This window comes from Podarcis cretensis (genome assembly GCF_951804945.1).
Source record: "Podarcis cretensis genome assembly, chromosome: 12".
NCBI classification, from domain to species: domain Eukaryota; kingdom Metazoa; phylum Chordata; class Lepidosauria; order Squamata; family Lacertidae; genus Podarcis; species Podarcis cretensis.
In genome coordinates, this window is record NC_137181.1 from 16,897,658 (window position 1) to 16,969,746 (window position 72,089).

Genomic DNA, 72,089 nt, shown 5'->3' on the forward strand with positions numbered 1-72,089 from the left:
TTTTGGGGGGGAGGTATTTGTCCTGTCTGCACGCTTCTTATGATGGAGGACCGCTGTAGCCAGCCCCAACGACACGTTCTCAAGATGGAGAGTGAGGGAACAGCTGCAGTCGCCTGTGGTTCCTGCACAATGTTTGCTATCTTGCCAAAGGTTGTAGGCAGCTTTACCTGCAGCAATTGCATGTTGATTGCCCTCTTAAAAGACAAAGTCCAGCAACTGGAGGAACGTGTGGCTATGCTCCAAAGAATTAGAGAGCTGGAGCTCTTCTTGGAAGCAACAGAGCACACCATCTCCACCAAGGAGGAGACAGGGGACTCCCCTGAGAAGGAGGCTAGTTCACCAACACAGGAGCCAGATATATGGAGAAACGTGACTCAAAGAAGTAGGAGGCCCAGGGTTCGCTCTGATTGTTTAGAACAGGGGTCTGCAACCTTTAAGACAAAAAGAGCCACTTGGACCCGTTTCTGAAGAAAAAAAAACTGGGAGCTGCAAAACCATTACAACATTTAAAACAAATATATCTCCGGAGCCGTGATCTGACAGCGGGCGGGAAGGTGATGTCGGGACAGTGCGTGACTAACGCACGTACCGCCCCCATGTGACGTCACAGCCAGTACAGCGCCCGCCACAGTGGGGAGTTTTGGGGCGCACAATGCGCCTCCTCCCCTCGCTAGTATCCGCCCCGGAGCCGTGGCAAAGGTGTACAAGAGCCACATGCGGCTCCAGAGCCGCGGGTTGCAGACCCCTGGTTTAGAAATACATAATCGCTTTGAGGTCCTCTCCCCTAGCATGGAAGGCGAAGAGCAGACTCCATTTGAGGATCTCTCCCTCGTTACAGTCGATCAGATATATGAAGACGAGCAGCAAAGTCAGTCCTCAGGGAATGTGCAGGCGACCTTGGAACGGACAGCTCATGGAAGAACTCTGACCAAACCTAAGAGGAGGCGTGTAGTGGTGATAGGGGATTCCCTACTGAGGGGAACAGAAGCAGTGATCTGTGGGCCTGACAAGATGTCTCGGGAAGTGTGCTGTCTCCCCGGGGCTAAGATCCAAGATGTAACTGAACGACGGCAAGGAATCATAAAACCCACTGACAAATACCCCTTCCTCTTGGTTCATGTGGGAACCAATGACACTGCAAGCAATAGCCTCCAGAAGATCAAAAGAGACTATGAGGCTCTGGGCAGGAAATTGAAGCAATTAAATGCACAAATTGTCATCTCATCTGTCCTCCCAGTTGAACGACGTGGCCCAGGGAGAGAAAGAAAAATAGTGGAAGTGAACAGCTGGCTTCGCAAATGGTGTAAACAGGAACGGTTTGGATTCTTAGATCACGGACTGCAGTTTCTTGAAGATGGACTTCTGGCAAGTGATGGGCTGCACCTCACAACGGTTGGGAGGAATGTTTTTGCCAAAAATCTCAGAAACCTCATCAGGAGGGCTTTAAACTGACTAATGTGGGGGAGGGAGACAGTGCTCCTGAAGGTAGGAGTCTATCAATTGATGAAGATGATCATCCAAATGTCATAGACCAAATGGAGCAAACAGCACACAGACCTAGTGGTGGGAGGAAAAAATCCTTGAATAAGAGACACGGGGGAATGATTAATGGACTTCAATGTCTGTACACTAATGCGCAAAGCATGGGAAATAAACAAGATGAGCTTGAGCTCTTGGTACAGCAAACTAAATATGACATAATAGGCATCACTGAAACCTGGTGGGATAAGTCCCACGACTGGAATGTAATAATGGAGAGATACAATCTATTTCAGAGAAACAGACCAGACAAGAAAGGAGGAGGAGTGGCGTTATATGTCAGGGATGTGTATACCTGTGAAGAGATCCAAGATTTAGAACCTCAAAGCCAAAGTGAGAGCATTTGGGTCAAAATTAAGGGAGAGAAGAATAACAGGGACCTCATTGTGGGAGTTTACTATAGATCCCCAAGCCAAACGGAGGACATAGATGATGCCTTCCTGGAACAGATGGCCAAGCATGCAAAAGGAAGGGAGATAGTAGTAATGGGGGACTTCAATTACCCGGATATTTGCTGGATGTCAAACTCAGCCAAGAGCATAAGGTCAAACAGATTCCTCACTGGCCTTGCAGACAACTTCGTTGTCCAGAAAGTGAGAGAAGCAACAAGAGGAACAACCATTTTAGATCTGGTCCTAACCAATGTTGATGACCTGGTTAGTTTGGTAGAAGTGGAAGGATCATTAGGCGCGAGTGATCATGCTCTTCTGAAGTTTACTATACAGCGGAAAGGAGCAGCCAAGCATACTAGGACTCAATTTCTTGACTTTAAGAAAGCCGACTTCATAAAACTTAGGGAAGTGCTGAGTGAGATCCCATGGACAGTAATACTAAAAGGAAAGGGAGTTCATGATGGCTGGGAGTTTGTTAAGAGGGAGATAGTAAAAGCACAACTTCAGGCAATACCAATGAGACGGAAACATGGAAGGTGCCTAAAGAAGCCAGGGTGGCTATCTAAAGAACTTTTAACTGAGTTAACATTAAAAAAGGATGTGTACAAAAAATGGAAAAGGGGGGAAACCACCAAAGAGGAATTCAAACAAATAGCCAGCACGTGTAGACACAAAGTCAGAAAAGCTAAAGCACAGAATGAACTCAGGCTTGCTAGAGAGGTTAATAGCAACAAAAAAGGCTTTTATGGGTATGTTCGTAGCAAAAGGAAGAACAAAGAAACAGTGGGGTCACTCAGAGGAGAAGATGGTGAAATGCAAACAGGGGACACAGAAAGGGCTGAACTCCTCAATGCCTTCTTTGCCTCAGTCTTCTCCGATAAAGAAAACAATGCCCGACCTGAAGAATTTGGAGCAAATGATTCAGCAGAGGAAACACAGCCCAGAATAACTAAGGAGATAGTACAAGAATACTTGGCTAGTTTAGATGTATTCAAGTCTCCAGGGCCAGATGAACTGCATCCAAGAGTATTAAAAGAACTGGCAGATGTGATCTCAGAACACTGGCAGTCATCTTTGAGAATTCCTGGAGAACAGGCGAAGTCCCGGCAGACTGGAGGAGGGCAAATGTTGTCCCTATTTTCAAAAAGGGGAAAAGAGAGGAACCAAATAATTACCGCCCAGTCAGTCTGACATCAATACCAGGGAAGATTCTGGAGCAGATCATTAAGCAAACAGTCTGTGAGAACCTAGAAAGGAATACTGTGATCACCAATAGTCAGCATGGATTTCTGAAAAATAAGTCATGTCAGACTAACCTGATCTCGTTTTTTGACAGAATTACAAGCCTGGTAGATGAAGGGAACGCAGTGGATGTAGCCTACCTTGATTTCAGCAAGGCATTTGACAAGGTGCCCCATGATATTCTTGTAAAGAAGCTGGTAAAATGCGGTCTTGACTATGCTACCACTCAGTGGATTTGTAATTGGCTGACTGACCGAACCCAAAGGGTGCTCATCAATGGTTCCTCTTCATCCTGGAGAAGAGTGACTAGTGGGGTGCCACAGGGTTCTGTCTTGGGCCCGGTCTTATTCAACATCTTTATCAACGACTTGGGTGATGGACTCAAGGGCATCCTGATCAAATTTGCAGATGACACCAAACTGGGAGGGGTGGCTAACCCCCCAGAGGACAGGATCACACTTCAAAACGAGCTTGACAGATTAGAGAACTGGGCCAAAACAAACAAGATGAATTTTAATAGGGAGAAATGTAAAGTATTGCACTTGGGCAAAAAAAATGAGAGGCACAAATACAAGATGGGTGACACCTGGCTTGAGAGCAGTACATGTGAAAAGGATCTAGGAGTCTTGGTTGACCACAAACTTGACATGAGCCAACAGTGTGACGCGGCAGCTAAAAAAGCCAATGCAATTCTGGGCTGCATCAATAGGAGTATTGCATCTAGATCAAGGGAAGTAATAGTGCCACTGTATTCTGCTCTGGTCAGACCTCACCTGGAGTACTGTGTCCAGTTCTGGGCACCACAGTTCAAGAAGGACACTGACAAACTGGAACGTGTCCAGAGGAGGGCAACCAAAATGGTCAAAGGCCTGGAAACGATGCCTTATGAGGAACAGCTAAGGGAGCTGGGCATGTTTAGCCTGGAGAAGAGGAGGTTAAGGGGGGATATGATAGCCATGTTCAAATATATAAAAGGATGTCACATAGAGGAGGGAGAAAGGTTGTTTTCTGCTGCTCCAGAGAAGCGGACACGGAGCAATGGATCCAAACTACAAGAAAGAAGATTCCACCTAAACATTAGGAAGAACTTCCTGACAGTAAGAGCTGTTTGACAGTGGAATTTGCTGCCAAGGAGTGTGGTGGAGTCTCCTTCTTTGGAGGTCTTTAAGCAGAGGCTTGACAACCATATGTCAGGAGTGCTCTGATGGTGTTTCCTGCTTGGCAGGGGGTTGGACTCGATGGCCCTTGTGGTCTCTTCCAACTCTATGATTCTATGATTCTATGATTCTAAGCCCTGCCCTCAGACCCCAGATGCATTCAGACCTGACAAGGCAGGAGGGTCCAGGGTTATCCCTTTCCTGCCTGTGGAAGATATAGGGTATTGAGATACCTGGCCTACCATATGAACCAACTCCTAGGGGCCTAAGTCTCTCTGCCAGCCCTCTATAAAATATTAGAGAGACCTGTCCCTTGCCCAAAACTGATGGCCATTGCCAGTCAAATGGTCTACATGTGCTGTGGCTTATGATCAATTATGCGGGGTGGGGCTTACCTGCCCCCCAATATTTGATTCAAGTTGGCACCCCTGTGACCTGCTGTGATGAAGCAGAAGAATTTTAAGGAGGAGACACACCCATCAATATCTTCTAGGGAGATGCAACCTATAAAGAACAGAGAGATTTATTCACCTCAAAGAAGCACAGTCTCCTGGCTAGGAATGATGGCAGAAAGAGGGGTTTCAGCCTTTTCCGTCCCTGCTTCAAAGTCTGGCATGGAGGTGAGGAAACTTGTTGAAGCAACTTTGCAGCTCACACGCAGCCTTGGAACTTTTGCTACTAATCTTAGGCTCTTGACCCTTGGCCTTTGCTGTCGGACTAGATGTTTTATTCGAGCTTCTCTACCTTGTGGGAGCACCCTGACTAGACTCTGCTCTTTCCTAGCTACCGTTCTCTCTATCGTTAGACTGCTCTGATAAAAGGTGACTTCTTTACTTACATGTAAGCTCCTTTGTTGACTGGTTTTGGGTGGAAGCCAGGACCACCTGGTCCCATCAGAAAATGCATTTATTTGTATTCATTGAAAGCATGTCTGCACCACCCTTCATCGGATGAGATTTTAGGGCAGGGGGCAACCCATATAGCTTAACCCATAGCTTAAAAAGGTAAAGGGACCCCTGACTGTTAGGTCCAGTCGTGGATGACTCTGGGGTTGCAGCGCTCATCTCGCTTTACTGGCTGAGGAAGCCGGCATACAGCTTCTGGGTTATGTGGCCAGCATGACTAAGCCGCTTCTGACGAACCAGAGCAGCGCACGGAAATGCCGTTTACCTTCCTGCTGGAGCAGTACCTATTTATCTACTTGCACTTTGACGTGCTTTTGAACTGCTAGGTTCACTGAGCCTCTTTGGTTTGCTGATCAAATGGTCGGCGGTTCAGATCCCCACGATGGGGTGAGCTCCTGTTGCTCTGTCCCAGCTGCTGCCAACCTAGCAGTTCGAAAGCACACCAGTGCAAGTAGATAAATAGGTACCGCTGCGACAGGAAGGTAAATGGCATTTCTGTGAGCTCTGGTTTCCATCTTGGTGTTCCGTTGCATCAGAAGCAGTTTAGTCATGCTGGCCACATGACCCGGAAAGCTGTCTGTGGACAAACGCTGGCTCCCTTGGAATTCAGAGACAAGGAGCAGCATTTGAATTGGGCTTGGAAGTGACAAGGCAGCCATTGCAGTTCTTTTAAGCCTGGACCAATATGAACAAACCTGGCATGAATTAAAACTTACAAGTCGTCTTCAACGGCAGCCCCACGTACAACACCTTATAGTAATCCAGCTGGGACTCTACTACAGCATTGATCACTGTGACCAGAACATAGGCTCCCCAAAATATGAGGGGCCTGTTTTACTTCTTTTTTAGATAAATAATACTATACTCTTTGATTCTCCTAGGACCATGATTAGTTACTGTTCCATATCTGAAAGGGTTGGATTTTTTTTTTTTTTAAATTTGGTACTCTGGTTGAGTGGATTATTACAAAGAAAGCCACGCAATCCAATTATTTGCTGAGCCTCGGGCAGAGTAGGAAACTGCTGATAAATATAGACAGCCCATATGGGCATAGGAAATGATCTGCTTTCAACAAGAGTGACCACATGTTCTCAGTCAGCACTGAGTCAGAAAAGTTAACCCCGGTGTACGAATTGCATTCTTTCGGGATATGTCACCCTGCCCGGAAAGTCTAATCAAGGAGAAAGGAGAAGCAGGAAGCTCATTTCTTGATAGAATTAAATCAGAGGACAACCTCAGAGCAGAGAAATACGGAGGGGTGGGTGGGAATTAGACACTCTTCTCTCTTCTTTTGTTTTGACTCTTTTGCTATCTTAGATCAGTGCTGCCTATCCTGAGCTGTTGCACTTTCTAAATTTAAAACGGGATGTAACCTAATAGCAAGTTCTGCGTTTTAGCAACATCCCTTGAGAGAAAGTGGGGGGAGGGGAGGAATGTTTTATTATTTTGACTACCGCGTTGTATTGTTCGGTAGAACATTAGCTTATAATGGCGCATTTCGAAGAAACACTATTAAGTAATCGGATGTTAAACGCGAGTGCAATTATAAAATATTAAGCACTTGGCTAATGCAATTCTTTGAATACAATATGCTGGTATCATAAAACATTTGGTAGTTGGGGAAGTAAAATACAAGCTATGGCTTCATTAACCTGCTTTCCCCATTTCTTCAAAAATGGTATAGAGTGACAAAAGCGGATTGTAATACCTTTATTGGGACAAACTGCAAATCACAGAGCAGGGAGCTCAATTTTGAAATTCACAGAACTCTGCCTTTTGCATGATATTAATGGGGGTGGGGTGGGTTGGAGAGAGGAAAATATTTTGCTTGCACAACCAGCTCTGCAGTGTGCTACTGTCTTAATATAGTGATTATTGCCTAAAGGGCAATAATCAGGAAGTTTGTTTCTAGACTAACATCATAATCTTGTTCAGATGTGAGTCCTCTTAAATTCAATATGTCATCTTGTTAGTATTTCGGCACACAGTGAGACATTAAGAAAAGGGCATCTTAAGAGCAGGGACATGAAAAAACTTCACAATATTTACCTTTGTGTCCATGCCACTGATGGCAAAAGAAGTTTTCCACTAATGAATTGCATTCATGCACTAAATAATCTCCTGTTCACACATACCACTTACGTCATTTGATTCCTTGGCACACTGAGTCCATTGAAAAGTGTTGCATTGGAGGTAAAACAAGACTTCTCTCTGTGGGATTTGTCTGATTCACTCTGGCTCATTAACACATTCAACTTGTCACCACTTGATGCTGCAACTATCAAGCGATGGCTGGACACAGTGCAAAATGGAAGCTCCTGCTTTGTAGTGAGCCTAAGAAATGGCCCATCAAGGCCAGTACCATATAATCAATGGAGCTTTCCGATATGATTTATAGATGCGGGAAAGGCCAACACTGATGTAAGCATAGATCTGTAGAAACATGGAGAGGATTCCATGAGTGAAGGGAGCATCTGGCATCACTTATCAATGTTGCTCATGTGAGACAGAAAGTGAAAGTGTGCCAGTTTGAATTCATTGGTACCTTCCAGTCAATGTAGCTTTCACTGTGATGTATAGATACGGGAAATACAAAAACGGACATTGGCAGAGATGTGTGAAAACATCCTAAGTTGCATCCCTATGCACACTTACATGAGGATAAGTTTCACTGAGCTGAACAGAACTAAGGTCACACCCCCACCATGCATTTAAATCACTTATACCACTTTCGCAGTCATGGCTTCCCCTAAAGGATTCTGGGAACTGTAGTTTGCTTAGGGTGCTGAGAGTTTTTAGGAGACATGCCACAGTGCTACAGGTCCAAGATCCCTTAACAAACTACGGCTCCCTGGATTATTTGAATGGGCGAAACGTGAATTCTAAAGTGACATAAGAGTGTTCTAAATGTGTACTGTGGCTGTGACCTTACTTCTGATTAGAAATGCCTAGGAGTGTTAAGGATGCTTGTGTAGCAACATTGGGGGGGGGGGACTATACCTCAGCTTTGCATCCAGAAGATCTCAGCTTCAATCCCTAGCATCTCCAGGTTGCACTGAGAGAGACCCCAGTCTGAAACCCTAGAGAGCTCCCTGTAGGCAATAAATAAAGAAATAGATAGATCCATGGTCTGAGTCAGAACGTGGCACCTTCCTATGTTTCAAACCACACGGTACCCTGGCAGTGACCAGACAGATTGTCAAATGGAAGCCCTTGCCCGAGAGCTTTGTCTGAGATGCCGGGAACTGAATCTGGGGTTTTATAAATGCAAAGCATGTGCTACAACCCCTTCCTATGCATCAGCCTGCATTACTGCAGAAATGGAGACGGGTTGCACATGGAATGCATGCTGATTGCTCTCTGCATTGCACTGTGGTGCTGGCAGATAACTCATTGTCCAGGCTGGTGTTAGGAGCAAGTTGACCTGGAGCAGACAGTTTCTCCTCTTGCATCCCATTTCGGTCTCTCCTTGCTTACTGTTGTGCAGACACAGTCAAAACAGTTCAAATGTCACAAAAGAATTGTTTTGGAATCCCCCCCCCCAGCCCCCCCCCCCACCTGCAACTGAAAGGAACATCCTTTCCTATGGAATGCTTTGCTTGTCAATGTTTTTGATGGGAGACAGTGAGAGAATGCCAATTTGGAATCAAAGGCACTTTCCAGTCAAGGTAGCTTTCCAATGTGATTTATAGATATGGGAAATCATTTTTTTAAATGACATAAGCACAGATATGTGGAAACAGGCTGCAATCCCATGCATACATACTCAGGAGCATCATTGATCTGAATTATGACTTGCCTCTGAGTAGGATCATACTCAGGAAGCCTGCACAGAACGGACTGTGAAATTGCTCAAACCACACAGGCAGAGCAGCCTAATAGTAATATTAGCAAGATTTGGAGAAAACCTTATAAATGGCACTTATACAGAAGAAAAAAGATGCATTGTAATGTAAATTTCAAAGTGAAGTTTTTATGGTATATTAATGTGATGTAACCCTCCCCCCTACTTTGGTTACATTTAATTTAAAATTAGTCATGTGGATGACACCCTATTATAAGTAACAGCATTAACAGCATATGGGGTTGAGAACAATTCTTTAAAAATTAGGTTATAAACCTGCCAAATAAATAATTACAAAGCTGTCTTATGCTCACCAGCCTTCTCCCACCTGGTACCTTCCAAATGCTACACAGATTGATTATTATGGGCTTGTGGTAACATGGAGGTGGGCTTTTTCACAGTTGGCACTAGTGTTATGGAATGCTCTCTCTGCTAAATATGAGAGGCCCCATCAGTATTGGCATTCCACGGGCTCCTGAATTCACACCTGTTTAAGGCAAGCATTCTCCTGAATTAATTGTCTTAACCATTTATTTAAAACGTTCATTGTGATGCTTTTTAATTGTTTGCTTCATTTTAAGTTTTATTTAAGGACTTTGTAACACCTCAGTTGATGCACTATTGTGTATTTCAATTATGTATGTATTTTTATAGTTATAAACCACTTAGAAGCCATTTTGGCATGTAAGTAGTATATAAATTTATTATTAATAGTAATAATCATTTCACTAGAAAGATAGAAGATTAGTCATATAAGCACTGAGGGGGGAGAATGAGATCAGGGTTTCTGCAGGGGCAAGGTATCCATGACCCTCCTTGAGCTACAGCAAACATGTCCAATGGTCAAGAATGATGGGAGTCTAGCACCTGGAGAGCCACAGGTTCCTCACCTCCTGGGTTACTGGGTGTGTTGTGAGAGCAATCAGAAGACTACTTTGCCATGGATTTTAGATTCATCTTCCAATAGGTTCCACATCTCAATAGAGTTATTGGCAAATGACTGCTGCTAAGGCAAAAGACACATCATCAAACACAAGATTGTCCTGAGGACAATTGGGTGTTCTTCAGATGAACTGCTTATTCAGTATTCAACCTGAATATTCAGTATTCGGTGCTTACTTCAAGGTTTGACTGTGTCTTGCCTTTATTGATTATCCAGATTGAGAAGTGTTTATACATCTTCCTGTTAATAATTCATCCGCCCTACACTTTCACAGTGCATTTCCCTATCACTTTCCTAACTGCAAACAGTCCATTTCCTTTAGAAGTGGATTTGTTGCTCCAGGGCAACAGAGTGCTTTAATCCACTTTAATTGTTCAAACCTAAATTTCCAGTAGCTATTTGAATTCCTCCCACAGAATACTGATAGGCTGGAGTCACCCTTCCTTGCCGGTAAACGAAGAGCAAAAGGAAAATCTGTTGATATGTGTGCGTCATAAAAATTGTTTCAGGTGTGTGCTGGGTTCCCCCACAGCAGGTTTCTCAGACAACTCTTTCTCACAGCCTAAGCTGAATCATTTCTCTTGTTGAAGTGAGTCTCCTCTCAGGTACACAAAACCTAATCCGCACACAATCAGACAGGAATGAAGCATTGTGAGTCACCAAACCCACTAATCAGACCTTGTCTACAGTCTAGCCAATAATCAACAACACCCATGCAGGCAACAAAAGACACTGTGATGAACTAAGACACCTGGCCTTTCCTCTCAGTCCCACTTGGCGCTCTGAACTTTTCTTCAAACTTTTCTGTGATTTCACAGCTGGGAGCCAGCAACAATACAGTCTGCAGTTTTCAAATGGTCAGGCCAATCCAGTATAAGGCATTTAGGACAATGACCACTGGCTATCAGTAGAAATTGGACAACAAAGCACCTTATCTTACTTCTAAAATGGCAGGCAAAATTCCAGACCCATTCACTGAAATAAGGCACACTTATTTCAGAAAGAGAAAACCAAAGAAAAACAAACAACAGGGCCTTGTCCAGGTGAGTGCCTGTTGGTAGCTTAGAGGTAAAGACAAGTGAGATTCTTTACCTGCAGTGTGATCCCATTTTTGCTATTTGTCTTAACCATGAATGTACTAGCAAATCCAATGCTGGTCTTAATCCTCTGCTCATACTTCAGTAGGTTGTGTATTGTTAATAGTAGTAGCAGCAGTAGTAGTAATAGTAGTAAAGTAGTAGTAGTAGTAGGGACGCGGGTGGCGCTGTGGGTTAAACCACAGAGCCTAGGACTTGCCGATCGGAAGGCTGGCGGTTCGAATCCCCGTGACGGGGTGAGCTCCCGTTGCTCGGTCCCTGCTCCTGCCAACCTAGCAGTTCGAAAGCGCGTCAAAGTGCAAGTAGATAAATAGGTACCACTCCAGCAGGAAGGTAAACGGTGTTTCCATGCTCTGCTCTGGTTCGCCAGAAGCGGCTTAGTCATGCTGGCCACATGACCCGGAAGCTGTACTCCGGCTCCCTCGGCCAATAAAGCGAGATGAGCGCCGCAACCCCAGAGTCGGTCACGACTGGACCTAATGGTCAGGGGTCCCTTTACCTTTACCTTTTAATAGTAGTAGTAGTAGTAATAAACATTTTCAATGAGCACATCCATATTGACACTGCTTCCAATTGGACCACTTTATTTGACTCCTTTCTACCCAGTTTAACAAACCCTTGCTGAAAACCTCCATTCCTGGCAGGAGTTAGTTTCACAAAATCTATATACCCCTGTCATGTCTCTAACTCAATAATTCCACCACAACCAAAAATTCTGGAGCAGGAGTCATCATTAACTTTTAGTGGAATTTGTATTTTATAATATCACTTGGGAAGAAATAATGCTGGAGGTGTATTTACTAACTTGAGAATTTAACATGTTGACGAAAAGAAATTGTGACAGGGTGAACTTTGAAAGCTGGCTGTTCCTGCTGTTAAGCCCTGATAATTCGCCATCTTGCAAGTGCTGAGCCAGCACTATTAAGAGGAACTCCTCAGATGCAGAACAGTCGGATCCACAGGCAGGCTGCCTCCGTATTTCCTTCACAGGTTTGACTGCGTTCAGCACCTTGGGCTTGGAAGCCTTTGAAGGCCAAAGATGCATATTTATGAAGTGACAGATTCAAAAGAAATAGCCTGTCTTTGGGAATTGCTTTGATGGCCGGCTAATAGCAAGGTCTGTTGCAATGCTGAGGAGTCTGCCGTGCCCCCCGCCCCCATGAATTTCAAGGAGATGTAACCCTCTTATGCTGGAAAAGGAGTATGACCTGATTGAACCATCAAGTGTCTCTCCTTCAAAACAAATACCTACAACAATAAATGGAACCTGCGGCTCTGCAGACATATGCTTGGTCTCTAGAACATTTCTCTGACACCCTGCTTCTATAGTATGTGGGGCAGAAAGAGGCCACTTCCACACCATACATTTAAAGTGCCATGACATCACTTTAAACAATCATGTTGTTGTTGTTTAGTCGTCTTAGTCGTGTTCGACTCTTCGTGACCCCATGAACCAGAGCAAGCCTTGGAAACTCTCCCTTTCTTCTCAAAGCTTCTCTTTTTTTATGTCCATGGAGTTTTCTTGGCAAAGTACTGGAGTGGTTTGCCAGTTCCTTCTCCAGGTGGATCACATTTAGTCTAAACTCTCGTCTATGACCTGTCCATCTTGGGTGGCCCTGCACAACATAGGTCATAGCTTCCTGGAGTTATTCAAGCCCCTTCGCCATGACAAGGCAGTGATCCATGAAGGGGTTAAAAAATCCCAAAGAATTCTGGGAGCCCTAGCTTGTTAATAGTTGTTAAAAGACCCACAGAGCTACAATTTCCAGAGATGTTGAACAATCAAGCTCTCTGTGAGGGGAGCAGAGGCCTTCTGACAACTCACAACACCCTTACAAAGCACAGCTCCCAGAATTCTTTGAGGGAAGCCATGGCTGTTTAAAATGGCATCACAGTGCTTTAAATATGTGGTGTGACTGTGACCCCAGTCCTTGGAAGCTCACAAAGGGCCTCGCAGTGATAGCAGCACCCTCTTATTCCACAGTCGCCACCTTCAACACGAGGCATATTGTCTTTGACTAGGGATCTTTCATTTGGGGGTTTCAGTAACAAGTCTCTCAGCTCCATTAATCTCCCTAATCCTGTTACAAAAACCCTGTGTGCCTGTGCCTGCCATCCTCACATCTTGTGGCCAGGAATCTCATGAGCTGATTAGTCCATTGCATGCATCATCTGTGCTTCCTTTCAATCCGCTGTCAATCAGCGAGTTCGACTGTTTTCTGTTGAATCACCTTCTTCACAGGAAACACAGCTCCATAAAACTCTCTCATGCCCTGTGTTAGTCACCTTTTCCAACAATAAAAACATGGGAAAGCCTCAACCTCCACTGTGTTGGCCGCATGGTGAAACCAGGATGAGCTGTCACTTTTTCTTTGATAGGTTTACCAATTCTACTAACCCTTTGAGATGAAGAGATTGTGATTCAGTACCCTCATGATCCAACCCATGTTTTGAAAGTTTCCCAAGATGTAAAGAGCTGAGATTCTTTACGTGTTAGAACAGCTGAAATATTGCAAATCTTGTCAGTTCCGTATAAAAATTGTCAGGGTGACCTTAAGTGTGTAATCATAACATTGGCCTCCAGTTCCCTTTTGTAGCTTGATTTTGTGGCATGTGGTGTGTTTCTTTTTAAAAAATAAATAAATGGGTACCTCCCCAAAACACAGCTGCCACTTATCCCCTGAATTCACATTTTATGAAACTAATTTCTTGTTGGGCCAGCATCTCAAGGATAACACATGTGTGTTTTAGTAAAATTTGTATCAGCCCAATGGAGCAATGATACTAAATATGTAAATTAATAAGGGGGTGGATTTGGACATGCTCTTAAATGAAGGACCACCTTATCCCATATCACTTTGTGGGATCTACTCTGTAACCCTCTTCTATCTGAGGGAGGAATTAAGACAGGAGTGGGGATTTAGGTCTGCCCAGTGAGCTGAGACCCTTATTTCCTCTACCTCTGTGAGGGAGAAGTTTCACAAATCCCATGATGTCAGGTGATCCATTTTCACACACATGTTTGAATTTAAAGCATGGTAGTTGAGGCACCCTATGTGATACTTTGAAGCCCTTGTAGTTCGCTGATCATTCGGACTTCCATACATGACTCTATGTTTCTCCTTCTCCTTCACCTCAGGCAGCAAAATGTCTTGGATTGGCCCTGGTCAACCACCAATGTACCACGCAGCATGACTTGAGATGCCACTGGACTGTTCCAAAATGACCAACTTAACCTGTCAGTATGCCTCCTCCCATGAAAAATACAGATGGTATCTCCGTCTACTATCTATCAGTTTAAATTTCTATCTTCCTTTTCCCTCACCACTGTGATTTCTGCAGCTGGCTGGGTCGATCCTGTAGCCCTGCAGCAACTAACTACAGCAGAGGAACAATATCAGTCCACTGGGAACTGATTTTGCTATGCAACAGCAAATACGCTGCGAGTTGCTTTTCCACATGGAAAGCTAGCAAGTAAATAATAAATAATGCTGGTCTCATACTCTTATCTCCCCCCACAGCTAACCTTTTCCATATGTTATGGGGATTTCACAAGGAATAGATGAGTGCTGTCACAGTCTTGACCCAGATACCGTCCACAGCTTTTTGATGTGGCACACATGTCATGTGGTTATTTTAGCACTGGGCATGTGATTTCATCAAAGTCATTGCATTCTCCATATGATGAGCAAAGTCAGTTGACTGAGAAGGTGGTGAATTATGATTTGGAGACTTAAAACAAAATAAGACAAGGACAACAGTTTTACAATGTAATTTTGTATAATTAAAACAACAAGTTGGCAATTGACATAAGGGGTAAAAAAATTATGGAAAAGCACAAATGTGGCAACACATTATCAATTAAATACCAGGCGCATTCCAATCACAAATGTATATGAATATAAATATAATTACAATGTGCTCTAATGGAACCTTTGATTATTTAGAAGAACAAAGGACAATTAATTCATCTATCATTGCTCCAGTCCACCAGTAGTTTCCCTTCTGCAAGACTATGTATATGCTCTGTTTGATAATGGTTGGGGAGTAATTTGAATCAGAAGCCCCACTGATACTCAGCTTCCTCGGCTGAAAAATAAAGCTGAAATCTCAATGCTGATGGCATTTGGGAGCAAGATCTAACAAGTTCAGGATCTCAGTCTGTTTAGCAATTATATCTTCTTTTGCAAAAAAAAAAAACTTACACACACACACACTTGAGAAACATAGACCTTAAAGCAATCAAATGACCGGGTCAGCATAGTGAATCAGTTCATACCAACCTCTCTCCACATAAAAAAGGAACAAGAGTATTTGTGTGAATTAACCCTCCCGTTAGGAACTTACATATTTTTTGTGTTTGTGTGCGTGTGATTTCTTACTTGCCCTTCACTATACTTATTTCCAGGGTAGGTTACAACATTACAATAGACAATTGTAAAAACATTTAAAGCCATTGCAATGATAAAACAAGTAAAGGGATTGCAAATGGATCGGAACAGTAAAAAATTTAATATGAGAAATGGATCCCACAAATCAATATACCTGAACTGTCAAATGACAAGATAAAGAGGTGTGTCTTCAGCGTGTAGTGAAAGTTGTACTATGAACATGCTAGACACACATCGGCAGGGAGAGAGTTTCACAATTTAAAGGCTACCATGGAGAAAGCTTTCTTCCAGGCCACCATTCCTCATACTTTGGAAAGTGGCAGAAAACCAAGGCCTTTATATATCTTAACACCTGATAAGGTCAACAGGGATGGAGACAGTCTTTCAGATACCTTGGACCAAAGTTGCTTAGGGCTTTGAACACAAATGTGAGCACCTTGAATTGATTCTACAAACAATCTGCCTGCCAGAACAGCTGCTTCATGCAAGTTCTAAATGACACTTCAGACATTCATCTGGTCACTATATTCTATATTCTGGACCAGTTGAAGTTTCCAAATTGTCTTCAAGGGTAGCCCCATGTAGAGTACATCACAACAGTCCAGGCTGGAGGTTACCAGAGCAGTGGGCAAGTCAGCTGTGTCCATGAGATAGAACAACCCAGCTTACAGTTTTTCAAGGAGGTTACAAATCTACCTCATGCTTTGCTTCCTGCATGTACACTTCTTAAACACTGCATTTGAGGACACTTTCCCTGGAGAAAAGTCTTGCATTCATCTCTGAAGGAGTAGTGTGAGAAAGAAAAGGAGCTGTGTTTGAATCATCCAGTCTTCACATCATGGTTGGTTTGATTTATGAATACTTCCTTGCTGCACCCAGGCTGGGTGAATTCATTCACTACAGATGGGTTTGGTGGCTTTCCCTCCTTCGTTGGCATCAAAGTCACCCACTTTGCTTTTGAAACTCCCATTCCCAGAACATTTGGACATGCAATGTGGATGGCATCAACAGTCCCATGTCCATCACTGGTATTGTTCATGCCCTAGGGAGGAACTCAGATGCCATCAGTGATGAACAGCTTTGTCAGAGGAAGAGAATGTCATGGGAGTGTCAGCAGGAAGACAATGGACAGTTTGTAGCCTAGTGCAGCATGCTAGGTACTGTACTGTGTAGGGTATGTATGTATGTATGTATGTATGTATGTATGTTTTCTAATAGCAAACTCAGGTGTACAGTGCCAACAGCAATGGAGACAAAATAGGGTCGCAAAGAAATTTGAGGGAGATATCAAAATACTTGGAGGTACACAGAAATAAATAGCTTGGAGCTTTGCCAACCCCCACCCCACACAGAATAAAAATAACCCAGGAAGGATTGAGCATGCTCAGTAGCTATGGAATGTTGGGTGTCAAGTGGAAAAGAAAATAATAAAATCAGGTGGTAGGAAGTGGAATGAACCCTTTGAGTTCATTGCAGTGCATAACAGGGAAAGCTAAAGTGGCGACTTCCATATGTTGCTGAATATATGTTGTTGAATAACACAAGTGGAGGCTGGTCCATTGGAGTGCCCCAGCTACCTCAGTCTGCCCACAGCCAGCCCCACCATCACCACTGCCCTTGTCTGTCTACAGCTAGTCTAGGGTTAGGGTTAGTTTCCTCTTCCTTAGTCTCAGTGTTGCAGTACTCCAAAAGCCCTAAACAGCCTCAGCCCAGTATCCCTGGAGGAGTGTCTCCACCCCCATCATTCTACCCAGACACTGAGATCCAGTGCCGAGCGCCTTCTGGCACTTCCCTCACTGTGAGAAGTAAATTTACAGGGAACCAGGCAGAGGGCCCTCTTGGTAGTGACGTCTGCTTTGTGGAACGGCCTCCCATCAGATGTCAAGGAAATAAACAACTATTGACTTTTAGAAGACATCTGAAGGCAGCCCTGTTTAGGGAAGCTTTTGATATTTGATGAATTATTGTATTTTAATATTTTGCTGGAAGCCACCCAGAGTGGCTGGGGAAACCAACCCAGATGGGCAGAGTATAAATAATAATATATTATTATTATTATTATTATTATTATTATTATTATTATTAGAGGAGGGGGGACTAATTCTATCTATCTATCATTGGTTCCGGCTTCACCTACTGCTTGATGTCTGCTGTGGCTGCTTCAGTCGGTCATCTTGATTCAAAATGGCACCCAATTGTTTCCTAACACAGGCCAAAACCTGCTTGTTGAGCTGCAACAGATATCCTAACAGATCTCAGGAACCATCATGCCAAATGTTGTGATGATCTCTTAAGAGGTATCCAAATCTAAGAATCACAGAATTGTGCATAGAGAAGAGGCATACATACAGACAATTCCCCAAAATCTAGGTATAGAATGAGAAGATAGAATTGATTGATGGCTGGTTTTTAAATCTCCCTAGGAGTTTTTCTGGCTGAAGAGCAGGATACAAAAGTTTTGAATGATGGATCTGAACAGGCTCTCTGTATAAGAATTGGATCTCTATATAAGAGTCTGCGCAGGTAATCTCAGCTCAACAGGGGTCCTGATGGTATATTAGGCACAATAAAAAATCCAGCCTTGTTCATGCCAACCCGAAACACAGTCTTTCAGCAGCAAAATTTACCAGGCTAGGGTTTAAGCAACTGCAATGGCCATTCACAATCTCATCCTTGGGCCAAATGAGCAGGATGATCCCTTAATTATTTCCCAAACTGGGCAGGCTAAAATCGCATTTGTGACATGATCCTTTTGGCACAGAATAGCTCTAATAATCCTTAATTTTCCAGTTCATCTTCCTGTCATACTTACTTACTGCTAAGGATTAGGAGATTAAGAGGAAAGAGAAAATGCTAGGTGGAAGTGAAGAGAAAGAGAAAAAAGACAGGGGAGAGAGGAAAAGGTCAATTTGTAGCAATGTTTCTACTTGCTCTAGGCTGTGAAATAGATAATGGAGCTTTCAAAGCTTAAGTGGGAAATTGTTCCAAGCTGTGCCCTTGGAGATGGCTGGGCTTGTGCGAGTTTCCATGCTCTTGGGCAGCCTGATTCCTACTGCAGGTTCACTCAAAGGAAGTGCCAACTCCACATTTCGGGAGGGTGGGAGAGGTGGGGTGGAGAACTGGGCAAAACACCTTCAGTGGGCCTATTCACTTGCCAAATGGGACATTACTAAGCAAATTCCATCAAAGGTGTCTCTGAAAAATTTTATACATCACTTGGGAAGACAGGCGAACTAATATCAGTGTACTGGCAGAAGCAAAGATCACCAATGTTGAAGCAATGATTCTTCAACATCAACTTCGTTGGACTAGACATGTTGTGTGGATGCTTGATCATCGTCTTCCAGAGCAACTACTCTATTCTGAACTTAAAAATGGAAAGCATAATGCTGGTGGTCAACAAAAGAGGTTTAAAGACTGTCTCAAGGCAAATCTAAAAAAAATGTCGTATAAACACTGACAACTGGGAAGCACTGGCTGCGGGCGCTCCAGTTGGAGAACAGCCTTTACCAAAGGTGTCATGGGCTTTGAAGACACTTGAATTCAGGACACAAGGGAGAAACATGCTAAGAGGAAGGCACGCTTGGCAAATCCATACCATAATCAACTCCCGCCCGGAAACCAATGTCCCCACTGTGGGAGGATGTGTGGATCCAGAATTGGCCTCCACAGTCACTTACGGACTCATTGTTAAAACTGTGTTTATGGAAGACAGTCTTACTCGGTTACTAGTGATGGCCAAAGAAGAAGAAGAAGGTGGGTTTTTATATGTCTGGTGAACTGGTTTAAGTTCCAAAGCCAGCATCACAAAGCAAAGCATCCATGTACTTTCAGGCTTACCAGGCAATCCTAGGCATGTTTACTCAGAAGTTAGTTCCGTTGTGTTCAATGGGCCTTTCTCCCAACAAAACAGTGGCGTCACATTGGACCTAAGATTGGGGAGGCCCAGAGGCATGTCACATGCATGATGTTATGCACACAGCATGCATTGTGTGTGCATCATCAGGAGGAGGAGCGTCATCAGGAGAATGTCATGCCCAGTGTCTCCTCCTCTCTAGCACTCAGGAGAAGCCCGACTTTGATGCTGCACTGTGGTCAGTTTGGTGGTTCAGCCTCTTCCACCCCCTCAATATTGGGGGGGGGGGGGAGCTGAGCCCCCTGCTAAGGAATATTGAAGGGGCTGACAACACCTTCCCCCTCTAGAGTTGGTGCTCCTACAAGATAATGTGCATTGGATTGCAGCCTTAAGTTATAACATCAGAAAAGCAAGTTTTCTCTTTGAATAGCATTTGATGACCAAGATTAAGTTTGGCGACATGTGTAGGTGTGCTAAATGCTACCTTGTTAGATTTAATAAACATGTTTTGAGCACCCAGAGCCTGCAGGACTGAGTAGGATATCAACAGAAAGGCAGAAATATAGGTCAAAGAGGAATAGCTCAGCGATAAAGCTTCCAGTTTACATGCAGAAGTTTCCAGGTTCAATATGCAGTGTTTTCAAGTAGGGCAGGGAATCTTCCCTGTCTGAAACTCTGGGGAGCTTCCCATGTTGCCATGAACAAGTCGTCCACTCATCACCGTTCACCCCGGTGATCCTTGAACCAATGCTGCTCCTCTGTGCATTCAGAATTGCCTCAAGCAACACAATGCGATGGAGTAACTCCCAGCTTGAGAAATGGGGGAAGAACAGATTTGGGCAGACAGGAGAACATTTTGCAAATCTTCAGTACATAATGTCCCTCTAAAAATCTGCAGGATGCAGACAAAATGCAGAAGTGTCTTCACAGTGATGACATCTGTCCGTCAGAGGAGCAAAAGGAGCGGGTGGGGTTGGTTGCTGTAATCATAGAATGTAGCAAATTCTTCCGGCCCCAAGTGAATAGATTGTTGGGAGATGAGAAAGAATGTTCTGCTCTTCACATGCCCAAAGGGAAGATGAAGAATCATAGGAGGGGTTGTTGTTGGCCATCTACTCCAACCTCCAGCTGATGAAGGAAAACCAGAGCAAAGGGACCTCCAGCTGATCACTGTCCATCCTCTGCTTGAAGACCCCCAATGAGGGAGAAACAACCACTCTTCTATATAATTGGCTCTACTGTCAAACTACTCCTACAGTCAAGAGGTCCCTCACCTCAATGTTCAACCAGGATTTACCCTCATGTAGATTTAACCCAGTTAGGTCATATCCACACCACACATTTAAAGCACATGGCTCCTCCCAAGGAATCCTAGTAGTTTGTAAAGGGTGCTGGGAATTGTACACAGGAAAACAAGAAGCTCCTTATCTGGATTCAGACCATTGGTCCATCTAGTTCGGCATCACATCATCTATAAGACAGGCAAAGGCTCTCCAGGGTTTCAACAGGTCTGTCTCATCCATACTTAGAGATGCTGGGGGTTGATCCCTGGACCTTTTGCATACAGAGCAGATGCTGTACCAGTGATCTACAGCCCTTTCCCTATGAACAAAGGAAGCTGCCTCACACTGAGTCAGACCATTGGTCCATCCAGCCCAATACTGTTGGCAATGATTGGCAGCAGCTCTCCAGGGTTGCAGTCAGAAGTCTCACCCAAACATATCTGGAGACTGAATCTGAGATCTTTTATATGCCAAACAGATGCACTACCACTGAAGTAAGGCCCATCCTCTTTGAGGAGTAAATCACAGGTCCCATGATTCTTTGGGGGGAAGCCAAATGCTTTATATGTGCTTTAAGTGTATGAAGTGGGTGCAAACCTAGTCCTTCCTTTGGGAGCAGCTGGTAAAAGAAGTCTCGCTAAAATTACGTAAAAGAAATGGCACCAAATGAACCATCTAAGAGAGGCATTGTCCCATTTTTAAAAGACATTTATACCCTGACTTTCCACCAGTAACTTCCAGAGAGCCAGGGGTTTTTTTCCAGCCAGAACTCACTGGAACTCAGTTCTGGCACCTCTTTTTCTAGGAAAATAGCACTGGAGGGAGCTAGCAAAAAAACTGAAAAATATGCCTAAAACAATCCCTCTGAAATTATGCAAAATGAAACCAGAAAGGTAAGAACCTTAGCATGACACGTCAAAATAATTTGACAGAAAACGGAGGATAGCCAAAAAGAAAAAAAGCCTCGTTTGGACAAACCATCACATCTTTTTCTGCCTATTTTAACACTGTGGGGGAGGTTATCCCTTTCTCACCCATTAACAAAATGCATCACTTCTCGTCTTCACTCCTATAAATACCGACTTTAACATGAAATGAAAACAGTCACCCATCTGCTTGTTATCACGACTGCAATCCCAAAATGGCTACTTCAGCCGCCTTCCTCAGCATACAAGATTATCCATAAATGCCTTTGTAGAGCGGCTATGTGAAGTCATTTTCCATGTGTCAAATAAGAAAACTATGTTTTGAGAGCTCAAACCATTGGCAATCTCTGAACTAAACTCTGGAAAGTATTTTTGTTTTTGTGGAAATGTCCCAGGTGGTCAACAGCACTATGACATATTATTATTATTATTATTGTTGTTGTTGTTGTTGTTGTTGTTGTTGTTGTTGTTGTTGTTGTTGAAAGGTAAAGGACCCCTGGATGGTTAAGTCCAGCCAAAGGCGACCAAGGGGTTGCGGCACTCATCTTGCTTTCAAGCTGAGGGAGCTGGTGTTTGTCCACAGACAGTTTTCCAGGTCATGTAGCCAGCAGGACTGAAATGCTCCTGGTGCACGGAGGACCGTGATGAGTGCCAGAGAGCACGGAAATGCCGTTTACTCCCCTCTGCAGTGGTACCTATTTATCTACTTGCACTGGCATGGTTTCAAACTGCTAGGCTGATGATGATGATGATGATGATGATGATGATTTGCTATTGTCAGCAGGCAAGAGAAAAGGAAAGATAAGGCAGCAGAACCGTAAATCACCTAGGATATCAAACGTGCTTGGCTTCCAACAAGCTTTGACAAGCACAATGCAAGTTAAGTATAGTGTGTGCCTACTAAAATGATTCTCATGAAACCAGGATTTGAAACTGGGGAGGGGGGGAGGTTGGAGGAGAGTAAACAATAGTAACCGTTTTTACAAGGTGGGCTGTAAAGGATTTGGCCTGGAGTTTTGCAATACGGACAAAAAGCATTTTGAGCTGCGAGCCACACTTGTGAGTGAACTGAAGGCTGCATTGGTGGGATTCCTTGGAGCACCTTCTACAGAGCTCCATCGGATAAGAGAGCAGAGTTCCACCAGATCTAGCAAGTGGGTTGCCAGACAACCTGGAAAATAAAAGCTGGACCGTTCTCCACAACGGCAATTGGCAAGGTAGCATTTCTTTCCATCCCTCCTCAGCCGTTTTTAGATGAACACGATTACCTTTTGCTTGGGGCCCTTCCCTCAGATCCGTTAAACATTTACAGGACTCTGCCTCCAACCTATTAAAAAAAATTCTGGATTTCTCTCCTTGGCTGTTCTCCTCAAGCCGCTTTGGACTCCACCCTCTGACCAAATAACTCTGCCCTTTGAGCTCACCCAGGGATTAGGACTTTTGATTTCTACAGTTGGCAACCCCACCCACCAATAATCACCAGTGCTTTCAAATTCCTGAGTCTTGAGACTTGACTACCACATTGCAATCTCTTAGGAGCTTCCCTTGAAGACTGCCGGGATATGGGTTCAGTACATGGTTTGGCAGCCCTTCTCCTGATAGCGATGGGCACTGGAAGTGTGTTCTAGCAGATTTTTAACAGCTGCGCTATCTTCCTTGTACATTTGAAGCACAATGGAAGGTGCCTAAATAGGTATGGCCCTTCATACTTTTGACAAGTCCTCTTCCTTCCTTGTGCAGTCTCTAGAATTAACTGGGAATGGCCTTTTTGCAGTTCCCTCCATGTTCTGAGTCTCAATGACCAACCTTCATAAGGATTTCTCACTTAGGGCCATTCCTTAGCTAAAGAACTCTCAGATAAAAACATATAAAAGCAATGCGAACTGTTTTTCATACATATAATGGGTAATAAAGGTACTCATTATTTGTATAATACCGTTGATCGTTCAAAGGAAACACTGAATGCATTACCTTGCTGTAATCCCTAACAAGAACAACAATTCTATATGAATTCCATGTTGCACATGGAATATTAAGGAGTGTTTTGCTCATTGAGTTCTTGTCACATGCAAGATTCAAACTGGGGCTTCTTGATTCATAGCCGAGCCACTTCTCTGCATAAGCAAGTGGTTCTTTTCATTCCTGACGTATATGTTTAACACAGTCTTGCAACATGTCCACAAAAATTACTGTTTTGCGAATGCCTGCATGTAACATTCTGATGCTCGTCTTTGTGTCACATGGATGGCATCGAACAAAAAAGAGAACTGGTTCTGTCTGTCTCTGAAAAAGTTCCTCTGCTTGGTCACTTACAGGAATTATTTACTCACCATAGGTAACATGGTGAGTGGCTATTTACAAGTCTGGTGCAGAGCTTCACTTGCACATTGAAGCTCTCACAGCAGGAAAAAAAAAGTAGATTTGGTCTGTGCCTTGATTGCAAATTGCTAAAAGGTTCTGAGCCTTTAATGGATGGGGGAGGGAACAAATTAAATATTGGCACAAATATTGCATATTCTCCTGGGCTCTGCTACCTCCCACCTGCCATAAGCCAGGCAAGCCGAGTCTCTCCGGAGATTGCAAATGCAGCATTGTCCAGAATGCTCTTCTTCTGTGGTCTTTGCATCTGTCCCCCCCTTAAATCCACAGTATTTCCAAACAAGGAGTGAAGCAAGGCAGCAGAACAAGGGGCATGTTGAAATGCACAGCAGCCTTGACAGATCATTGTTGCATGGTTGCTTTGCAGCAAACGTCTTGCGCCATGCTTTGCTCTGAGCGGAACGTTATCCTCCAGCCCTGCAAGGCGAGGGAGGGTGGAAGAACTGAGAATAGCTCAACTGGGCTTTTTCGCAAGCCTTTATTTAGGATGTGTGGTTGAAGCAATTCCACCATTACTCATAGGAAGCTCGAAAATGCAGCACGCCCAAAGAAAATTGGCAAACGTCTTCAAACCGTAGGCTCAGTCTTATGTGTGTGTGTGTGTGTGCAGTATGAAAAAGATCCTGTTTCCATACATGCAACATTGCAATGAAGGGTGGTGCACTGGAGATATTTACCTCTGTTCCAAGTAGCGATGGACAGATTCTTGCCTCCTTCCACACATGTGCAATATGGAAGGGGTCCGATTAAAAGTCACTCATTTGGAGCACATCTAAGCCCTATTTGGCCCTATTCGACTCTTTCATGGCGTTTAAAGAAGCGAATGTTTGCTGTGCCCCCATCATCCTCCTTGTTGACTTCCATGAGTTATAGAGGGCTAACTTTGAAAGTGAGGAGCTTGTAGGATGCCTATGTGTTTTAGAACCCTGAAATCAGGTCTCTAAGAGAGTGGGTGGAGAGTCTTATGTGAGCAGAAAAGGCTTCTGCACTGCAGATGTTATTCCTCCAAATCATGGAGGATGGTGGGAATGGCAACTGGTGTTTGTGTCAGGCATGCTTAGCGTATCCATCCTCGCTGATCCCTTATGTGAGAGTTTTAGGCCACATCCACACTATTCATTTAAAGCCACTTTAACTGCCGTAACTTTCCCCAAAGAATCCTGGGAACATTTTAAGGATGCTGAGTATTGTTAGGGGAGCACTATTCTCCTCACAGAGCTACAACTGTCTTAACAATCAATCCCTCTTCCCATAGAACTATGGTAAATGTAATTATTCATTGAGAACAGGGCCTCCCAACAATTATCAACACCTATAACAAACTGCGGGGCTCATCTTCCAGAGTCATAACTTTTGCCTATTGTTTTTGTCCATGGAGTTTTCTTGGCAGGGATACTGGAGTGGCTTGCCAGTTCCTGATCCAGGTGGAACATGTTGTCAAAACTCTCCACTAGGACCTATCTGTCTTGGGTGGCCCTGCACGGCATAGCTCATAGCTTCTCTGAGTTATTCAAGCCCCTTTGCCATGACAAGGCAGTGATCCATGAAGAAGAAATGACCATAAAGAAGGCTGATTGCCGAAGAATGGATACTTTTGAATTATGGTGCTGGAGGAGACTCTTGAGAGTCCCATGGACTGCAAGAAGATCAAACCTATCCATTCTTAAGGAAATCAGCCCTGAGTGCTCACTGGAAGGACAGATCCTGAAGCTGAGACTCCAATACTTTGACCACCTCATGAGAAGAGAAGACTCCCTGGAAAAGACCCTGATGAGGGCACAAGGAGAAGGGGACGACAGAGGACGAGATGGTTGGACAGTGTTCTTGAAGCTACCAGCATGAGTCTGACCAAACTGCGAGAGGCAGTGGAAGACAGGAGCGCCTGGCTGGTCCATGGGGTCACGAAGAGTCGGACACGACTAAACAACAACAACAACAACAACGTAACAAACTGCACTTCCCAGGATCCTTTATGGGGGGAAGCCATGACTACTGAAGTGGTATAAGGTGCTTCAAATGCCTCGTATGGATGTGGCCTTGGGATGCCTGAATACACATGGAACCTGATTTTAATTTGCTCTCATTCCAAATCATTGAGACTTATAGGTCCATTGGTTTCATTTATTCATTATGTGTGGTCCTCCCTGGAACTGTGCACTTCTGCTTCCCTTAAATGATGAGGTGGGGCATATTGAAGAGAGAACCTGGAAACTACCAAAGTAGGGCCTCAACTGCAGCAGCTTGCAGGGATTCTGGGAGCCATGGGAAAGTGCTGGATCGGGACGTTTTTCATGTTTGACGTTTTATGATGTTTTTATATGTACCGGAAGCTGCCTAGAGTGGCTGGGGAAACCCAGCCAAATGGGTGGGGTATAAGTAATAAAATTATTATTACTACTACTACACTGTCTCTTTCCAGTAAGGAAAAGAGTACATCCTCAACTCATGTTCCACCCTCCAAATTCACTGGAAAAGGACCAATCAGAGGGCTGGAAGGGGCCACAACGGCCATCTTGCAATGCAGGAATCAGTTATTATGAGATTCAAGGCTTAGGATTTCCAGTAGTGACTCTTTCTTCCCTGGGTAGTGGGGGTGGGGGTGGTGTAGAAGCTAGCCTACCATATGTACAAAAGTAAAATCTCAATTCTGAGAAAGCTGTTCCCCACACCAGGCCTATAGGAACTGGACCTTCAGCTGTCTAAAGTTATGAAATGGGACTCATAATAGAGGGCCTTTAATTGCGAGAAAAGAAATATGCTTCTCTCCTGCATCATTTTCAGCGCCTTCTATACACAGATGCAGAGTCTGCATGTTCAATGCACTTCACGTTTTTCATTGAGTGACTTAAATTGGGGCACATGGAGCAGATTTGTGTATGTTACATCGAAGGAAGTATAAGTGGGTTAGACGAATTCTCATTTGGCAAAGCTTAGCTCCTTGCCTTGACTAGGCAAGCCTAGCTAAAGCACTTTTAAGAACCATTGGCATCCCATCCGGAGCCAAGCAAATGGCGTGTTCACAGTGAATTAGGGGCAACTCTAGATAATGGAAATTCTGTTACCATAGTGGAAATTCTGTTACCACTGAAGCAAAATCAAAGAAAGAGACCCCAAAATGCTGATAAGAATTTTTTTTATGTTATTCCAATAAAAAATACATTCATACAGAAATATAACAATCTTGCAAAAAACAATTTCAAATAAAATCTTGTAAAACAATTTTTTTTTACAAAAATCTTACAAAGAGATTCTTTAGATAACAGGGTGCTTCCAAAAAACAAACGAACAAAAAAAGGAAAAAAAGAAAGAAAGAAAGAAAGAAATTTTACGAATAGAAATTCTCTTCTGAAATTTCAAGCAATTTTTTTTCTCCGCTTTATTGAGGCTCAGTTATCACCTGAACAAAATGTACTTGTTTAAACTTACAAAACTGACAGGCATAATTTGACGTATGGCACACAGCCCCCCATTCCAAAACCGTTTTGATGCTTCGCAATCAAGAAAAGCTAATGCAAGGGGATTTATTAAATTTCCATGTTTTCCTCCTTGAGCATTAATAGAGTTATTATGCTTCAGCAGAAAGCATTGCAAAATAGGTAAACAAAAAACCCACCCCTGAAATACCCCCGAACAAATAGAAAAACCCTTCTTAATTGCCTTGTTCCACTTCTGATGATGCTGATAAACATACATGTATAGACCTCCCATTTTTACTATAGAGAATGCTGAATGTATGAAATGTTTCTCTCACTATAGCTGCAAGGAAGTCCCTCAACAGGGAAAAAAGAAAAAAGAGCAAGGCAGATCCTACATGCATGAAGCTCCACATGTAACATGAGAGCCCTACAGATTGTAGATAATATAAACCTTTCTCCTAGGGCATATTTACTTTTTGTTTTTTTAAAAGTGCACACTCAAGTATATAAAAACTGAACACAATACAAAAGGGGCAGGCCTGTGTGTTCCTTAGAATTGGATAAATTAGTGTCTAATGTGTTCTAGAGAACTATTTAACTTTCACCACCAGTTCCTGGAAAAGCTGTCCGAAACAGCAAGAAATAGGCTATCACTGTGGTTTGTGGGTAAGTACAGCACTCCTGGGGAAGGCAGTTCACTGACAACTTCTGGGGGATGGCTGCATCTAAGCTCTCTCATGAAAACCATCTTGCGCCTTCAGCTGAAATGTAAATACCCAAAGTAACAAAGCAATCATCAAGGAGCTCATTCCTAGATCTTCTCAATAAGCTTCTAGACAGAAGCCAAAGGGGTGGACTTGGGTTGGAGGGTTTTTGTTGTTGTTGTGGTCACCTGCTAGAATTATCAACTGATAAATGTGGCACAGGAGGTGAAGACCCCGTTGCCCTCCAGATGCCATGCAACCAGAACTCCCATCAGCCCCTGCCAGAATGGTCAACAGTCAGGGATTGTGAGAGTTGTGGTTCAACGACATCAAAGACCAAAGGTTCCCCACCTCTGATGTAGCGCTTCCAGATGATGTGGAAACATGTCACTAAGTGAGTTCGGCCCTCAAGGTGATGTACCAAATCAGTGCCCTTCGGGACAGATAGAAAGCCAGACAGACACCAGCAGAAAGTTGGTTGGAAGGTCCAGTTAGGACCTTGCCAAGGTAAACGGGAAATGGCAGGCTCATTGGTCTGGAGAGAGAGAACCTGATTCAGAAAGCTGCCAAGTTGCATTGAAAGATGCCCAATCTCGCAGTAGCCCTCAGGGAAAAGGTTCCAATCTGCTCCATTTGCTTGACGGTCGGGGATTTTTGAGCTCGCAAGTGTGCCCCCCCCCCGCCCGACACAGAAGCGAATGCAGCCCAGCTTTCTCTTCGCAAGAATCGCTGCTGCCCAAACCCTTTTTAAAGCAGGCTGCAAGCCAATAATATTTTTTTAAAAAAATGTTTTAATGTGTTTAGTGACCACCACTTGTTTGCTTCCTTTACAAAACTTAAGGAAAAGCAGAGGACTTCTTATGGGCTGCCATATTTCACAGGAAAGAACTCAATTCTTTCCTTGAAAAATATATATTATACACACACACACACACACACACACAGTGCTTACAAATACTATACAAACAAATATATACACCCAAGAAACTTTCTGCCTGCTTGGTAACTTTTTTTTGTTTTGCTTTGCTTTTTCCATTTTAAAAAAGAGAGAGTTTTATTTTAGTATTAACCAAGAGAAAGCTTGATATAAAGACATGGAACTTGTGCCATTTTAAGCAAATGATTATTTTTGTAATGCTCCTACACTTTTAAAAAGGGAGGAATTGTAACATTTTGAGGTACATGGGAAAGGGAGGTTCAGGGTGCATGTTCTGTACACATATTATTGGTTGTGCAAGGATGTATAAACAGGGATTTTCAAGGTGGCAGAACCGGTCATATTATTCCATGAGATTTTTAAAAGGAAAAGTGTAATATTGTATTGACATGTCCAAAGATGCTTTTCTACATGAAAAAAAACCCTGAAGATCAGCCTATGCTTTCCTCCACCTCTTCATAATTTACATTTGATACAGTACAAATATCAGGTGACAAGAGAGCCTTAATGAAGCACAAATCACCCATACCCCTGTATAAGACCTCTTGCGAGAAGAGATCACTTTTGCATAAGGCACCATTATTAAGGTCAACAGTGCATTAACAGCTAGAAAACCAGAAATTAAGAGACCTCAAGGCATAAATAACAGAGAAAAGGAACAAAAAAACAAGACCCCAACATAGCTGCATGAGAATTTTCTTTTCTTTTCTTAAAAAATATTACAGTTTCTAACCTACAGTGGTTTTATCCACCCAACAGGACAAAAAAAATAAAAAAATAAAAATCCAGGATCTGTATGTTATGTAACATTAAACCAATTGCATTGTAGCAGCTTTTTAACTGGAATTGAGAGAGGGGGAGAGAAAACAAAAGAAATACCTGCAAGTCCTGATTAAAGAATGGAAAAGCATATAGTTCCCCAGAACCATGCAATAATCTTTGTATTATAATGAAAAAGTTATAGGTTGTGTTATATTGTAAATACACAGCTTATACAATGGATTACAAATGAGCTCTGTAGCAAGTAAAACAAGCTACTTGACACATTGCACATTTAAGAGCTGGACCAGACACCAAAAGCTCCTCTCACACAGGATAGGGGCCCCTCCCTCCATTCTGGTGTCCTGACTCGCCACCCCCTCCCCTCCATCTTCCCCTCCCTCTTTCTTTCTTTCTTTCTTTTTTTTAAAGGTGCAGACACCCCTTTCGCCCCGCCCCTTGGAAATGATTGATCGCTCCTTTCTTGCGGCATACTCCTCACATACGCAAATGATTCCCCCGCCCTCCCCCATTCAGCTGTCCTTTCCTCTCTCTCTCTCGCTTACGGTTATAAAACAACCACGAGGAACGAAACGGAAGGAAAATGAAACAAACAAACAAAAAGTATTCATGTGCCTCAGCATACAGTCGCCCAGTACGATCCTCAATAACATACAGTCGTCCAATCATTAACATTCTCAGTGCACGTGCTCACGGCAGAAGGCGTAGAAGGTTGGGTGCCAGCGTACGAGACCCACAACCGTGCGGTCGCTATGCCGTTTCCTTACATGACTTGTTTAGCCCTCTGAAGACCTTCCAAGGAAGAGAGGCCCTGGAGGCAACTGGGTTAGGGTGCAAAATGGCATGCTTTGGCTGGAACACGCATCCCCTCTTTCAAGGCTGGTTGACCTCGAAGCCTCTTAGCCCACAGGATTCGACCTCTTCACCCACTCAGAGATGCCTCTTCATGTGCAGGGCCAGGTGGTCGGACCTGGAGAAACACCTGTCAATGGAGAAGAGAGGAGAATTTTGAGGACCATCTTCCTATAGCTGAGTAAATCGGGTTAGACCAGGAGGAGTTAGCATGGCTTCCTCCAGATGTTGCAAGACTATGACTCTGCTTGTCCCATTCCACTGGCCATGCTGGACTGATCCGAGTTAATATTCCAATAACATCCAGATGGCACCACATTGGGGACTGCTGTGGTTGGTTATGAGGCCCTATAGGTCTATCCAAGAGACACAGAATTTGATTTGGGAGACCCAAGTGCAAAGCCCTTTGGGATCCTATTGTACCCCAGCCTTACTATCATCAGTTGCAATGGAGGCAAATACTACAGAGCACATTTACGGAGCATACTTAAAACAAAAGCAACGTGCAGAATTAACTCCACTGCAATCTGTGTGACTTGGGACTGGTTCATGTGACCTTGGGGCATAGAGATAGGTTGTCAAGTAGGCGAACAGAGGAACAGAGTGGTCACTCCGCCACTTGGCCAGAATGCAAAATGCTGTTTCAAAGCAAAGTGTGCAGAGTGCAACCACAGTCACGTTCCCGGTCATTCACCAATTGGGCTGACATTCATATCCTGAAAGGAGCTCGGAATGGCATGCAAGGGTCACAGCAACCCCATGAGACAGACTAGGCTCATCTAAATCGATCCAAGGGAGCATCCTGCAAGAATCTTAGCCTAAGTTCACAGCACCTGCTAAAATAACTCTTTACAATCCTTTCCCAATAACTCGTTGTGACAGAAGGCTGGTGCAAAAGAGACCCAAATGAAGATGGCTAAGCAGAAGAGCTATTTCTTAGAAGACATAAACTGTCTTGGAAGTTTTGGAGGAAAGGGAAGGTGACTCGCAGAATACTAGGAGTTGGGAGAGAGACCACCACAGCGACCAAGTCCACCTCTTTATAATGTGACAGCATTTGCTAGGTGTTTAACTACACCATAGCAACCCAACCCAACCCAACCCTTCCAAGACGTTCATTGAAAGAGACCCTACAGACTGCTCCTCCTCCTGTCAGCTTCTTCTGCTTTCTTCCTGATCTCAGCATCAGAAGTCACTCTATTATTTAACCTGTATCCATGCAGACACTATCTAAAATGCATTAACTTCAATCCACTTAATTCTGGGAGTATTTCCACTGGAATTTCAGGTAGGCTGCTCTGAAATATGTAACTGGAAACGTTTTTCCTTTAAGCATAGACAGAATTGATTCACCTGATCAGAGACTTATTTCTCTCTCTTTTTGCACTGTTAGAACTAAAAAAGCTACATTGTTGCTGATCACTGAAGCTGGATGCTTCCTTTGAAAAGCTCTGGTGCAATGGGACAGAGCTGATACTTGATGAAACTGCCTGTGCCTTGGTGGCTTCATCAATGTGGAGGGCGTAAGTCATTGCTTCCCATGGAAGCATTGGGGAGGAGGGAGGTTCAGGGGTTATTAAAAGAGAGTGTCCATACACATACCTGTCACAGTGACTACATTTAAAAGGCTTGGCACCCGTGTGCTTTCTGAAGTGTCTGGTTAACTCATCACTCCTCGCAAAACGCCACTCACACCCTTCCCATGAGCATCTGTAAGGCTTTTCTCCTGCAAATAAAACATACCAAAGATTATTAACCGTCCGTTTCTCTCTCCAAGCAAAGATGAATATTGATTCATTTGTTTTTAACATAGGAAATAAGGCCACTCAATTTAATTCACAACAGCACACTAAGTACTTCCGAGAACGCTGATGGAGAATTTAGATGTTTCTGAGCTGACAGCTTTGCTGCAACAGCAAAACATCAAGCCTTGACTGGAAAACATGCCAGTAATGTAAGCCTTGTGCAGCTGCATCCTAGGAATTCTTTGAGTGTTTAGAATACAGGCTTGTAAAACCACTAACCTAGGGCGAATAAGAACTGCCTCCAGATTGTTATAGAAGTTTAATAGAAGTTGGTTCTCTATATCTTTTAGGCTCAAAACAACTGATATAGACCATGCTTGGAGGTCTCCTGCGCTAGTAGCTTTTGTGGACTTCCTGCTACACAATAGCAGCAAATTATGGGTTGCACGCTCCAAATTATACTCATAGACTAAACCCACTGAAAACAATGGAGTTGAATTAGTTAGGCCTAATGTGCATCCATGGATTTAATAGGTCTTCTCCAAGTATAACTTAAGCACATACAACCCAATAAATATTGGGTTCACCTATTAGATACATAGGTTAGGCCGATCAATATTGGATGGTAGTGAGAAACCTAACCTACAAATTTGGGGCCATTCAAAGGGGAGAATTATTATTAACTATTATTAAGCCAGAATGTTTGGCTGCCAGCCTTAATCCTGACAATATGGGAAAGCAAGTCTTAGAACAGGCATCCCCAAACTCGGCCCTCCAAATGTTTTGGGACTATCATTCCCACCATCCCTGACCACTGGTCCTGTTAGCTAGGGATGATGGGAGTTGTAGTCCCAAAACATCTGGAGGGCCAAGTTTGGGGATGCCTGTCTTAGATTCTCCCAAGGTTCCATTCCATGTCTTTCTATCGCTCTAGAAATCTAGCAAGTGTGAAAATGTCTGTCCCCGAATTGTGAAGATCTAATTGCTTTGCCCACACAGCCAACCAGCTTCCCCAAGACTACATGGGTCAAAGTGGGCTAGGGTAGGGTGCAGGGAGCAGAGAAAAAACAACAACACAGAATTTCCCACTCCTTTGTCATTCAGGTGTTTTAGACTGCCAGGCCCCAGCGAGCATGGTCAACCATCAGGGATGATGAGACTTGTTGTCCAAAACACATGGAGAGCAGCAGGTTGGGAAAGGCTAGAGTGGAGAGCAAAACCACCTTCAGCAGCAGATCATAAAAATGCATTCTGGTCCAGAGATTCTGGTTATGAGATTCCATGGCTTAACACTATTTGTTTGATTTCCGCAGAATAACGGGCATATGAGAGGTAAGCTCTCCCTCGCTCACCAGGCTGCGGAAGCATAGAACAGATCCATCTTTTTTGTATTCCCCTCTTCAAACGGTGAAAAGAACATCTTTGAAGAGGAGACCTCTAAGCTGTTTGTCTCAAGGTGCAGAATCTCGCTCTGCACCTTGAGCTGGAGATTGGTATGCCAGCCAGCGGCTCTGCACATCTAACCACAGTCATCAAGCACTCTAGAATATTAATGTCAAAAAGCAACTACTTTCACTATAAAAAATTTATAGAAACCCTGGAGTGCCTGCCCGTTTCAAATCCTTTCAAGTTAAGCTAGAGAACTGGGTTTTGTTTTGTTTAAATCTAGGTTTACTAGTAACATCCTGTTTGCTTAGTGTTAGCAAAACCACATGATAATGAAAAGCTCATAAAGTCTGCCATTGTCTTTATGATCATAAACATCTCTCTCAAAAGATCATTTTACTTCTGTCAATGCACACACAGCTAGCTTGAGGCAAGTCCAGCAATTAAGGGAACTAGTTACTCTTCTGCTATTAAATGAATCAATGAGGAATCTGTCCTTCAGAATCAGGACAAAAATCTCCAATTTCTGAGAAATGTTTCCATTTCCTTTTGCTGTTGCCGAGTTTCAAAGCTAGTTCTCTGTTGTTGTTGTTTTTTGTTGTTGTTTTTGAGGGATTCCCTCCACCTCCTTGGAAAAACAATTTAACAATTGTGCATCTTCTCAAGCACCAGCTAATTACAAAACAGGAACCAAACATGTGCAAGAGAGAGAAAAGTTAACTAGCCTCATCCAAGCTTTGCACATAGAAGTTTGCAACTGGCTAACGCAGAACAAAAATGAGGAAGTGATGCCTTGCATTTTGGAAACCTCAGCTGTTATTGCATCATCTGATGGCCCCAAGCTCTTGCTCCAGAAATTGCGTAACATTATGACACTATTAGCATCAAGGGTTTTCCTTACAGTTATCACCAACCAAAGTCAGACATGCAGCTAAATCCAGATGGGTTGCCTGGAATAAGGGACAAAAACTTCTGGTGAACTGTAGATCAGAGATGGGGAACCTATGGCCTTCCAGATATTGATGAACTACAACTCCCATCATCTCTGGTCATGGGTCATGCTGGCTGGGGCTGATAGGACATGGGAGTCCAGCAAACATCTGGAGGAACCATATGCTATCCATGTCTGCCAGTCCTAATAATGGCATCCTGGTGCATAGTTCTGCTGGCCATGAACAGAAAGGGAAGGGGAAGAGAAAGAGGATGATGCTGTCATTGAGAACCAGCCACCAGCTGAAGTATTAAGCAGAAGTCCTATAGAAACCATATGTGATAGTGCCTGTCACATCTTAGGACCCAAGCCATGGAAGGTTTGACACACATCCTACTAAGAGAAAGCTACCTGCCAGTGCTATAAGAACAGGAAGCAAATGGGGTCCCCCTTATTACATTTATATCCTGCCTTTCTTCCATGATGGAAAACTGTAAACAGGGTTCCCAGAAGGCCTCCTAGCTTCCTGCTGACTGGTCACAGACCTTCTTAGCTGCACCAAGGACTCCATATCTTGTGGCTTCAGATCACAGCCAAGTGGGATGAGACAAGGGGTGCTTGAACCCACACATGTACAAACAGCTGAGGCCACCTTAGTATGCCCCAGTTTTGTTTTCTTCCATGGAAAACACAAAGTGACCACTATTTGGATCACCCAAGACCAGATGTTTGGATCGCCCAGTGGAGAAGATCTCACCTGTATGGGTACGTTGATGTGCTTTCAGATGTGAACTTTTGGTGTAAACCTTTCTGCACCCATTGAACTGACACCTGTGGATCCGCCGCCTCCCATCCGGAGAGGCATCGCCGTTCACTGGGGCACCCTTTTCTGCAGTCTTTCCACCACTACCAGTACGAATTTTGCCCGGCGAATGCAATTCACCAGGCGCAGAATTCCACGGTTGAGAAGATGCTTCCTTCCCCAACTCAGGGGAGGAAGGAGGAGTCGACGTGACAGATGAACTCAAGTTTCCTGTACTGGTCAAGCCCAAGACATCACTAATGGGATCAGATGTAAATTTTGTTGTAGGCGAAAGTTCCTCAGAGCTGTCAGAAGATTCACTGCTGATGTCAGAATTCAAGCTGTTAGTCTCTAAACTCTGAGTCTTTACGCTTTCCTCCTTTGGAACACATGTGGCCTTCTGTTCAGATTCCTCCTTTTTCTCACGCGCCAAAATAATTTTGGTCCACAGATCCTCTTGACTGTCAAATTTTATCTCAGAGGCAGATACGTAGCAAGGCTCACTCTGAAGGTATCGTTCCAGCTCTAAGCATGTCTACAAAAAATAATAATAAACACAATAAATTAAAATTAAATCTCTCTTTTTTTAAAAAAAAAAAAAGTGCAAAGCTATAGAAGCCATTCTCCAGAAACATCAACCAAACCATGTGTGTGCAAAGGATGGGGTGTTTATTTCTGGTTGCTAGGCTCCCTTAAAGTAATAGGCTACTCAACCCTCATTTAATGACTGTTACAGTAAACAATGCAGTTCCCAAGAACTGGGCTGGAGTTCAAACACACATAGAAAGAGTTCAAATCCACCTACATTTTCCAGCCATTACTCTTATTGTGTGAGCTGAAAAATCATCTCCTAGAAAGGAGATGTTCAATGGGTTGGCTTGGAAGTGACTCTGTTCTCACCCCAACCCTCCAGTTTTAATCAGGCCTTTCTACAATTTCCAGTATTTTATTAACTAAGAGGGCTTCCAAGTGAATTGTGTGATCTCCACAGAAAGTTGTCAAGCTAGACTTCCACTGAGCTGACAGCACCAGTGCTCTGAACTCAAGAAACATGTGTGGTTGTGGCAAAGTCATGATCCATATTCAGGGGGAACCCACCAAGCCAGCCCATTTCCTGCAGATGAAAACTCAGCCTAAGGTAGACGTTCAAAGAATGCCAGTTCTTCCAAGCACACTGGCATGAGTTTTGCGTAACTTGGAACAATTCTGGTAGAAATGATAGCGGCCTAAGGACTTTCAGTGAACAAAACCTTTCAGAGTGATAAGGCAATGCTGAGAAGAAGAAGAAAGTTTTAGAAAATGGAATTGCAGGGAAAGCGGTCAAAGGAGAAATACGAATTTTCGAGGTCCTGCTGGGAGCCCCACATTGAAGAATTTTATCTACTGGCCAAGAGCACAACCGTATGAGTCATCTCCCTATTTCTTTCACTCAATGCCAAAAGAGACTTCCTTTTAAAACCCTGAACTTCTGCCAAGAAAGTACACGGTTCAGATAGACATGCAACGGGCCATGTAAAATAAAATGAAATAAAGTAAGCTATCCTCCTTGCTGCAATAGGAGTCAAGCAACCCTCCGAGTGACACAAATGTGTTTCCAAATTCCTAACAAACTTAAGAGAACTTTGGAAGAAATGCAAGCATTTATCTCTCTTTTTTTTTTTGGGGGGGGGGGGTGTCTATCAGTGCACACTTCATTTCCCCTTCACTATCATCCCCATAATTAAAGATCAGCATGTTAATGGAACTAAATATATAAGGGGGTTTTGTGTGTGTGTGTGTGTGTGTGTGTGTGTTTATGGACAAATATATCAGACTCCATACTTACCTTATTTTAAGCAGGAACCCCCCCCCCCCCATCCCCATAAGCAAAGCTGACTCCAAAAGCAAATGTCACACATTTCACTCTCTTAAGTGTCAACTTAATGGGAGTTTCTGTCACAGTATGTTGCCGATTTTTACACTTCTCCCCCATCTGTTTAGGCTCTACTCCTAAACACACTGACCTGGGAGTAAGGACCACTACTGACCTATGGGACTTTTTTCAGAGTAAGCATGCCTAGGTTTTGACTGACCATTTCTCCCCTCTTGTTAACTGAAGGTTGGCCCAAAAAGTGGGAGAGACTGCAAGCTTAATCAATATTTATCGGTTTCCCTATAATTAGGGAACTGATTTGCAGTGCACTTCAAAAATAAAACAAGACACATCATTTCTATAAGGAAACATGAAGGGAATTGACAGAAAGGGGCAGGTTCAAAATTCTTATTCAGGGTGGATTTAAAATTCCCCCATTATGCAAATCAGCCTGAAGGACTGGCCTGAAGCTCCGAAGGAGGTTTTGAAATTATCCAAAAGGCTACAGTGGGATACATATCTAGCTCTGGGTTAAAAATACCAGAAATGCCTGAAGGAAAAACTATTTAGATCAATTTCAATTACATACTATTGGTGCTGCCTTGGAAAGAAAAAAGAAAGAAGGGGGGGTGGAGAGGGGAATTGGAAATGGGTAATTTCAAAACATGCACAAGGTTTCAACCTTCTTGATAGGTTCTCAGGCTTTACAAATAAAATCTCCAGACTGATTTGATCTGGGTACTCAGCTGGGCTTAGAGAGAGAGAGAGAGAGAGAGAGAGAAGGAGCAAATATCACAGCTAGGGGAAGAGGCAAGTAAGTAAACACTATTCACTTACACCCCCCTTCCAAGGGGGGGGGGGAATCCAAGACAATGCAAAAACAATCTTGTTTCCAAGCAAACCAATTACTTGTACTAACAAACAAGCACCCCCCCCAAGAAAAGAAAAAAACCATGTCCATTAAAGGCAACAAGCCTTCCTCTTTCCCTCCGCTAGGAAGACTCACAGCAATTAAAAAGGGGGGGGGAGGAGAAACAAAACAGTATCATTGTCATATGACTGACAACTGGGGGGGGTGGCGGATAAGAGAGGGAATAATAATAATAATAATAATTAATGGTTATCATGCAGCAGGGAGTTAGAAGGTTGGCAATTCTGCTAAGGAAAATAATACTGGAGGGGTGGAGATTATTTTTTGAAAAATCCCAATTTCCAACCATTTCTCTCCCTCCCCCCCCAAAAAAAAGTGGGGGGTGTAAAAAAAACCAAAAAAAAAAAAACCCGGTGGAAATGAAAGACAGTTTGGATGACAAGACCCAGTTGTAGTGTTTGGATCTGCTTCAAGGCGGGGGAGGGGGGAGAGAGAGGAGAGACAACTTTGCCAGGAACTAGATCAAGCAAAATGCAAAACGCAGGACTTGCGGATTTATGCTATTTATTTTTTTGTGGCAACATTTCGCTCCCGCGGTTGTTGTTTTAATGGCGCGCACAAACACACACACACAGAGAGAGAGAGAGAGGGAGAGAGAGAGGCAGGACAGGCATTCAGAAATACACCAGCCACTGTCCAGAAGCTGTGACAGCGGCGCTGGGCATAAACAGCACTTCTCCCGCTAGCGAGCAAAAACAAGCATGCACGGCATAAAAAAACCCCAGAAAGCAGATATAACAAACAGTGTTGCACAGCAGCCCAAACAAACACACTTGCTTGAAACAATAATGTTACTATTTAAAAATTATATATAAAAAAAGATTCCTGCAGGAAGCCTTCCTAAAAGGCAAGCCTCTAACCTCGTTTATCAGTGTTGCTCCGAATTAAAAGCAACGTTTGCCCAGCACAAGCAGATATCCTTCGGTTTACCTGTTGCCAATATTCCTCCAGAGATGGTAAAGCGGAGAAGTAACCAGTGTCGTGGACAATTTGGAGTTCCTGAAAGATGCTACACATTGGAAGCACATCCATGGTTTTTGTTTTTTGTTTTTGTTTTCAAGGGGAAGGGGGGAAAAGAAGTTGCAACAAATAAACCCTCCACAGGGTCAACGTCCGATTGCAATGCGTCTCGTCGTAAGGAAGAAGAAAAAGCACAAGTATCAACACCGCTACAGATGTTTCTCAGCTGCTACCGCTGCTGCTGTCGTCGGTAGTCGTGATGGCAGGTGATGGCGAGAGAAATACGACCAGCTATTTACAAAGTCCCACTTCCTCCTCCTCCTCCTCCAGAGGGAAAGACGGCCACAAAGAAGAAGACAGGTTTGTTTTTTTCCTCTTTCAAAAATAAAAATAATTATATATTAAATTCCTCTTCGGCAGTTCAGATGCAAAGGGTATTTTTTTTTAAATATAATAATAATAAAGCAAAAGTTTCATGCAAAGTTTAATTGCACAGCAATATCAAGGTATGGATATATATATACATAGATCTATTTATATTTATATATATATATATATCTCTTGCAGTCTCCAAAATGCAGCTGCTGGTGGTAAATCTTGCTTTCCACTCCTGGGGTTCTCTCCAGAAGATACTTGCTCAGGAGCCTACTCAATATTTGCAAACACTGAGATGACTGCGAATGTAACCCCCAGCAAAACTTCCCTATTCAAAGCTCCTTGGCCACAACCTCCTCCTCTTTCTACTCCCCTCCTCCTTCTACTCCCTCCCTCTTTTCGGCTCCCCCCTCCCTCGCGCTCCCAGCTACTCTCGCCCCGCCCCCTTTACTCCTTCTCCTCCAGCCCCCCTCCCTCCGCCACCTCGTGATCCCATTACGCCGGCTCCGAGCGCTGCCCAATCTCGAACAACAAAACTCGTTACACCGCGTTCCAATGATGTCAGAGGAGCCCAATGGGCGCCCGCGACGCATCCCGGCTCCTCCTGGCGTGACCGAACCTCTCCGTGACGCCGCGCCCGATTGGGCCGATTCGAAATTCGAGCCTCCCTGATTGGCCGGCCGCGCGGCAGGCTATTTTTAGAAGGGTATATAATGCCGGGGAGCCTGTTTTAGAGAAGCGACTCGGAGCGAGAAGGGGAACGTTTTGCTTGTTGTTTGCGGTTGCTAGAGAAAGAGAGGGGAGGAGGGGGAGGTTGCAATGCTGAGCGTGGCGTCCGGGGGCGCTGCTGAGCCGCGCAGGAATAGCAGAGGAAAGCTGAGCCGCTTAGACGTTGCAACAAGCTTTTGACCAGGGGAAACTGGGAGGGGGGGGTTGTCATTACACGTGGGTAACGTTTTCATACGTGCATTGTCTCCCGTGCATTCCCCAACAATGCAACAGAATTCTGCTCCCGGCGTTCAGCGGTGCAGTTTGCAGGAGAAATCGATTCCTCTACCCCGAAAAAAATTAATGGTTTCAACTTTAATGTGTGCTTACTCGGAGGAAAGTCGCACGGAATTCAAAAGGGTTTTTTCGATTTGCCAGCAAGCGAAGGCTTGGAGACTTGCGCTGAGTGGGCTGCACTGTAAATGGATATTTGTTGCAGCGCCGCTTAACTAATGCTGGCTTCTGTCGGGAGATCATTTGCTACACAGCAGCCCCTTAACTGCTTTAGGAAATAAGGAGCTGTAATGGATGGTGGTGGTGGTGGTTTCTTTAAAAAAGAAATCCAGTTTTTGCATTTGCCACCCCCAGCTCTGCTAACTGTATCTGCCCTAACCCTTGTGAGTTTCGTTTCTTCAGTTTCATGGTGGTTTCGTTTAGGAAGTGCTTCCCATGAAAGCACCTGGAAGCGTAATATATATATATAAAACCATTTATATATATATATTTAAAATGATTACACCCCATACCAAAAAATAATTACATACATGAAAGCAACTTCAGATTCGTTAAAGAGACTGACAGAAAAATCTCCACTTAGAAGAAAGCATTCCTCGCAGGGTTGTTGTGAGGAGAACCAGACATCCCATTTTGAGCTTCATGGGGGATGGGTGGGGTAAAAATGTAATAATTAAGCCCAGGGATCTACTTATTTACTGCATTTCATAGAATTATATAGTTGGAAGGGTCCCAGAGGTTTTCTAGTCCAGCTCCCTGCAGTGCAGAAATCAGAGATAAATAATGGGATGGGATGATGGGAGTTGTAGTTCAGTAGCACCTGCCAAGCCAAAGGTTTGTACACCAGCTATATCTCAATCACCAAATGACTTCCCTCCTACAGTGCTCCATTTGTTCAAATGAGGTTGCTGTGGACCTCAGAGTGGTAAAATAGAGATTTCTAGCAAACCAACTACCATATGTTCACATGTACCTGTCACCAGTTATGGGATCAGCTGTCTTTCATTTCATCTTCTCTGCCTCAACTTCTCAATTCTTCAAAAATATGTAGATATATTTAACCATGTCTACTCAGAAGAAAATCCTATTGAGCTCAGTGGCACTTACTCCCATGTAAGTAGGGTTGACATTGTAGGCTAAGACTGCAATGCTGATCCCACTTACCGTACATGGGAGTAATTACCTGTTGAATTAAGCAGGACTTACTCCTGAGTAGACATGACAGGGATTGCTCTAACTACCAGGGGTCTGATTTTCCCCTACTGAAGTGAACCGCCAAATGTCAGGTCTGGGTAAAAGACCTGGGTCAAAAGCAGATCTTCATTATTTTTTCACAAGATGTCACCATAATAATAATAAAAAATCATAATAAGCACTATCTCTTTTTTGAATGGATTTTATGCAAATAAATAGTGTGACCACACTTGGAATATTGTGTACAGTTCTAGTTATAATACTTCAAAAAAGATAGTATAGAGCTGGAAATGATGCAGAAAAGGACCCTCAGTGTTTGGTTTTAAAAGATTTTACACACCGCTGCTGTCTCTGAGAAACTTAACTCATTTGCTGAGAGTTTCATGAGCCACAGCCAAATCAATGGGTTATGCAGCAACATGGTGGATGTTTATAATTTATATCAAGAGACAAACACATGACTGGCAAGTTCCCACACAATTTCATTTTATTTGACTATGCACCAAGACTCAATGTCCTTTACCCCTTGGTACTTCTGTGGTGCTGATAATTTCCTACCCATGACTACATTGCTAATTTCCCATGCTGTTTCCATATTTTGAGTCATATTTTATTATTGTCATTATTTCAGAGCTTAAATGGCAAGCCATTGTCCTGGTATATTATACTGGAATGTATGTAAAAGTTAATCTGATTGATTAATGAAGGGGGGGGATGTTGGAATCACTTCCCAATGAAGGAAGGTTATAGCAGCATTAACCAATCCAGATGTCCTCTTTTACTGAGCATTTATCAGGATTTGTCCCCGTGATATTATCCATGCTAATATATGATTCTCCCTTCAATACTGTTTTTGCCTGTTTATACTGTTTATCTTGATGCAAGAATTGAGAGTCTCAGAGCGTAAACTTCCAACAGTGATTTCTTATTTGCAATGTTTTGAAAAAGGAAAAACTATTTGGTTATTGGGGCACAGTGGATTGCTTCCTTTATTGATGAGGCCATCACAGCTATTGCTATCCATGTTTGCCTCAGTTACCAGCTTGCTAAGGACACAACTGGAGTCCTGATCATTTATAAATGAGATGGGGTGGGATGCGGATGCTCCTACATCCCATTGCTCTGAAAACTTGTAGATCTGCAGAACTAGCACTTTTACAAGTGCAACATAATGTATGTTCTGCACTTCTGAGAAATCAGACTTTTAGTATGACAGCTCTTATTCTCTGCAACTCTCTGCCTTTTGATATTAGACAAGCGCCATGGTTGTAAGTGGTTGCATTTTAAAAACTTTTTTGTTTGGACTGGGCTCAGATTTTAAATTTTATTATGTCCATTTATTTGATGTATTGACTTTTATCTGTATTGCGATAATTTTATCGCATTGTATTCAACAAAGACATTAGTGCAAAGACTTCTGCCTGTGCAGCAGTACTTCGTCTCCCCACATCACCCCCAAAATCTGTTCTGGTTTTTCCCCTGACTCTCTGGAGCAGATTTGTGAGAGAGGGACATGCAGCCACAAGAAAGGCAGAGAAAGTCCTATTGAGCAGATGGAACTCATTTAGAGTCTAAACCTCTCAGGGAAATGCAATGATTAAGCAGCATATAAATCTTGTAGAATAAAATAATACTGGAAAAGAAGGGCTCTGGATTGCACTGGGGAAACTATGTTGTGTTCTGTTTTCTGTCTTGATGACCATAATGGCTCAGGTGCAGAGGAAAAGGTCTTGTGTTAAGGCATCCTTAAGAAAATACCAATAGCTTGGGGGGGGGGGGTGAGGAGAAAGATTTGTTTCAGTTTGCGTTTAATAGCAAATTTACCGAATTCTCACTTTGTAAAACAGTGTGAACTGAAACACAGCCTTCCTTTGAAATTCACCCTTCTCCAAATTTTGCAGTTTAGTTCTCCAACCAAGTGATGTGTATTAAAATACATAAAGTGTGCATATATTCATGAAAATGACACACAAAAATACTTTATGTTAGGGGAAATTGCTTTGCACAAAAATTGTGGATGTTAGGGTAAAATTGCAGTGAAATGCTGAGGAATTTTCATGAAGGCTTTTTTTTCTTCAGGTAACTGATGTGCTAACGTGGAGAACCGACCTTAAGACAGTAAAAATGAGAAACCGAAATTGACGTATTCTCTCATCCCTTGAAAGGCGCATTGCTACTGGGATTGCTGTCCTAGGCCCCCCCTTTCTAGTATGTGACAGCTTCCCCCAGTGTCCTTCAGCAATGTTGAGTCCTGGCCAAAATAAATTGGAGAAGAGGGACAGTCTGTTGATATACCCCCAGCTTCAAACCTCTGTGCTCTGAAGATTTGGGAAGTCTACCTCCCTCGGGAGCTAAGCTGCTTGCATTCTGCAGCGGTGCCAGTCTCCCAGTAATCCCCAAAGGCAAATGACTGGTTGTTATGTGAGTGTATTTGGTTATGGAAATGTCTCCCTCTGTCCCACAGCAGCTTGTAACAAAGGTGTTTGCATATCGCCGGTATCATAGTAATTATTACTACTTTGGCTCTTGGTCCTGTAAGTAGTCCCAACAGAGAGTTATCACGAGCGGTGAGACAACATGATTTATTGCCGCTGTCCACAACAACAACAAACTGCATGGATGTGTATAAGAAAGCTTTGAAACACTGGGGCAGGGTTAAAACGTTTGGAGTTACCTAAATGCCACAGCAGACATGGAGTCTATGAAACCCAGTGGGATAGTTAGGCTCAGAACTGAGAAAGAGAGAGGTAGATGTTCTGCCTTCAGGGCTGTGATGTCTTCTCGGTCCCCTGTGATTTGTGGAGCATCATCTGATCCTAAAAAATAAATTGCACCTGGTTTTGATGACATAGATATTCAAATGGCACCAGGAGTTACCCAAAGACCTGTTTAGCAGAGCTGATTATTCACCGCTAGAGCCTTTATTGGTGATGATAGATTTGCTCCCATTATTCAGGGCCCACCATGCTTGAGAGGCTGCTCAGCTAGCATTGTTGTGACATAACTATTGACAGAATTTTTATTGGATTTATTCTCGTGCATACTTCCTGGATTCAGCACTGTCTGTGGAAGCATACGCAACATCTGTGCTTAGGTAAAGGGACCCCTGACCATTAAGTCCAGTCACTGATGACTGTGGGACTGTGCCGCTCATCTCGCTTTACTGGCAGAGGGAGCCAGCGTTTGTCTGCAGACAGTTTCCGGGTCATGTGGCCAGCATGACTAAGCCGCTTCTGGCAAACCAGAGCAGCGCACGGAAATGCCATTTACCTTCCTGCCAGAGCGGTACCTATTTATCTACTTGCACTTTGAAGTGCTTTCGAACTGCTAGGTTGGCAGGAGCAGGGACCGAGCAATGGGAGCTCACCCCGTCGCAGGGATTTGAACCACCAACCTTCTGATTGGCAGCCCTAGGCTCTGTGGTTTAGACCACAGCACCACCCGTGTCCCAACATCTGTGCTTAGGAGTGCCTTTTATCATCTTAGATCGCATGCTGTCTCAATAATCCATGTGTTGGTCACAGCCAGGTTAGACTACTGTAATGCACTGTATTCAGTGCTGCCTTCAAAGATGATGTGGACACGCCAACTAGAGCACAATGCAGTCCCTTTTGATCCTTTGTGTTTTAATGGTCCACCAGACTAGCCTGGTGTAATTATTTTTTGACACTTACTGATTCCAGGGGAATAGAAGTGTCTAGTACATGGGTGGCCAACTCCCAAGTGACTGTGGTCTACTTACAGAATTAAAAACGGGGGGTTCAGGTCAACAAATCGCTGGGGAAACAAACAGCCTCACTGAGTAAACTCCATCTTCCGTTCTACAGATCGTGCAACAATGGAGGATGGGGCGAGGGGGTGGGGCCGGGTTCGATTTTACCAATGCTAAGGAAAGGGACCCAGCGATCGACCGTGATCTACCATCTACCAAAACTTCCCAGGGATATACCAGTAGATCACGATCGACCTGTTGGATATCCCTGGTCTAGTACATAACTTAATGCACACTGGTCTGGTGCCAGTTTTTTAACACCCTGAGCCATGTTTAAATTCTAACACTTACTGGTCCCAGGAATTTAGTAATGTCTAGCACCCACAAACTCCTAATACTAGCTATAACATTTTCCCCTTTTGGCAAAAGTGAATGAAATTTACAGGTACAAGAACCCCTCCAGAGTGGATGAATCCTACAAAATTGCAGACAATAAAGCTCAGGAGCTTTGGGTGGGGAAAGTAAAAGAGATTCACTCTCTTCCATAATCCCTTATGTTGGGTGGGGTTATTCTCCTCACAGATAGTTTTTTGAAGAAGCATTCAGATAAGTGGTCCTCTACCCGCATTCTGTAGCAGTAAAGTACTGGAAAGATTGTACCATGCATTTTGTGAGAAAAGTCATGTAAATAACACAGATGGAGTCCAGGGATAAAATAAATCTTAATTACTGAGGGCACTGGACAAAAACAGTGTACAATTTGAGGAAAGAGCAATTTGAGGAGAGTTTTTCAGACTTCAGGCCTTGTTTTTAGCAAGGGGACACTAAAACACACAGAGGTAAAAACTCCCTCTAAATTACGCAGCCAATCAGAGCATGTGCTACTTCACTAGGGCACTCTGCACTCTGCTGATCAAGACTTCCAGCCTCCTTTGGGTTATGCTTGCAGCCTGACACATAATGGCACAAAATTGTGACTAAATCTATGCAGTTACATAATTCTTATACTCTGCTGCCTGCTTCACAAAGGAATTAAAGTTATGCTAATATGCACAGGGTTACTCCGAGTTCCAGGTCTTGCATGCACAGAACTAAACGGTAATTCTGCTGTGGGTGGGGCCACCATGTAAATGGTTATGAATTACGACAAACTACTGCCCTGAGCAGTCCCAGCGCAAGGAGGACAAATGGCTAGTAGTTTAATTCTTTATTGACAAAGCAGAGTCTTGCAGTAGCTCCTAAGGTGCACAGAACACACAAACGCTTCTGGCGACTAAATAGCTGCATCCCCTCCCCAAACTTGTACTCTGAGCTGGACTATTGGAGCAACAGCACAACCACTCCTTCACCCAAGATTATATACCTTTGTCTGATGGGGCACACGCAAGCGACCTGTGATGACTTCTATGCAGAAGTTGCCACTGTCAGGGATTGGCTGGACAAAGAGGAGTGGTGGGAGGCACCAGTCAGGGACCCCTCGTGGGAAAACCCAGAGGAGGGTGGCTCTGAGCCAGGGGATTGGTGGTGGGACATGGAGAAGGGAGAAGAGGGAGGAGCTGGATGCTGAAGTGGCAACAGGGTTTAGTGAGCAGGAAGAGCCCGTGACAGGGAGCAGTTCAGACCTCGAGGCTGAAGCAGAGGAGGTGGCTCAAGAGGCTGCTTCAGAATCCAAGGATTCTCCCCCTCCTGCTGAGACAAGCTCCCCTCCTTGCTGATCTCTAAGAACGTGCAGAATATTGAGAGCAGAGTCCAGAGGTGCACAGATGTCATTTGAGACTGCTTGGGAAACATACGGGAGAGGTGAAGCCTTAGAAAGGGTGGAAGATAGGGACCTTCAGTCCTGGCAACTGCTCCACAGGGGCAAGACCTACTGGGAAGTGTTGCTGAGTTGTTTGCCGTTTCCTTGAATGAAGAGTTAACTTTACTGACAATGGAGCCCTGCGTCTTTTGTGCTGACCTGAGTCTGGCTCTAGCCCTGACAGCTGCAGTGCCAGTCTCTTCAGGCCCCTCCTGGTCCAGAGGGGACAGAGGGGGTTCTACTGCCCACCCCATGGCACTATATTTTCCTCCGTTCATTGTGTGTCCTGTTCTTCCTCCTAACTTGGCTCCTTCCCCACATCCTGCACCCATCCCTGATCCTGTCATGCTCGGACTATTCCCCTGCCTCCAGCCCCCTAGCTCCTGCCTCGTGGGAGGTACAAACCCCATAAATTGCTGTCCCATTCCCTGGGTCAGCCTCTGGCCTTGCAGCCTTTGCCACCTGTTCCTTGGCACCCTGTCAGTCCCTGACAACTACCAAGATCTAATTTTATATCTATTCAGCGTTGAAGACATTTAATTTACGAGACCCCAGGAAAACTGCCTGGGTGTTCTGATGTTCCTTGACTCTTTCAACAGCTGTACGTATAGTTCATAATTGCTAGAAAACAGTATGGTCCCTGATTCATAGGTAGGAAAAGAACTCTACATTTTTACATCATCTTGTATTATGTGGCATAGAGAAATGTTCTAGAGAAGGAACTCTGTCTGCTTTCTTGAATTCGATGCCTTAGTCCAATTTTAGTTGGTTTTCCTCAATACCTCAAAGCACCTATGGACTTACAGTTAAAGTGTACAAACATGGTACTCACAAGAAGGTGTTTGGGGAGATGTGTTTTGCACTGTGTACAGTTCCAGTTTTACTATGAAACCTAATACTTCAGTGAAAAATCTGGGGTGAGATGGGGATTTTGCAACAGAATACATGCATCCAGCCATGAACCTCTGCAAAATGTCATGTCCTAAGGCCGGAATGTGAATATTGGGACCTATAGCAGAACTTTGCTGGATGTTTGAAACTTTCAGATGTCCTTTAAGGCAGGGGTGGTGAGCCTGTGGTTCTCAAGCGTCAGGAGCCAGAATGCAGGAGTAGGTCTGTAATAAAATACCCAGTGTCAGTGAAGTTAACTTTTTAGTCAAAGAAACCAAAACAGTGCAGGCCTAGTGTTCACAGCAGCCCTTCCCAGTAGGTCTTGCCCCAATGAGGCATTGTGAGGACCGAAGTTCCTTGCTTTCCCACCACTCTCTATGGCTTCTATGGTTTATTTTAAAGTTATTGTGACTTTTTATATAGGATCTGATTGTTACTATCAATGTTTGGTGTTTTATTATTATTATTATTGTGTGTGTTGGAAGTCGCCCAGAATGGCTGGGGCAACCCAGTCAGATGGGTGGGGTATAAATAGAACGTCATCATCATCATCATCATCATTCCCCAGTTCCTCCCCCAGTAGCCTAAGGCTCCATAGTCTTGTCTCTTTTTCCTCTGCCCTCTACATTTTCCTCTGTATTCTGGGAGACCTGGGTAGGAGGGGAGCTGGTTGCAGCAGGAGGGGGAAACTCCCTGGATTCTTCAGCAGTTATGTCTCATCTCTGTTTTTCTGGTCCCCTTCCTCCCCTGCCTCTGAGACTGGACTGCTCTCTGTTCCAGCCTCTTCCTGCTCACCAAACACTGTTGCCTCTTCACCTTCCAACACAACCCCCTCCCAGTCTGCTCCCTCTGACCACTCATCACTGTCCCACCACCAATCCCCTGGCTCTGAGCCTTCTTTCCCTGGGGGTTCCCCAGCTGCTGCCTCCCACCATTCCTCTGCATCCAGCCAGTCCATGATATCAAGATGCCATTGAACTACAACCCCCAACATCCCAGATGTTGGCTGGGGCCAAAGAGTCTGTGTCCAAAAACATCTGGAGAGTTATAGGCTTTACGATGCCATGGACTAACACAGGTTGTTGTGGTGCATTTGTTAGGACTTTGAATTGGGACGAAACGTGTCTTTGATCATTGCTCAGGGTCAACAGGGTTATTATCCCTTGCTTCTGTGGAAGTTGGGCACTGGAGGTTGCTAGGCAGAGATGTGTATTATCTTAAAATAATTTGTCTGAATCAATCCACTGAAAGGAGGGCAAAGGCTTGAACACACATGTCCTGAAACACCCTCACCAGAGTTCATTCTGGCAATCCTGCAAGGCAGAGAGAGTCTGGAAGGTGAAGAGAACTGATTTGACATGTGGGCAGATAAATGGTGATATGCTCTACTTGTCTGAGACAAGAGGGGAAAGTCCGTGAATTGAGATGATGATGGTGACCAGGTTCACCCTGCAAAGAATGTCAGTGACGTACTGCTGAGTCGTTCCTGTCAATGACGCTGGTGAGACAATGGAATGATTGGCTGGGAGCAGTTGTGAAATCGTCAATACTGGGAAGCAGTCCAGGCAAGACAGGACAGGGAAGTCAAGGAGAGTCTCAGGAAACTGGCGGCGATTAATGCACCGACAGCCCTGTTGTAAAACTGTTAATGCGACTGCCCATGCAATCCCTCCTATCACTCAGGCTCATGTTTCCGTTTTGCATTTGATGGACTCGGCAGCCAGCTGCGGTGTTGATCCATGTGATTTAAGAACACTAGAAGAGCCCTGCTGGATCAAACCAAAGGGCTGTCTGGTCCAGCAACACAGGAAGCTGCCGTATATCGAGTCAGCCCATTGGTTCTCCTGGCTCAGTATGGCCCATGATGATTGGTAGTGGCTATTTTGGGTGGGAAATGCCGGAATTGAAGCTGAGACCTTCTGCATGCAAAGGAGATACTCTACCACTGTGGTCCTCCCTACAGCAGCCAATCACATGCCTCAGGAAAACCAACAAACAGGAAGGCAATAGCCCAGCCCTGCTGTTGCTCTCTCATGCTGCCTCTGGTCCTGAACCCCACTCCCTTTCCTCAGAGGTCCTTAGCGGGAACTGTTGCCTGGCAACTGCCAATAGCTGGCCTCCATCATGGGCAGAGAGCCAGCTGCCCCTTGCCTTAGAGATCACTGATGGGCTTTCCTGCCCACCAAGGGCTGGCGCTAATGAAGACCAAGGATGGGGGTACACAATGCTACCTGAATATCTCTCTCTACCACCATAAAGATACCATGTTCTTCCTGTTCCTGATGCTGTGACTAAGATTTTCCTTGCGAGAATATTTTCTAAGCCACTTACATTTCTCTCAGGAGAAATATAAGCATGCTAAAATAATGGAATAATAAAAGTGTGCAGCTTGAGTCATCATGCCCACAGTGAAGCTTTTCCAATTCGTGTTAATAGAACAAGCAGCTCTGTTGGGGAGGTTTGTTAGGACTGCCATATGTCTGGATTTTCCTGGACATTACTGGGATTTCAAAGGCGGAATTGACTTCGGGGGGGAGGGGAGCTCAGCAACTTTGGGGTGTCCTGGTTTTTTACTTTTTGAAATAAGGTTTGTGGAAATGCTCTGTGTATATCCACCTGGACCCTATATTTATTTTAGTTTTAAAAGCAGTTTGAGGGCTTAAATTTTTTTGGGGAGGACCCCAATGTAGTGTGTGTGTGTGTGTGTGTGTGTGTAATTATACACAAAGAAAATATAAAACAACAATGAAAAGAAAAGCAGGGGTGTGTAAATAATACAGGTAGTGAGGTTGTGAAAGAGATATTTGCCCTGAGAGCCCGCATATTAGAGGGTCAGCTTTATTGTAGTTTAGAGGTTCAAAGCACTGCTCAGCCATAAAGCTTTACTGGGCAACTTTGTGGGCCAGTTTCTGTCTTTCAGTCTAGCCTACCTTACAGGGTTGTTGTGAGGATAAAATTGGATGGAAGAGTAAGAACCATGTATGCTACTCTGATCTCCTTGGGAGATATAAGTGTAAGGTTCAAAAGAACAGTCTTATGCATGTCCGCTCAGAAGTACACAGGAACATAAGAAACTGCCTCCTGTCGGTACTGAAACCCCATTGACATCAATGGGACTTATTATCAGGATAGGATAGCATTGTAGCCTTAGTGCATTCATCTTTGAACACTGGGGATTTGAGGGAATTGTCTAACCTCTGGAGCAATTGATCGATGGATTGCAAACCAGCACTTCTTTCTTCTAGAGAGTTTTTTTCTGCCGCCACTCTTTTCAGTCGGGATGGCGTGATTCTTACCTGCTACTGTCAAAAACCTTCTGTGAGCAAAGGCGAAGCTGTCCGTTTCCTTGCCCAAAGCTGTCACCTGCCTTCATCAGATGTAGGTCTTCCCCGAATCTTTTCTTTCTTTGAAGAAAATCTGTCAAAGGCTTGATTGGCAGGTGGAGATCCACAGCCGGCATTTATCGAGCTGGGCGCACCTACGCACACACAATGCTTCAGGAGAAATTACTGTTTTCAAGAGCTGCACAATTAGTTTTATACTTTGTATTGGTGAAGTTGAGTCTTTCCCTCTCTCCCTCTGTGCGTGCATAAAATCATCATTTGACCTTAATTTTGAGAGGCATGATAGAGAAATAAATAAGATTCGTTGAACGATGAATAGTGTGCCGTGTTACTTGTGCTTAAGGAGCCGGGGGTGGGGGGGAATATATCTTACCAGCTGATGTTTTTCTGTTTCCATCTGATGGAATTTACAGTAGCTCAGTCACACGTCTGTCCTTAAAGATTGCTGAATGCTTTGGAAGAGAGCACATGCACACTGAACCACGCTGTTCTGAGATGATTCCATTTATATGGATTTGCTGGTTTGCTTCTTTTTGTGTGTGTGACTACATTATTTTTATAGCCAGGAACATTTTTCAGGCAAACAAGATCTTTGTTTTTAAGGATGTCCCTACTCCTCTTGCACATTTTGTGCCTGAGAACACAATCCGTCAACGTTACCAGTGAAATTATCTGATCCAAAACATTTCACATAGGAAAGGGAGGCCGGTTGCCAAGTCAGCAGACATGGCTCCCACGCAGGAGTAATTTTACACCTGTGAGGTGTGTCAGTTCATCGATGCAAATGGGTAAATGCTTCCATTGTCCAGACTGGGACAGAATGTTTTTCTGAAGATTATTAATTGCTTATAACTTGGGAGACGGGAAGTGATCGTCAGCCCTGATCTCATTAACTGAAACAACAAATCTGTAAGGAGGCAGGGATTACTATTCACCAACGGAGGGCCCATTATTGTATCTGTGTGTTTGCAGGAAGTGTGTGTGTGTGTGTGCGTGCATATGGTTTCCTTGATGGTGGAGCCTTCCTCACCACAATGTACTGTTGTTGCTGTTGTTAACTGCCTGCACCCTTTGCCCCAAGATCCCAGGGCCGGTTACAACATTACAACACTAAAAACAGTTTAAAGCAACTTAAAATCACAAACTCGCCAAAATATATAGATAAAAAAAATGAATGTTAGGAATGTAAGGAAAAGGAAGGTACAGTACTTTTTACCATATGTGGTTGACATGTAAAGAGGTAACAGCTTTCTGGGAAATGATATATAATGAGTTAAATAATTTTTTTAAAACACCTTTGTTAAAAAACCAGAAGCTTTTTTATTGGGTATAGTGGGAAGAGAGATACTGAGACAAGATAAAAAATTGTTCTTATATGCAACAACTGTGGCAATAATTTTGTTAGCTCAAAGATAGAAACAGCAGGAGTTACCAACAAAAGAAGAGTGGTAGATGAAAATGATGGACTTTGCAGAACTGGCGAAACTGACTGGAAGAATCCAGAACAAGCGAGGCCAAGCATTCCAAAAGGACTGGAACAAATTTATATTATATTTGAAAGACAACTGTAAGCAATTAACATCATTAGCAGGGTTATCTGAAGATCTGTAAGATGAAATTGCTACCTATTCAGGTTGAGTAATATAATATTTTAGGTAATGATATAACAAGGATAGGAAACGAGGTGAAATGTAAAGATGTAGAGTTTAATTTTGTAAACCATCAGAGAGGAGGGAGGGAAGTTGTCTGGCTCAGTCGAGCCAAAGAGATAAAATAAGAGGGAACGATGTTACGTAATGTGATTATATGTAAAACCAATAACAATCATTTATTTAAAAAACCTTCCACTACAAACAGTTTAAAGCAACATAAAATCACAAAAGGTGGGTCCTAAATATATGCACCTCAAGTATTAAAAACCAGGGCAAAGAGGTGCCTCTCCGGCATTTGCAGGAAGATAGGTAACGGAAGTACCAGACACAGCTCTGTGAGAAGGCAGTTCCACAGCTTAGGGGCCACCATTGAGAAGGCTCTTTTCCAGGCCACCATTCCTTGAGCCTCTGAAGACGGAGTAACTACCAAGCAGGCCCCATCTGCCGATCTCAGCACCCAAGAGATCTGTTGCTCCCAAATGCAGCAATTTTGTTTTGCCTCTTGGAGTAAATGCATTTATGATAGAAAATGAAAGGGTGCACTTGACTTGAGAATGCCATAGAAGTGGGGACACACTCATTTTGGGGTGCCTGAGGCAAGGGGGGGGGTCTAGTAAGGTTTCTCTTCCCTGCAATGGCACCTCAATTTACAGCTGGTTCTCTTTGTTCTGCAGAACTTAACGGGAGCTGCTGAGAACAAATAACTGTTAGGAATAAGAATCTACTATGCACCTCGCTTGGAGATTGGGGCATATGTAACAATATAGTTAGGACTCATGGGAATATTACAGGAATTTTTAATGGTGTGAAACCCTCTAACACAGCAGGACAGATCCTTAGCGAAAAGTCTCCAAACATGGATATCGTTTTCAAGCAAGGACCTGCAAAAAGAGTGACATGTTTGTTTATCGTTTTATTAGAAACTGTTGTTTTTATTTAAAACATTTAAAATTAAAATTAAAATGCTGTGTGTAAACTGGGCCTCAATCCCTCTGCATCTCACTCTTTTCCTTCTGAGGTCAGATTCTAACACTGTAGACCACAAATATGCTGCCTCCTTAAATAACACTATGAGGGTGGGTTTAAAAATGTAAGTTTTTAAAAATAACTATTAGCATGGTCTGAAGGCATCAGCCTGAGGCCTGAGTCTGATCAGGGCCTAGTTCAGTGTTCTCCAACCTGGAACCTTCCCTCTTTATTTTATTTACATTGCTTATAACCTGCCATTGCTAACATGAGCCCAGAGCAAAGAGCAGCGGACAATAAAAGAATATTTCATTTAAATACAACTCAGTAGAAAAACAGACATTACACTAACAATATAACTACTACAGTGGTACCTCGGGTTAAGAACTTAATTTGTTCCGGAGATCTGTTCTTAACCTGAAACTGCTCTTAACCTGAGGTACCACTTTAGCTAATGGGGCCTCCTGCTGCCGCTGTGCTGCCGGAGCACGATTTCTGTTCTCATCCTGAAGCAAAGTTCTTAACCCGAGGTACTATTTCTGGGTTAGCGGAGTCTGTAACCTGAAGCGTCTGTAACCCGAGGTACCACTGTATCAGCATAGCAAGGAGACCACTTTAGCAAAATGCTTTAGTGAACAGTCACGTTTTTACCTGCTGTTGAAACTTCATTAGCATTGGCTCTGATCACATCCAGAGTCAAGGTGGCAGTATTGAGAATGCCCTTTCATGTCACCAAAGACTGAATCTTGGAGACCTTTGGTGCTGTGAGAAGAGCATCATGCCCTGATGACCACAACGTACAGGAAGGTGCATAAAGAAGCAGGTCTGTGGATCCCAAGTAGGGATGGATGCAGGGCTGTCTTAAGCATATGTGGCACTGGGGTGAAAAGATCTGCCCGGTGCACCTCCCCCCAGTTTGCCCAGTCCCAGGTGCGCAGGAAGGCGGAGCCGGCTGGCCACCTCAGTGTCTTGCTAGCTTGGTCATCCCCCAACTCACGGTGCAGAGCCACGGCACTCTGACTAATGAGTGGGCTCTTCTCTGGACTCAACTCTTGGGCCCCGGACTCTCGGCCTGGCGCCCCTGAGAGCCCGGCCACCGGGTACCCTACACCCCTAGCACCTATGGGTAAGACGGCCCTGGATGGATGGAAGGATGTGTCAATGTTGGTTCTCTCCATTTCTCTTTTTTCCAGTCTTAATTTTTTTTGTTTTGCACATTTCTGCAGCAAGCTGTGATTTTTCTTTTTAAAAACACTCATGAAAATTATCCACCATTTTAGTGTGGTTCTCCTAACAGACACACTTTTGTATGCAGTTTTGACAAATGTACATATTTCTGTGAGCCATTTTCCCCAATATAATGCATTGCTAATGCTATTTTAACTAACATGTTCATTTTTTACGGACACATTTACCTAATATATGCACTTTTGTAATTATTGTTTGGTTGGACAACAGAACGGCAAAACTCAGATAGCGGCAAATTTCAGACTGCAGGTAAATGCAAATTTAAATGGCTAGGTTTCAGTTTGTGAAAGTCCAGATTGGATAAATTCAGTTTTGAGCATGAACTGAATTGAATTTCTGCCTGAACTCCAAGCTTTCTATGGCTTTATAGGTCAAAACCGGTGTTTGATGTTGATGGCAAGCTGCCTCCACAAGCAATCTCACTGCAGCATTCTGCACTATCGGGGGCTTCTGAGTCAGACCCAAAGGCAGCTCCATGTAGAATGAATTGTAATAATCCAGGCATGAGATTCCAGCACAATGAACCATGGGAGCCAGGCTATCCCTGTCCATAAATAGTCATAACTGGTCACCCAGCTGGAGTTGGGGGAAGACTCTCTTAGTCTTGGATGCCACTCAGATCTTCATCTACGAAGAGGGTTCAAACCTGATCCTTAAGGGGAAGTACAACCACATGGGAATTCCTGAATGAGACAACCAGCCGCCCACAAAGCCTCCATCTTATTAGGATTCAACTTTAGCTTTTTGGCTCTCATCCAGCCCTTTGCATTCCGGCACCTGCATCAGCTCTCCTGACTCGGATGCTACAGAGAAACAGAGTTGTTTCAAGGCTGATGGGGAAAATCCGACACCAGAGCGACCAAGTCTTCCAGAGAGAATGGAGTAAATTTATTCAATACAATAGACAGTTATTGTAAACATGTAAAGACACTGGCAGGACTGAGATAAATCATGCAGCGTTTATTGAAGGAAATTTTCTACTTGCGCTTTAAGTCTAGATTAAGTAAGGAGAAATATAGAATTGAGATGGTATAAATGTGTGGAATTAAGATGTGTATTTATAAAAACCAGACAATGGAACGGAGGGAAGTCGAATGGCTTGGTGTAGCTAAAAAAGTATCAATTTATAACAATATGATGTAAAAAATGGAAAATCAATTAAAAATATATATTTTAAAAAGAGAAACAGTTGTTCGTCACCAGTGTACTGTTGACAGTTCACTCCAAATCTAACGGCCACCATTTTGGACTACAACTCAGCTCAGGGGATAGCAGTGTAAAGTCAGGATAGCTGTACTAAAAGGAAGGCTGCCTATGATCTCAAGGCTGCCATTTCACTCAACCTATGAAATGAGGAATGTAAGTGCAATCATTCAATCAAAGCTTTGGGACACACAAAATTCATGTTTCCAGGATTGATTTTTAAAAAGAAACCCTTGCTATGATTATTTATATTTAAAAATATGAAGTGTTTCACCAGGGATGGGGCAATAGTGGCTGTCAAGATGCTGCTGGGCTGAAATTCCCATCACCTCTGAAAGTTGGCCATGCTTTCTGGGACTGATGGGGGCTATAGTTCAGGTGGGGGTTGGGCAAATGATCCCCACACCTGTTTTAGGTCATAATAACCTTGAAAACATTGTAATATATTAAAACAAAGTTGCAAAACTGCCTCTTCTCCCCCATACTTCTAGAAAGCTACTAAGTACAATTTCTCTCTTGCTGAGATCATTTCGGAGAAACATAAAAAGGGGAATTGTCAACTCCATAAGACAATAATCAGCATTTGAGCATTTTTCAGGCCCTGTGGAGCAATGTGAGAGAAGATCTTTATACAGTTGCCTCAGTCAGCAGTTGCTTCTGTTCTAAGATAAGAAGGAACTAGTCAACACAACTGCATTCGTATCACATGAGAATGAGATGGTTTGTTTAAGCAGTAAGAACCTAAGCTATTTTAATAAAGTTATAAATATTCCACATGCTCTTTTTGGGTTCTCTGTACAAGTGCAGAATCTGACATATGGAAAAATACCAGCCTTCTGGATTTGTTTGTTTTTTAATGTGTCTGTTTTCGAGACTTCATGCTTGCCGTTGGAGATCTGTTCCTTTCCTGACCTACCACCCTACCCTAGATGGGTAGATGATTGTGATAATGCATAATAGAGGCCATCCATTATGAGCATATATTTCAAGTCTCTCATCACATAATTTGGAATTTAAGGGTGCACTTAGCCCTGAACATCTATCTGGTGGTGATGGTGTCAGGAGGAAACACCGTTAAGAGACAAAACCTGAAGCGTCATACAAAGCACTCGTGTGCTATACAGTGGTACCTCGGGTTAAGAACTTAATTTGTTCCAGATGTCTGTTCTTATCCTGAAACTGTTCTTAACCTGAGGTACCACTTCAGCTAATGGGGCTTCCTGCTGCCACTGTGCCGCTGGAGCATGATTTCTGTTCTCATCCTGAAGCAAAGTTCTTAATCTGAGGTACTGTTTCTGGGTTAGCGGAGTCCGTAACCTGAAGCATCTGTAACCCGAGGTACCACTGTACTACCATGGAGTGGGGTTTTTTTTGCCACAGTGAAGGTGCATAGCTGTGAGTGGATAGCACCTCACGCTGTGGGCACAGACAACGACATCACTGACTTGTGCTACATGTCGGAACCGGGGATGAAAAGCCTGCTGGCTCAGCCTCAGCTGGAGCGTCTCCCTTCTTAGCCTTGCCGCTGCGGAGATCCATCAGTCATCCTCCTTCTGCGACTCAAGCTGCTATGCATGCAAGAGCACACATTTCTCAGCAGAGTAAACACACAACAGATCAGGCTTGAGGTGTGGATACTGTACTAAACTACACATTTATTCTACATAAATCAGGACAAAGCGAAACATGGCTTCTCTCCTTGTCGTTCAAAAGCAATACAGAGCGGATGTTCCGCTCAAAGGGTTCCAGCAATCTGTGCTGGAATGTAAACAGACATGTGACATGTAACAATCCCACATATCTGCAGCAAAGGGTGGAATGGAATTCCCAACACTACGTTGCCATCATAGGAACACAGACAGCTGCCTTATGCCAAATCAGACCATTGACCTATTTAGTTCAGCATTCTCCACACTGAATGGTGGGAGTTTCTCACAGGGGTACTAAGAATAATGTTGGGGATTCAACCTGGGACCTGATGCTCTACCACCAAACAAAGTTCATTCCCCAATCTGCATCCATGTGCCGTCAGAGCAGCCTCACTTTTTATGGCACCGTCTCCTAATAGAGCTCTTTGGTAAGAATGTGGGGTCCATGTACTCTGGTGGCCAGTGACAGATACTTGGCTGCCACCAAACTGCCACATGGACGGCCACTGGCAATGCTGGGGAACAGGGATGCACTTCCAACTGAAATCTGGTCATGCCAATCCCCCAAAATGTCTCAGATTCAATATTGCTATGTATTTTTAATGGCAAATCTCCTGCCACTGAGTAGCACAATAGTTCATGCCAACATTGAAAATATGAACATCTTCCATCCATGTATCTCCATGCCTCTTGAATTCCCACCTGACACAGAGCCATTTAAATCAGGGATGAGGAATCTGTGGCCTTTCGGTGTTGTTGGACATTGGACTTCAATCACATCCGACCATTCATGGTTGGAACTTATGGGAGATGAAATCAAGCAACATCTGGAAGGTGACAGGTTCCCTATCCCCAATTTAAAGTGACAGGAACTTTGTTAGAAACTGAGAATAACTGGTTCATTTTAGGTACACATATTCATATATTAGCTTCTTAAAGTAGAAGCCCTTTATAGATATATCTACCGATCTTCTCAAATTTTTAGCTCTACCACACAGAGCACTGGTTGCTATTTTTATTTGCAAAAATTTCTGCACCACTAACATTAGGGGGAATATATATATATGATGAAAAGTGGAAAGCATCAAATCAACATTAAAATTACGTTCACAACTATGTGCAATATGCATCACAAATCAGATGAATAAATCTACATTTCTGGATCACTCATGTGCTAGAGTGAACAGATGGGCTTTAAGCTAGTGCTGAATGCTAGTGCTAGAGGCCTGATGTTTATGGGGAGCACATTCCAAAAGGGCAGTTGCCACCCTATTAAAAGTCCTGATCACAATGGACACTATGCAACATTTGGGACCATACAGCAGTACTATGACTGTATTTCCTGATGATCAAAGTGATTGAGCAGGGGTGTACAAGGGGAGGTATTCCCTGAGATAATCTGGTCCAAACTTGTTTATATGCCAATGGCAAGACCCTTAAACTTGTCCCGATAACATATTGGCAGTCTGTGCTGCCCTTTCGTCATAGGTGTGGTGAGCTAGTTGAGGGTTATATCATTCCTGCCATGTTTCCTGATATCCTTGGTCCACCATCCATCCTTCAAGCATTCCTTCAGAGCATCCCCCTGCCCCATACTAAGCTTTCAATGAACACCCTCTGCTGTATTCGATTTCCTCATTGACAAGGGGCTATTCATTCCATTAGACTAGGTCAGATATGACATAGGTTTGGTGTTTTATCGCCACAATGAGTACACCACACATCACCATGTTCCCTCTTGTTTTCGCTGTGATCTCAGTGGGTATGTTATGATCTGTTATACATCAAGGGCTTTTAGTACCAAAAGCTGTAACATAATCACTCTATTAAAGTAGCAGTTTAGCTGCAATTTCAAGAAGATAGTAGCGCCGCTCCTTCAGCTTCTTTCAAATCAACACTTGCTACAGAAGAATTGTGCAAATCTGTTATATTTTGGCGACACTAATGTATTCTATATCCTTCAAGATGGTGCATCTATGCACGGCAGGTGGATTCAAGTCCAGGTAGTCCATTCATCCAAGATGATGAGAGAGCCGAGGGGAGGAACCCATCCGTCAGCCAGTCAATTTTTCTAAAACACACATGCCATGGAATCTTAAAAAAGAGAAGCGTACTTTGTCAACTACAGATACGGACAATGAATCTGCTAGAATCTGTCCTACACAACAGATCCATGCACCATAAAGCATTGCTGCAATGTGAGTAATTCATAGTGAGACTCAAAAGGTCTTCTCAGCTTTGCTCCAGTTGGTGCCACTGACCATAAGACCTATGTTCTACCTCCACCATTGGTGATAGTATGCTTCTGAATGCCAGTTTCTGGAAACTGAAGGAGGGGAGATGGCAGGCTTGCAAAAATTCAGGCCACATCCACACCCTATATTTAATGCACTATTATTCCACTTTAAACTGTCATGGCTTTCCCTAGCAGCCTTTCTCAACCTGTGGGACCCCAGATGTTCTTGAACTACAACTCCCATCACCCCTAGCTAGCAAGGCCAGAGCTCAAGGATGATGGGAGTTGTAGTCCAACAACATCTGGGGACCCACAGGTTGAGAACCGCTGAAAGTATCCTGGATGCTGTTGTTCATAGACACACAGCTCAGTCAGTAGAGCATGAGACTCTTAAGTTCAGGGTCGCAGGTTTGAGCCCTACACTGGGGGAAAAGATTCCTGCATTAGGAGACAGCCAAACCGAAAGTTCAAAAAGGAGTGGGGAATTTATAAAGAATAATTTTAAAAAACCAAAAAACCACAGTGTCCTCAAAACCTGGACATGCTTTGATTCATTTTCGCAAATTGCAATATAGATTATAAGTATAGTATTCAGATAACAGAAGAAATGGGGAAATGATCAAAGAAGCAGTTTAACAAATATAGAAGACTGAGCCGCTTTGAGGAAGATGGAAGTCTATTGGGAAAGAGAAGTAATTGGGAATTAAGAACATGGTGGCACAAGTTATCTTGTAAGAACTTTGGATTTATGGATGGCTGGCTGTTTTTCCTTTTGTTATTATTTTATTATTTTTGTTAATTTTTGTGTGTGTCAAGTAAGAAAACTAATAAAAAGCATTTAAAAAAAGATTCCTGCATTGCAGGGGGTTGGAGTAGATGACCGTTAAGGTCCCTTCCAACTCCAGTTCTAGGGTGCTCAGTATTGTTAGGAGACCCCTATCCTGCCCAGAGGTATGTTTCCCAGACTTTTTGGGCTGAGGGACTGACTATTTAACCACCACAGGAATTGTAGTTCTGTGAGGAGAACAGGGGGCCTTCTAACTCTTAATAATAATAATAATAATAATTTTTTATTTATACCCCGCCCTCCCCAGCCAAGGCCGGGCTCAGAGCGGCTTACAAGCAATAATAAAAACAAGATGAATGATTACAAACTTAAAAACAAAAATAAAATACAACTCTTAGCTCCCTTAACAAACTACAGCTCCCAGGATTCTTTTTTTGGGGGGGGGGGGAGCCACCATTTAAAGTGGTATCGCAGTGCTTTAAATGTCTGCTGTGACTGTGGCCTTGCTCTCCCAGCTCCGAGTCCAGCACTCTTAACCACTAGGCAACACTGCCTCTCAGGGCCTTTCAATACCTTAGGAGAGGGAAGTTACTAACGTATAGTTATGACATAAGGGGGAGGGGGTTCCTCCAGTTTTATAACAAGCTCAGTGACAGATCTCCATGTGACAGTTTTAAAATAACAACCGATCCAGTGACAGCTGATAGAGAGAGAGAGGGCTGCTTGAAAGGAAATGGCCGTTGTTGCTCAAATATTGACATCACCCTCATATTATTATCAGGGAAAGTTATCCAGTGCATATGCACACACACCCCTGTTTATTCATCTTTGCCACCACGGTGATGAAGATGGAAAGGAGAAAACAACAACTGGCTGAAAGGACTTTTCCCATGCTGGGACAGGGTGGGAATCAAGGGGCTTTTGTGTTGCCTGTGGCCACGGAATTTTTATAATTCTCCTTGAAGGCAACAGCTTCCCGCATGCCCTGAATGAAACAGCCGTGCTTATCAAGGAAGGGTAACTTTGCTGGTATTCCCCTGCCTTCTCCAGCATGGAATCGGTTTAAAAATAATTTTATTTTCCCTCAACGAAACCTGTTGCCTCATGAAACAGCAGTGTGTGTGTGTGTGTGTGTGTGTGTGTGTGTGTGTGTCTGTGGTCAGGAGGAAAAAATGACCACCTCATGTTGCTGAATACAGTATCTGATCTCTCGTTGCCAAGGCTGAGTCATTTCCTGTCACAATAACAAGACTGTAATCTGCAGAAAAAGAAAAGGGGGTGAAAAATAAGCCCTCCAAGCCAGTCTATGTTTTCTCTTTGCCTTCGCCAACCTGGTGCCCTCCAGACATTTTGGACTGGAAGTCCCATCAGCCCCAGCCAGCTGGGAGTTGTAGTCCAAACCGTGAGCGCGCAAGTTAGCGAAGGCTGGTTTATCCGATTTAGTTTGGAAGAGCTTACATTGTGCAGATTGTCAGAAGGCTTAGTTTTGAAGCAGAACTGTCCTTTTTTGGTGGGGTGGGGATTTTGTAGGCAAATGCTGGGGCAACCCTTCCCCAGGATCTGAAACGAGAGTTTTAGGCAGTGCTTTTTTTCCCTTAAAAAAATGTTTAGAGGTACTCTCGTTTTCCTACTCATATTGAAATTCTGCCCCTCAATGAGGCCAAACTTTGATTCACAGAATGTATAGGGGTATGCGTCCCCTCAGAAAAAAACACTGTTTTTAGGTCTCGAGGCTGCCTCTCTCTCTCTGCTCTGTAAGCTCTTGTGACAGCATCCTTTCTTTTTATAAAAAAATGTGTTTTTTCAGTGGTGAGATACAGCACTTTTTGAAAGTAAGGAGCATGTGTGTGTGTGTGTGTGTTTTAAAAAATGTGGACACAGTTTCAGAATATTGTCGGAGAGGACTAAAGCAATGCTTCACTTTTTTTTTTTTAAAGGCGTCAGTCCAATGGGGAAGCCAGTCACCATCTGTGTCTTCTGCTTCCTTCTACATGTGAGGAGATCAGCATCATGGTGAGGGGAAGCCAGGCTTTGCTTCTTTGTGCAAATTCTTTTGCATAGGCAGCTAATTAAAGATTGCACACTCAAAAGAAGGGAGTTCTTCACACCTCAACGCAACAAGATGTAATTAAATACTTAGAAGGCTGGGCGAGTTCATAGAGGGCAAGGTTTTCAATGACTACAAACCACCATGGCTATGCAGAGGCAATCTGCGTCTGCATAGAAGTTTCTGTGAATCACGAACAGGGAGAGCACTGCTAGGCTGAGGTCCTGTTTGGAGGCTTCCCATAGTTATCTGTCTGGCCACTGTGAGAACAGGATTCTGCACCAGATGAGGCCTTTGTCCTTATCCAGCATGGATCTTCTTAAGTTCTTATAATTTGTCAACACCAAAAGATGTTCTGATGGCTTTTAACTTGGATAGCTTTGAAAGCAGGGTTAGACAAATGTACAGTGGTACCTCGGGTTAAGTACTTAATTTGTTCTGGAGGTCCATTCTTAACCTGAAACTGTTCTTGACCTGAAGCACCACTTTAGCTAATGGGGCCTCCTTCTGCCGCCGCAGCACGATTTCTGTTCTCATCCTGAAGCAAAGTTCTTAACCCGAGGTACTATTTCTGGGTTAGCAGAGTCTGTAACCTGAAGTGTATGTAACCTGAAGCATATGTAACCTGAGGCACCACTGTATTGTTTATTATTATTTGTTACATTCATAGCCTGCTTTTCTTCCAGTGAGCTCAACATGGCAAAGATTGTTCTACTTTCCCCCCTTCCCTTTTATCCTCACAACAACCCTGTGAGGTATGTTTGGCTGATAGGCTGTGAGTTTCATAACCTTGTAGCTGAGTCACCAATTAGTTGAGCTTCATGGCCCAGTGGGGCTTTGAACCCTGGTCTCCCAGGTCCTAAACTGATACTCTAACCACCGCACCAAACAGGCTCTCTCTCAATTCATGGAGGTTATATCTGTCAATGACTACAAGCCATGGTAACTAAATGAATCCTCCAGATTCATTGGGAGTCTGCCCCTGAATACCCATTTGATATTTACCACCTTCATGACCTGACTGTGGAGGGAAATATGCTGTGCTAGACAGGTCTTTGGTCTGGTCCAGAAATTTTCTTCTTCTGTTTTTGTGGCTAATAATGGGAAATCGAGCTTGGTTAAAGAGGGAGGGATAGGGCTAAATGAGAACCAGTAACTGCAAAAGGTTCCCGGGCCTTTTCTGCTAACTCCACGCTGACTGCTTGGCAGGGAAATGAAAGGAAAACCCCAAGTAATCCTGCTCTCCCTTCTCACCAGCTCTTGCTTCATGCTGGATAAAATTCCAAGGCATCAGCTGTTTCTCAAAAGGCAAAGACAGCGGCTGCACTTTCCTCTCCCTCTAATTGTCATACATGATCCCTACACTGAAGAAATTAAATAATCCACACTCAGTGGTGTGTCGTAATGCTGCAATTTCATCAAGGGAGCATCACAGTGTAGTGTTAAAGGTGGAAATCCTTCGGATTTGGTGTCCCTGTGCTGAACAATGAACTGAAACAAAAATGTGCACTGGGTCAACATGCTGCTCCCAAAGCACTTTTGGGTGGTCCACAAATTCCTGCAACTTTGTGGCCTCCAAAGAAGAAATCCTAAATGCTAGCCACCACAGAGAGCCCCTGGGTGAACTTTCATGTTCCAGATTTGAACCCAGGAAATGTAAATACCATCCAAGACATTTGGGATTACTTTGCTTTGAGTTCCACTTCCGAAAACATAAGTAATTTTGGCCTGCCTTCAAGGTTTCCTGAGAGAATCAACAAGCAACAGCTATGCAGCTCATTAAAAGTGCTGAGATATAATCCCTAAATGGATTTGGACCAGAATATTTGAAGGACAGCCTTCTTCCACTTCTGCCCACTCTCTTCATCAAATGAGTCTTTGATTCATGCCTAGTTGCCATCTGATAGGCTGGGATGTGAGGAAGGGCTCCTCTGCAGTAGCACCCAAGCTGTGAAATTCTATCCCTCAAGAAGCCCACTTGGCTGCCTCGTAATAGGCATTTAGAGAGGATGTGAAAACTATTTTGTTCCACAGTATCTTCAGTTATCCTCCTTCCAGTGTGAATTTTTGTTTAAGACTGGTTTCACATAGGCCTACAGATGTTCACATTAATTATATAAGTTTATACCTGATTATTTGTTGGGCTAAGCCACACCCACCATGACTTACAATCCATTGACGGTTATGCATGTGAGAATAGACTGTCATGCTTTTCAAAAGAGCCAGTTGCTTGATGCTGTCATTAAGTGGAAAAGAACCAAGCAACAAACATGTATGCATGATCCAGAGCTTCATGTCTCATAGGTGAATGTGTGAATGGAGCCCACTGTAAAGTATTATGTTTGAGGGGATGTGGATTCTAAATGCAATGCCAGGTCTGAGATTGCTTGTTCACCCATGGCAGCCATCACTTGATGGTGATATCAAGTGATAAATATTCCTGTGTGAACCAAGGATTGAATTGCAGGGACTTGCCAGATGTTGGCTGGATTGTCCTCCTAGAAAGCTTGTCTGGGGTCTCAGGCTGTAGCTTTTTCCATCACCTGTTTCCACATTCTTTTAATTGGAGATGTGAAAAATGCAACGCGTGTGCCCTCCTGCCACTGATCTGTGGTTTCTCCCTAGTCCCTTGTCTGATGACCCCCCAACCACCCCACATTAGGAGAAACCATCTTAGCATTGATCTCTTATGCAATTAACCAGCAAGACACAAGGCACAGCTGTCTCTTTTATGGTATTCCACATTTGCCATGCCATACTAGTGCCACACCAAAGTTTTATTAGCGTTTCCCAAACTTGGGTCTCCAGCTGTTTTTGAAATACAATTCCCAACATCCACTGGTCCTGCTAGCTAGGGATGATGGGAGTTGTAGTCCAAAAAACAGCTTGAAACCCAAGTTTGGGAAACCCTGGTTTACATGGACATTTTATGAAGAAACTCAGTCCATTCTTCTTCTTCTTCTTCTTCTTCTTCTTCTTCTTCTTCTTCTTCTTCTTCTTCTTCTTCTTCTTCTTCTTCTTCTGCCTTGTGCATGTCAGCACCACTGCAGTTGTCAGCTCTGGCAAACGGTGGGGCTGTTTTGCATCTCTGGATTAAAGTCACTGATTACACATCTTAGGTCAAGAAAGCCATCTCTACAGGGAGTATTTGGGTTTCTGTCATTAAGAAGTTGTAAATAGGCAGCCTGCTTTAAAAGCAGCTGCGGAGACCCCTGCCTGAAATCGATGGCTGTGTGGAATACTCCGTGTACTCTTCCATTATTTCTGGAAGGGGATGGAAAAATACTGTCAGTTGTTTCACTCGCCCCACGCTGAAGCAAAACAAATGTTGCTCGTAAACTTGCATAGGTAGTTTTCCAGGCTGTTTAAATGCAAAGACCTTGTACTTGCTCCAGACCCCTTCTAGCCTGCAGCGCTATTTCACAGGCAGGCGGGGGTAGGAACAGGACTAATGCTGCTTTCGAAAGATACATTTATTTGCTCATGAACTTCCACTCCCTGCCACATACCTTGAACATTTTGCTACGGTCAGAGTATTCATTACATATAACCAGGTTTTGCTTCCCCTCTCTGTTACCTCCATTACCATCCGTGTATCTGGGAATACAATTGCGTCTCAAATTTCATCAGGTATTAAATAAAAGTCAGAAATGCATGCCTTTCCCAAAAGGTTGCACATCATTTGCACATTGACTTTTTATGGGTCTGTCTCTTGGGGAACTTCTTGCGGCATAATTGTCATCTCTGATACAAAGGGAAGCCTCCAGGACCACTAGGCACAAAGTCATGGGCTTTATCATTACCAAATTACGCTGCAAGAAACTGTGTAGAAAGCCGCAGACATCATCATTACTGAAGCAAGAAGCAGGCTAGCCACAGAGAATGATGGGTGGTTGTACCCAATAGGTGAGGGGTAGCCAACATGGTGACTTCCAGATGTCATTGGACTACAACTCCCATCCTCACTGGTCATTTGGCTGATGCTGGTGGGAGTTACAGACCAATAACATTTGGAGGGCATCATCATTTACTAAATTCCTATACAGTCATACCTCGAGTTGAATGCGCTTCGGGTTGAGCGCGTTCAAGTTGTGCTCCGCGGCAACCCGGAAGTAACAGAGAGCGTTACTTCTGGGTTTTGCCGCTTGCACATGCACAGATGCTCAAAATGATATCATGTGCATGCGTGGTAGCGGCGAAACGTGACACACGCAGATGCGCCATCACATCTTGCATTCTGTTCAGGATGCGAACGGGGCTCCAGAACAGATCCCGTTCTCATCCCGAGGTACCACTGTACTGCTTTTCATCTGAAGATCACTTGGAATTTTACAGGGCCTGTGCAATAAGTGATACAGGAAGCATCAGAAGTCAAGAAGCACAAACAAAAGTTCACCAGGTTAGATGGAGATGCTACCTTAGTTTCCTGGCAGCTGGGCCACTGTTACTTATTGGGATGGAGAGTGCTGACGCAGTGGGGATGTCAGCACAATGCAAACACACTGGCAGAGGCGAATGGACTCTCCTGCCAATGTGTTTGCACCAACCTCATATTTCCACTTCTGCTTCCTGGTATGCAACACAGTCCTGCCTGTCTGGAAGCTAGTGTAGGAGCTCAGCACTACCCACAAAACCACTTTTTGACGCCATGTTACTCTGGAAGAACTTGGAAAGGGGGCGTTCCCACACTTATGACTCTTGGGGCAGAAGGATCCAAGGGAAGGGAAGAGATGTGCCTTGCCAACAGTGACTTCCCAGCTGCAACCCCCTTCTGTTGGGCCATTTTTAATTATTTGTTTATAATATTTCTATCCTAACTTCCAATTTATATATCACAAGGCAGCTTACAGAGTTCATGGGGTAGGGGACACAGAATGCATTAAAACAACAACAAATAACAATTTATGGCTCAGGAAAAGTGGACTGAGCCACTTTGGATGCAACAGCAAACTAGAGTTCGGTATTGTACAAGCAAGCCTCAGAGACACCTGCCTTCCCACCCCCATGCCCTGACATACTAACTCGTTGCATAAGTGAGTCCATACATTTCGCAAAGGCATAATTTGTCTGCAAGTCAGAAATTGGAAGCCACAATCAGAACACGGTTTCCGCTGGGGTTTGCTCACAAACTGTGGGTTGCACAAACCATCGTTTTGCCTGGTTCAGGTGCAATGACAAAATGTGGCTTGTCAAGGAATTCAGGAACTATGTGAGAGAAAGAGATAAGTATTCGGGAGTAGTATGCAAGCCTGGGGGTTCACTCATGGAACCCCCAACTGTGGTTTGGCTCTCCACCCAAACCCGTTCAATACAGTGGTACCTCTGGATACGAATGCTTCTGGTTGCACACGCTTCAGGTTACGAAAGTAGTTGCTCCCAGTTGCGAACTTTGCCCTGGGATGCTAGCGGGAGATGCCGTTAGCGAAAGCGCGCCTCAGGATAAGAACAGTTTCAACTTAAGAACGGATCTCCGGAACGAATGAAGTTTGTAACCAGAGGTACCACTGTGTAGCTTGAGCTGACCTCGATTACATTTACAGTATCTCCCTCTCCCTCTTTCTTAATCATATGAGCCAAGAGTGAAACTGCAATGTAAGGCCTTTGGCACTCAAACCGTCTGACTTTAGTTCAGGGAACGGTGAGTACTTAGTTATAGGGAGTGGGAAGATGATGTCACGGCAAAGATATTGCTTTTGCTTCTGAAAGGAGTCAATTTGTTTCAAAGTTATCCAGCATATTTTCAAGCTTGGAAAAGGAGGTGGAGGGGGGGGGGTAAAGGGGAAACTCCTTTTCCACAGATTGTGGAACAGAGACAGTTTCGCTCTCATTCTCCTCGCCCCCCTCCACAATTTTCCTCCTTCTCTTATTTGCACTGCCACAATCTAGGACTTTTGTACTAATTAAAATGTAAACAAAAGGCATTCATCTGTTCCTAGTAGGCAAGGGGTGCATGAAACACACTTCAGTACTCAGAGGAGTGGGTAGAAACATATTAAGCATACTTGGGAGCATTAAATTGAAGCCAGAAAGCATGGGGGAGCGTTGACAAGCAAATGGGAAGATGCATTAGGAGGAGGGTGCTTTTGAGGACAATTTATCCACTTCAAAACATACAGGCTTCCACCTAGGAATAAGATACATTCCAGATTATTAGTATTAGTATTTCTCTTTCTTTTATTTTTTCACAGGGTGATTCATGCTTTATATTTTGAATTCCAGCAGAGTAACTAAGGTGAAGCAATGAGAGGGATCCAGCCTTGCATGCAACCTGGACAGGGCTGCAAAACGAGGCCTCATCATTCATGCCATATTTGGGCAGCTGTTCGTGTTCAGTGTCGTAATGTTTTCTTTTCCGTACAGAATGAAGGATTCGGCATGTTTTCAAGATGGCAAGCGATAAGGGTATTTGCTCGCTCGGAGGCTCAGTAAGGGTGGCAGGCCAGACGGAGGAGCACCATTCACGGCTCTCATTGGCCCCATGTGCCTGCAGCCTAGCACAGTAAAGCACATTCAGTCATTAAACATTTCTGGTGCTGGAGGAGGAAATTTGAGGCAAGGCAGCAGCAGCCAGCAGGAAGGAATTGTGTGCTCGGATTGGCTGGTTTTCATACACGATGAGCTCATGGTCAAAGATGGTTCAGACAGACAGATCTCATAACAGAGAATGGATTACGCCAACCGTCGCTTTGTAACCTCAACCAATGCCTGGGGACTCTCCCTATATAATCTCATTTGACTGCATGTATGTACGTCATACACTGAAAGAGTCTAGTTGGGAGAGTTGCCAGATGACAGCAGACATCCTGCAATAAAACCTCATACAGCAATGCCTATTAGTTTTGTAAAGTTTCACCTTGGTCTATTCACCTTGAGAATATCCATAAATGGGTGGCTTATTTTTACTTCAATGTGCCAGACTGAGATTCTGTCAAGCAGCCTGTGCACCTGAAATGACCTCTTAAAAATGATACAGTGGTACCTTGGGTTACAGATGCTTCAGGTTACAGACTCCGCTAACCCAGAAATAGCGCTTCAGGTTATGAACTTTGCTTCAGGATGAGAACAGAAATTGTGCTCCGGCGGCGCGGTGGCAGCAGGAGGCTCCATTAGCTAAAGTGGTGCTTCAGGTTAAGAACAGTTTCAGGTTAAAAACGGAGCTCCGGAATAAATTAAGTACTTAACCCGAGGTATTACGTACCAGTACTTAACCTGTATTCAGCACAAAAGATATATAGGGCGCCTACATTCTTCATGTGCAAATGGCTTTAGATACCTATTAGATCCATAAATTACCATATAGCATATATTCAACACAAAAAAACAGTGACAATTTGTTGTTGGCAAAGGACAGCTGGACATATAAAGGGCCCCATTACCTTGAGTAGCTTAGGGCCTCATCAAAGCTAAATCCGGCCCTGGGTATATACATACATGGAAATTGTCACAGTGCGGTTCTAGACAGGCCTATAGTCTGACTCAGTGTATTCTTTGAAGTGCCAGACACAGCCACACAACCTGTGGGGATGGACCACCTGGACTCATGAATGCCTGGGGTCCTCTGAGCATGAAATAGCCGGAGGAGTGTGCAAGGCCAGTCGATTTGCAACGTGCAACTTTTGTCTTTCTGCCGCTTTTCTTTCTAACTTTTTCGCATCTTATTTTTCTTACAGAAGTCACTCCGAATGCAGATGGCTGAGTCTTGTGATTTCCCTGTCTGTGTCTCATGATTTTGATGGTTTATCTTGCAGCTCAAAAAAAATAAATCACAAGATGCGTGATAGCATCATGAGAAATCTGGAGCCGTTTCCCCTGCAAACACACACACTGTTATAACCGAGTGTCCTAATCATACCGAGCCATTACAAGCAAGTTTGAGTTTTGCATTCCCGGTACAGAGAATTGCGCAGAATGTGCATTAGCGGAAGGAAGCAGTTGCAATATTGAGTGTGAGATTAAAAGCACGGCCCCATTCCCGATTTAATTTGGGAATTGCCCTACGTATGAGTAATGTGTGAACTAGAATTAAGAAACAAGGAAGCAAACTGCAGCTATATGCAATGAGGAAGAAAATCCTAGAGTTGAATGCATTCAAAATGTTGCAAAACTATTATTTAATATTTAATCATCATTTCTTGCTGTGTGCAATAATGTACCCTTCAACATTTCTCCAGTTAAATTAGAAGGATGTCCTATTTAATAATAATAATAATAATAATAATAATAATAATAATAATAATAGTTTTACCCTGCCCATCTGACTGGGTTGCCCCAGCCACTCTGGGTGGCTTCCAACATATATAAAACCATAATAAAACATCAAACTTTTTTTTTTTTTAATCCCTATACAGAGCTGCCTTCAGATGTCTTCTAAAGGTTGTATAGTTACTTATCTCCTTGGTTCGGGGCTTGCATAACTCCACATGCTCCAATATTTCCCCAGTGAAAATAGGGACGTTGTAAGGGAAAGCGGGACATTATGGGATCGAATCAGAAAGCAGGACGGCTTCTGTAAATCCAGCACTGTCCCTGGGAAATAGGGACACTTGGAGGGTCTGCAATAATTGGGCTTCAATCGATCACAAATTTATCTTGTTGTTTGTCGTCATAAAGGTCAGGGTGGAAGGAAATGAAAGAAAAGAAAAGTAATTGAAATAAAAGAAAAGGGGGGGGGGAGGAAAAAATTAAATAAATTAAATAAAAATGAGGACTACACCAGCATGGGGAACCACTATAGG

The 72,089-nt window shown here is 43.7% G+C and overlaps 1 protein-coding gene and 1 long non-coding RNA gene across 3 annotated transcripts; both read right to left on the bottom strand.

Moving 5' to 3' along the window:
* Nucleotides 1-27,070: 27,070 nt before the first annotated feature.
* Nucleotides 27,071-39,971, bottom strand: KLF6 (KLF transcription factor 6). The gene is made up of 4 exons (XM_079948246.1): nt 39,221-39,971; nt 35,463-36,042; nt 32,246-32,369; nt 27,071-30,773 (listed from the first exon to the last, which is right to left on the bottom strand). Exons 1-4 carry the CDS (start codon nt 39,320-39,322, stop codon nt 30,722-30,724), a joined length of 858 nt encoding a protein of 285 aa, XP_079804372.1. The 5' UTR covers nt 39,323-39,971; the 3' UTR covers nt 27,071-30,721.
* A 6,756-nt stretch (nt 39,972-46,727) lies between these two features.
* On the bottom strand, nt 46,728-51,918 carry LOC307199402. Of its 2 annotated transcripts, XR_013831973.1 has the most exons (3): nt 51,519-51,918; nt 49,155-49,988; nt 46,728-48,446 (listed from the first exon to the last, which is right to left on the bottom strand). It is a non-coding gene; the product is annotated as an uncharacterized lncRNA (long non-coding RNA). The 2 variants fall into 2 exon arrangements; XR_013831972.1 differs by lacking the exon at nt 49,155-49,988.
* Between the last annotated feature and the right edge of the window lie 20,171 nt (nt 51,919-72,089).

Coding starts and splice junctions, on each gene's coding strand:
- KLF6 (XM_079948246.1), bottom strand. CDS start 39,322: ATGGATGTGCTTCCAATGTGTAGCATCTTTCAGGAACTCCAAATTGTC. Junction 36,043..39,220: donor TGGAGGAATATTGGCAACAG/GTAAACCGAAGG, acceptor TATTTTTTGTAG/ACATGCTTAGAGCTGGAACG. Junction 30,774..32,245: donor AAATGTAGTCACTGTGACAG/GTATGTGTATGG, acceptor CTCCATTGACAG/GTGTTTCTCCAGGTCCGACC.